Source organism: Eschrichtius robustus, chromosome 1 (genome assembly GCF_028021215.1).
Source record: "Eschrichtius robustus isolate mEscRob2 chromosome 1, mEscRob2.pri, whole genome shotgun sequence".
NCBI classification, from domain to species: domain Eukaryota; kingdom Metazoa; phylum Chordata; class Mammalia; order Artiodactyla; family Eschrichtiidae; genus Eschrichtius; species Eschrichtius robustus.
Genome location: NC_090824.1, coordinates 10,167,090 through 10,237,884, shown reverse-complemented (window position 1 = coordinate 10,237,884; position 70,795 = coordinate 10,167,090). Strand labels below are relative to the sequence as shown.

Sequence of the window (70,795 nt, the reverse complement as noted above, 5' to 3'; positions counted from 1 at the left end):
AATGGCTGCTTCACATCTGCCTTTCAAACCCCTGCTGTAACCACCATGAATCTACAGGAAACAGATTCTGGGGAACAGTCTCAGACTAATAATCCAGCCAAACTGGTCACTGCTAGCATTTTACGTGTGGAATTTTCATGCACCACTGAAAACTTAAAAAAAATTAAAAAAAAAATCTGCAATAACTATAAATTCATAGGGAGTTGCAAAGTTGTACAGAGTGGTCCCATGTACCTTTCACTCAGGTTCCTCTAGATAACATCTTACGTAACTGTAGTACAATAGCAAGCCAGGAAGCTGACGTTGGTGATAATCTATAGACTTTATTCGGATGTTATCAATTTTCACATGCACTCGTGTGTGTGTGTGGGGGGGGGTAGTTTTACGCTATTGAAAACTTTATTTAGATCTCATTTTAGTGGCTGCACAATATTCTATTGACTCCATTCCATTTAAAATATAATGTAATTTACATGTGTAGTATACACCATCACCACACCCAAAGCTCTGGCCAGAAATAATGAAGATTTTGGTGCTCTCTTCCTGAAAGAGACCTCGCTGCAGTTGTGTTAGTGCTCGTGGCACAAAGGAGGAGGTGCTCCAGAAATAGACAGGAAATAGACATCTTGCCCTCTGACACATCTGCCCATCACTCTGAGGACATAAATGTAGCCCCAAGACCTCAGTCTAGGTCACACGGTGACAGCAGTAGAACAACTGTGGCTTATCTTAAAAGATGAAAAGTACCTAGAAGAAAACAAACCAAAGAGGTGCAGAACCTCTGTAGATAAAATTATATTGAGAGATATTAAAGTCGACAAATAAAAAATAGATATACCGTATTTATGAATAGGAAGACTTAACATGGTAAAGATGTCAGTTCCCGCCCAAATTGATCTAAATATTTTAAAGTAATCCCAACAGGTTTTTAAAAGATTCTTTTTGGTACCAGTTAACAAGCTGATTCTAAAGTGTATATGAGAGAGCAAAGGGCCAAGAATAGTTAAAAAGAGAGAATCTGTCTGCTGGGGAGCAATGCTGGTTATAAATCTGTACTAATTTAGACTGTGTGGTACGCAGAGACCAATGGGACAGAACAGAGAGGCCGGAATGGAACCCAGAAATGGCTCCATGGATATATGGACATTTGATATTTGACAAAGCCTGCATGATAGAGCATTGAGAAAAAGGATAGATTTTTAAAAAGCAGTCCTGGGACAGTATCCTCATGGAAAAATATGAGTTTGTACCCCTCCATCCTACAGATCATAAGCATTCATGAACTGCAGGTGAAGTAAAGTCCTAAATGCAAAAGGTAAGAGTAAACCTTGTAGATGAAATAGGGGAGTATCTTCATGACCTGGAGGTAGGAAAATTTTTCCTAAGCAGGACACAGAGATCTAACCATAAAGGAAAAAACTATGCTCACTGCATAAAGTGAAGAATCTCAATCATCAAAACACACAATTATGGGGTTTCCCTGGTGGCGCAGTGGTTGAGAATCTGCCTGCCAATGCAGGGGACACGGGTTCGAGCCCTGGTCTGGGAAGATCCCACATGCCGCAGAGCACCTAGGCCCGTGAGCCACAACTGCTGAGCCTGCGCGTCTGGAGCCCGTGCTCCGCAACAAGAGAGGCCGCGATAGTGAGAGGCCCGCAAATCGCAATGAAGAGTGGCCCCCACTTGCCGCAACTAGAGAAAGCTCTCACACAGAAACGAAGACCCAACACAGCCCAAAAAAATAAATAATAAACAAATTTAAAAAAACAAAACAAAAACACACAATTATGAAAGTGAAAACACAAGTCAGAGAGGAAGAGAACACATTGGCAACACACAGAACTGATAGACAACTAGCGTTCAGAGAACTCCTGCAAATCACTAAGAAACAGCCCTATAGAAATATGGGTAAAAAAGTGAACTGGCACTGAACTAAAAAATAACAATAATAAAATAAAAAAAATAAAAACCAAACAAAAACCCCCAAACCAAAAAAAAAAAATCCCCCAAAACTTCTAGTTGATCCATAAACATACTAAAGACTACTCAACCTTATTTTAAACCAAGAAAGTGCATGTCAAAACCACAGTGAGCTACCACTATACGAACATCAGTTTGGCAAAATTATTTAAGTCCAATGATTTCAAGTAATCGGTGAAGACAGGAAACAACCTTGCTGATATCCTCTGGGGTCTCTTATTTTAGAACCTATCTGAACCCCCAGATCCATTCCCCAGGCAGGTCAGGTGCTGAACTGATGAGATGGTGGAGGGTAAGTCTTGAGTGACGGTGAGGGATGCATTCCCTGGCTGGAGGATCGGCTTGTTGGTCCAGGGATGCCCTGTAGCTTCTTCCCTTCTTTCCTCCAGCTCTGTGGGAGAAACCATCCATCCCCCTGATGACCGCTCCCCATGACTTCTACGTTGACGAGGATACAATAGTCAAGGTACCTTGATGCTGCAGGATACCCAGCACCACTGGTATCTTCACGACAGATACTTGCCCTGCTCGGTGCTACAGATGGATTACAAAGGAAATGCAACAGCCCTTTTCATCCTTCCTAATTGAGGGAAAATGGAGCAGGTGGAAGGGGCTTTGCCTCCAGAGATGCTGACAAGGAGGAGCAACTTGCCTCGGAAGAGGTAACCCATCAGGGCACCACGCGGTGCAGAGTCTACAGCACTGCCCCTCACGTGGACCCTCCCAATGAAAGCCGGTGCCCCAGAATGGGGGTGGGGAGGATCGCCAAGTTATGGAAGAATTCTTATTTGCTCCAAGACTTTCCTTGGGTTTCCTTAAATAAGGAACACTCCTATCGTACCCAAAATGTGATTTCGCTCTCATCAGTGAAAAGAGAACCAGACTAGGAGTTAGGAGTCCGGGTTCTAGATGTAGCCCTTGTACTGCACAAGTCTGGGGTGAAGTGACACTGGCTCTCTGAGGGTCCACCCTGTGCAATGAATGGGTAGACTTCCCGTCAAGATGGCTGACTGAGCTGGCGAAGAGAGGTTACCACCCACCCCAGGAAATAGCAGGGAAGCTTTCACGTCACCATGGGGCTATGAGCAGGAAAAGTCTCCAACCACATATAAGAAAAAGACCTCAGGCCAAGGCCACATGTGGATGGAAGATTCACACAGCCCACGTGGTGGAGGAATTCCACCCAAAGAAATCAATGGGTCCAAAACAAGTGAAAAGCACAGGGCCTCATCAGAGACAAAGGCAAAACTGCCACACCGGGAGACTTGCATCTCCCTGGGCACCTGGGACGTCTGCAGAAAACAACCTCTGCTGAAGACGAACTCCCAAAGGAAGGAGGTCCTGCAGATGGCAGGCCCTGAGGGCAAAGAAGGAGCCTGGCTTTAAGCCACTGGCAGCACTCATCTGAGGGAGCGGCACAGGCAAAGGGTGTTTGTGACCACAGAACTCAGATGGAGTGCAGGCAGTGAGCAAGTGCAGTCAAGGAAAGCACAGCCGGCTGGGACCCTTGGCTCGTTCATGAGTCCAGTGTTTTAACCCAGTGCCTCTTTCAGGTATTTTTAAAGGAAGCTCAAGTTGTATATCCCCCAATTCTCCATTTCTGGCTCCTATAAATTTGATCAGATTTTGCCCAAGCTGGGCATCACGGACTTGTTCTCATAGCGGGCTGACTTGTCTGGCATCACTGAATAGCTAAACCTGCAGGTGTCCAAGGTAAGTCATCAATGGATATCAACTCCTAGAGACCTCAGAGGGGAACCTCCACCTCTTGGAAGGTGCTGGGTGATGGGTGCTCTCCCTGCCACCGCGTGAAGTCTCAGAGTCCAAATTTTATTCAATCATCCACGGGCATAGGGAGCCAAGAACCAACCCACCATGTGCTGGGAGTAGTGCTTGGTGCTGCGGATCTAGGGTCCATCAGGTCCCTGCCCTCAGAGAGCTCTTCCAGTCAAGTCCAGGAGAGAGCGCCCCCCTCATAGATCATGGCAACTGAGAGTCACAAATGCAATGACAGAAACAGAGGAAGGATACAGATGAGGCTGAGTTGTGTGTGTGTGTTATCATAAATTTCTTAGACCAGAGAAAGGGACCTATGACCTCAGCTACATACAACAATGGTGCACTAGAGGGTAGAGTCTTGGGTTTGAGAGTTCAAATTCCAGTTCTGCCTCTTATGACCTTAAAGGGTTACCCAGTCTCCGGATTTATTTTCCTCATCTATAAAACAGACATAATACGTTGACCTCATAGGATAGTTATGAAGATTAAAAAGAGCATAGGCACATAGTATGTGCTCAATTAATGATCGCAATGGTTATTTATAAATAAGAGGTCATCCAGCTCAATAACCCCCCCAGTATAGAAATTCTTGCTGTGATATCCCAACAAGCGGCTTTGATCTTCAGTGGTCTCTGGTTCCCCTAGTCTTCCCTAAGCCCCAGCTCATGCTCTCTCAGAGGTAACGCTTGTGATTTCCTTCCCAGAGTTTCCACAAGGCCATCCTGGAGGTGGATGAGGTTGGCACCCAGGCTGCAGCAGCCACCAGCGGCTTTGTCACCTTCTGGTCCCGGGACAATCACCAAGCCCTTTGGTTTAACCGGCCCTTCCTTGTGGTGATCTTTTCCACCAATACTCAGAGCATCCACTTTCTGGGAAAGGTTGTCCACCCCACGAAACCATAGCCCTCCAGGGCTGGCTTGTCTGTTACAGGCAGGAGGACATGGCCTGGAGGGCTGAGTGTGAGCAGCTCTGGATTTGGAGTGGGGGACGCAGAAGATGCTGAGGATGCGGGGCTGAAGCTCTTGGTGAAGCTGAGGGATGTGGGTGGTACCAGACCGGTGTGGACTGAACACCTAACTCCTCAGGGCTGTGCCACCTCAGACAGATCATCTAACCTCTTTGAACAGGTTTCCATCCCGGAAAGTGGCAGAAACGCCCCCCCCCCCTCTCAGGGTAGTTGTACGGATTAAACGAAATGATGGCTACAAGGAGCCTGCCTCTGCAACACGGCTCTGAGCTGGATGGGGCGGCCTCAGGAGTCACCGACAGACGGAAGGTCCCACAGGAGGAGATCGCTCAGCAAGACCAGCCCAGAATTAAGCACACCAATTCCAGGCTACAGGGTCAAGGACCTGCAAGTGCTCAGCACCTAGAGCCCTCCAAGGCTCAGAGCAATGCACACCCTCCTTGCCGCCCCCTGGTTTAATTGGTCCATTTCCCCCTGCACCTGCTGGGATGTTGGATTCTGTTTTTTAACAGCCAGGCAAGAAATAAAGTCAAGCCCAGGCTGACGCACTCCCCAGTCTGTCCCTACAGGGGCAGGGGGTGGGTGGATTTAAGAGTCCCAGGACTAGGGTTACTATGGCAATGACACCGCTGGGGTGATGTGTGAAAATGAAGCCCTGGTGTGAAAAAGGGGAGAAAAGGGGGGCAGTCACTTCCCAGTTTAGCCTTGAGAGTGATGCCTCCTTATTTTGCTTAAGCTCATCCCTCCCCTGCTCAAAAGGACTCAATGGCTCCCTATTGCCTACAGGATAAAGTTCAAACTCCTCTAACTGCAGTCAAGGTCCTCCCTGATCTGGTCCCTGCCTGCCTCTCCTGCCCCAGCCCCTCCTCTTGCTCTCCTGTACCCAATGACTGCAGTCACGGAAACTCTTGTTGTCTTTCCAGGTTGCCCATAGCTTCCCACCTTCGGGCCTCTGGTCCCTGCAGATCCCTATCACCCAGAATGCTCCCTTCCCCATCCCTGAGAGTCTACCAGGATTTCCAACAAATGCCTCCTCCCCTCCCTAAGGCAGACTGTCATCCTACCATCAAACATGATTGGCTGACATTAGTCTCTGCCCCGCATCCCGGCCAACCCTCATCCCTCTTAGAAGGAACATCTCAGAGGCAGGACCCTGTTCACCCTCATTCTCTTCACTCACCCCAGTAACTGGCCTCAGCACTGATCGTATGGTCTGGCATGTGGCTGAGGCCCAACCAATAGTTGGTGATTGAATGAATGAATGAATAAATGAATGGAAAAGGCTGTGCCCTGAGCAAGGTCCTTGAGCTATTTGTTCTGCATCACCACCCCCTGACACATCCCCGGAATTGATTGGGTAAATATTTAGTCCAGCTTCTCAGATTTCAAAATGCCCTTTTGGAGCATTAAAAAAAGAGATCTACGGGGCTGTGTGTGACCTATGTTTTACCTCTTGGGAGGCACACTTCTTTGGGACTGGAGTTCAGCATCAGAGGGGCGGGTGGACAGGTATGCTAGCAATTTCTATCATTCTCCTCTGGCAGGAAAGGCGAAATCTTTTTTGTACCTTGTGATGGGAGGGCAGAGGAAGGCAAGTGAGTGTCATGAGTGTCATCGTGAAGCCTGGGGGACCCAGGTGCCAGTGGAGGGACGAATTTCATGGCCCTCGTAAGCAGGTGTGGAGAGAAGCATCATGGGTTCATTTGGTTATTAATTCTCTCATTCAACAAAGAGCTACTGAGTGGAGATTGGCCACTAGCCAGGAAACCAGAGGGATTTCCTCAGTGGAGGAAGAGGCACTTGAAATTTGGGGTGAGACAGAAAGCCTGCAGTCCCAACTTCTCCGTTACCTGTGCCGAGGGGCTAGCTCTTACCTCTCCGGATCTCAGTTTCTGCACCTGTAAGTGGGCGTGTAATCCCACAGCTGCTGTAGCAGTGGGGGGCAGGGTGGTGGATGGACGTGGGATCCACGGAAGATACAGGCCTGGGAGCCCCTAGCTCTGACTGAGCATGTGAACGTGTGAACATGTGAAGGGCAGGAGGGTGTCTGCTCCACCTCTGGCTGCCTGGGAAGGTGAGGAGTCCTTTTCTGAGGCAGAGCAGGTCCAAGACTAATGGTTTCCAAGCTCTGTGCGCCTGCAATGAGCCAGGCACAGTGACAAGCGCTTTCCAGGAGTTACCAAGAGGCCACAGAGCATCTGAGCGTAGAACCTGGACTTTGGAGCCAGAATGCCTGTGTTTGAACCTGGAATCTACCAATTACTGAGTATACTAGTTGGTTAGTGTATTAGTTTCGCTCTAACAAAGGACCACATCTGAGTGGTTTAACAACAGAAATGTACTGTTCCACTCTTCTGGAGGCCAGAAGGCCAAGATCAAGGTGATGACAGAGTTGACTCCTTCTGAGGCTGTGAGGGAGCATCTGTCCCAGGCCTCTCCCCTGGATTCTGGGGGTTTGCTGGCCATCTTTGGTGTTCCTTGGCTTCTAGATCTCTGCCTTCATATTCACATGGCATTCTCCCTGTGTGTGTGTCTCTGTCCAGATTTCCCCCTTTTACAAGGACGTCAGTCTTATTGGATTAAGCGCCCACCCTAGTTCAGTAGGACCTCATCTGAACTAATTACATCAGCAATGACCCTATTTCCAAATAAGGTCACATTCTGAGATACTGGTGGTTAAGTCTTCAATTCTGGGGGGACACAGTTGAACCCATGACACGGTGTGGGACTTGGGCCACCCCTCTGTGCCTCAGTTCCCTCACCTGTAAAATGGAGATGATGACCTAACACATAAGCCTACTGTAGATTCTGGATGAGGTTCTGTATGTAAAGCACACATCTTTGCTGTTCCACAAACGTTCACTATTGTTATTTCATTTTATCTTTTATCACAACTCTCGTCTAAAGCAGGGTCACAACCTCACATGCCTGCCAGAGCTGGCAGGTCACCTGAACAGGTAAAGTGGGCTGACGGTGGTGGGGACCAGGCAGGTCAAATAGTAAGAGCCCCCATTGAAAGGCATTTCTGTTCCACATTGTCACACACACACTCAGGGGGGTGACAGAACCCAACTCTGCCCAGGGTGAAACTCGCCTATCGGGAATGGTGCTCTTTGATGCTCTTGATGTCAATGGAAAAATAAATCTGGCATGACTTACCTGGTCCTTTAAATTCCCATATTCTGGCCACTGGCCCATCCTACTCTCTCACCCCAGTTGTCATGGACTGAATTGTGTCCTTTAAAACTTCATATATTGAAGCCTGAACCCCCAACGTGATTGTATTTGGAGAAAGGGCCTTTAGGGAAGTAATCGAAGTTCAATGAGGTCATAAGGATGGGGCCCTAATCCCACTGAACTAGTATCCTTATAAGAGGAAGAGACACCAGAGTTTGCTTCTCCTCCCTCTCTTTCTCTCTCCCCCTCTTTCTCTGTCCCCCCCATATGTACACAGAAGAGGCTGTGTGAGGATTCAGCAAGAAGGCACCATCTACAAGTCAGGAAGACAGATCTCACCAGAAATTAACCCTGACATCACCTTGATCTTGGACTTCCAGCCTCCAGAACTGTGAGAAACACATTTCTGCTGTTTAAGCCTCTCAGTTTGTAGTATTTTGTTCTGGCAGCCAGAGCAGACTAATCCATGCCCTGAGACACTCTCAAAACTTTCCCAAGTGTACCCATTCCCAGCCCCCATTCCTTCAGAACCCTTCCGAGTGACAATAGGCAGTCAGGGTTTGCCCCATTCCCCAAATTCTCAAGATAGTCCTTACAATGTAAGGACTGGGACTTGGTACGTGGGGTGTCTCCTAGGACAGGCACATGGGCTGGAGAAGTCCTTCAGCATCTGCTTAGTCCCATCTTTCCCACATAGTTTCATCGGGAACCCGTTTTGGAGTATTAAACTAGTTTCCTGTTGCTGCTGTAACCAGTTATGACACACTTAGTGGCTTAAAGCAACACAAATTTATTCTCTTACAGTTCTGGAGGTCAGAAGTCCAAACGGGTCTTCCTGGGCCAACATCAAGATGTTGGCAGGCTTTGCTTCTGGAGTGCTTTGGCCCACGGCCTCACATCACATTGTTTTTCTCCTCCTGCTTTCCTGATCACATCGCCTCCTCTGACTCTGATCTCCCACCTCTCTCTCTCTCTCCTCTCTCTCTCTCTCTCCTCTCTCTCTCTTTCTCTCTCTCTCTCATAAGGAAGGACCCTTGTGGTTAGGTTTAGGACCCACCTGGGAAATCCATGATAGTCCCCCCAATTTCAAGATCCTTAACTCAATCACATCTGCAAATCCCTTTTGTTATATAAGGTCACATTCACAGGTTCTGGGTATTAGGATGTGGCTATCTTTGGGGGACTGCTATCCATCCTACTATAGGTAGGTAACACTGATTCCCTCCCTATAGAACATAGTTTGGGAATCTCTAGACTAAGAGATGAAGGACTCTTGCTTATGTCACATGGCACAATGGACAGAAAGAAAAACCTGGACAGAGGGACCTAGTTCCTCCTTGTTAATGCCTCTCCCTATTAGCTGTGTACCTTTGGGCTGATCACCTAACCTCTCTCAGCTTCCGTCTTCTCACGGATTCCATGGGGATGCTGGTGCCCATCATCTAGTGCGTTGCGAGGGCAGGGAGCACAAAGCAAGCACCTGATGCCTGGTAGTGACTGTGCTTATCTCTAGGTTGAGGTAAAGTTCAGTATTATGCCCTTTGCAGGGTGGTTGTAAGGACTAAAAGAGGTAATGGGCCATAACTGGGCCCAGAATCAGGGAGCGAGAAGGGGGACATCTCAGAGGTTGTGGAGGGACCCTGGTTGCTGAGCGTCAGGTTCGCTTCCTCTGGGTCACGCCTGGCCCTCTGTTTCCTCCACCAACGCCACACCCTACAGTCACCCACACAACCTCTGGGTCATGGCCACGCACTGGATACCCCGGTATTAGGAAGCCCCAGGCATGGGGACCTTGGACATGAAACAAGAGTTGAGCCAACACCCTAGCACTTGGAAATGTTCTTGAAAGTGTGGGGCTGAGTTTTGAAGCCCCAATTTCAAGGTAGAAAAGGACAGTCCAAGTGAGCCCACAGAAATCCTGGAGACAGACCTTTGCTTAGCAAAAAGCACTGGCCTTGGAGCCAGCGACCTGGGCGCTCAGCCCCACTCTGTCCCTAATTGATGCACATCTCTGAAAAGTTCCGTCATCTCTCTGAGCCTCGGTTCAGCTATGAGTGCAATAAGAGGGGTGGATACAGTGATTCCTCATCTCAGCCATTGTGAGACCCTCTCAATCCATCTAATTTCCACCGGGATCTGGCTACGGGGGTCCATGGGTCTAATAAGCGCACAAGCCTTTGAAAAGCTTGGGTCCTCACTCCTCCAGATCCGCGGCAAATTGGCTGCAGGAAACAAAGGAATCAGCCTGGAGGAAGGGAGGTTTGAGAGGATGTCCCTTTCCCTGTGTCTGGACCAGCCGGCAGCTGGTCACCTGTCCATCCTGGTCTGCCTGGGATGCTCGTGCCATTGCTGGCAGTTGGTGGCTGGTGTAGGACTTTCGGGGCAATGACGAGATGGCCCTGGTCAGAGCTCAGGTGGCTTTTGGCTTGGTAGGCCTAGAAGTCCTGCCAGGACAGGACAGGGCGAGGCTGGCTGGGGCGGGGCCAGGGGAGGGGCGGAGTCAGGGCCCCCGCTGTTGTCAGTGACAGATGCTGGCTCCAGTCCAGCCAGCCCTCTGCTCTTTACCGAGCCCAACCGACCGTCGCCTCTGCTGTGTGCACGCTCGGCCACTGGACAGAGTAAGTACAGGCACAATGGATGGAGGGCCGTGGGCTCGGGGGCGAGGAATGGACTCTGGAGTTATGGGATTTGGAGGGCTTAGAAACTTTGGAGGTGCCCCAGGGTGAGCAGGACACAGTGGTGGGGAGGGAGCCAGGGCCTCTGGAGTAGAGAAGTGGGGGACCCCCCCCCACCCCTTGCTGTGTGGTCTTGGGGATGACACTAAATCCGGCGGAGCCTCAGCTTCTTCGTGGATAAGATGCAAATTACTGCACCCCTTGCACGGTGTGACTGTGAAGATTAGATAAGTGGTGGTTCTCACCCAAGTATGATTTTCCCCGCCGGGCACATCTGGTACGTGTGGAGGCATTTTTAGTTGTCATAACTGGGGCGCGGGGGTTGCTATCGGCTTCCAGTGAGTAGAGGCCAGGGATGCTGTTAAACACCCTGAAATGCACAGGACAGCACCCACCGCAAAGAACGTTCTGGCTCCAAATGCCAACAGCGCTGAGAAACCCTGAACGGGGACAAAATGTCTGGTACCCAGGACGTGCTCGATAAACCGTAGCTTCTATTGTTTTCTGTGCCTGGAATCTTGGGCCTTCAGAAACCAGGAAAAGTGTTCAAATATAATCTGTTTCCCTGAGATAAGGCTGCCCTGCCCAGAGGCTGCTACCCAGAGTGGTTGTTTGAGCTCCAGATGCCATTTGGCCATTTGTTAAATAAACAAAATGTGGATGTAAAGTGAGTGAATTTTTCAGTTTTTCTAAGCATGGGGCTTTTGGCATGAAATGCAACAATAAAAGGGAAACTGCTCCCCTGGGCCAACATCCTTATTGACAGATCCAGAAACTGCAGCTTGAAGAATAAAGGGGGCGGGAGGGAACTTTGGGAGGTGATAGATGTGTTCAGGTGTTGGTGGTGGTGATGGTTTCACGGGTGTGTACTTCTCTCCAAACTCATCGAGTTGTCTACATTAAATATGTACAGGTTTTGGGGTGTCAGTCCGGCCTCAATAAAGTGGTTTTAAAAAAGAAAGAGAAAGGAAACTGAAGCTGAGCTATTCAAGGTCAGCTGAGTTATTCAAGGTCAGCTGGCATGTTAGCCCCAGGGCCACGAGGGCTCAGCCCTGGATGCCCAGCCTGGCTCATTCCCACGACTCGGTGGCCAGCGTGTGGTCTAACACCTCTGAACTACAGAGAAGGAGACAGGGTCCATTCATCCAACCACTCATCCATTCATTCACAGGGGTGCCTGAGCACCACCTCTTGACTGAAAGTGTCACGGCGGGACCAGCACAGATGAGGGTCTTCTCTTACAAGCATATGTTCTAGTGGGGGAGAGGCCAGGACAAGAGGAGTCAACAGCACACGCATATGTAATTGCACATCTGTAACTGATGGAGCCATGAGAGAAACAATCAAAGGGGCTGTTATAGAGAATAATGGCGGAGAGGGCGTGGTCACGTGTGGACAAGGTACCGCCAAGAAGTGACAGTTAAGTGGAGTCCTGGACTCAGGGAGAAACTGGTCCTTGTGAGAAAGGTGGAGAAAGGGTTCCAGGAGGGAGAGCAGAGTGTGCAAGGGCCCAGGGCTGGGACGGGGCTTCTGTGTTAGGAATTGAAAAAGAAGAAGTGTGCCCTGGGAGGCAGAGCTGGTCACATGAGGCTGGGGACAGCAGGACAGAGCCAGACTGCATGCAACCTCATGGGTTATCGTGCAAATCAGAGTTCGGTTTTACCAAGCCAGTGGGCAGCAAGAACGTTCTTAGGCAGGGGAGCGCCTTGACCGTGTCTGTGATTGAAGGGGATTCTTTCAGAGTGTACTTATGTATGTAGAATGGCTCTCAGGGGCAGGAGAAGTGGGGCCCAGGTGAAAGAAAAAAAAAACAAAGGCTTCCATTAGGATGGTGGCAGGGAAAATGGGGAGAGGCAGGCAGATTTCGGAGCTAGAAACTGACAAGTCTTGCTGATAGTCTGGAGATGAGGAGGGAGGTTAGGAAAGTCCCCCAGGTCACTGATTCCAGGAGGCCCTGCCCCCTGGTCTTTAGGGTCCGGGGGAAGTTGTGATTTTGTCTTTCGCTCTCTGCCTGGGCTCCACATCTTGTATCTATCTCCTTGCGTAATTAGCAGATAGTGGACAGACCCTCCTGAGCTGCACGCCTCCCGTGGCTGAGTCCAAAGTCTACCTCAGTGGGACTTTGTTGCCTAACATTTGGAATACACGCCAGCAGATTTTGGGTCTGGATGGTGGGGGACCAGGGGAAGGACTGCCCAGGGCCTGCCTACCCCGTGCCCACCCTCTGCCGCCGCAAGTCCCTTTGGCCTGGGATGCCAGATGAAATTGATCCATCTGCTTTCTCCCCTCTGACACTTGGGAGCATCTCTGCAGACACACTGGCGTCAGGGGCCCAGGAGAGGGTCAGCCAGGCCAGGCTCTGCCGGCACGCCGCGGGGGCTGGTGTCCTGAGCAAACTCTCCACTGGCTCAAAGTTGGCACAAAACTCTGTAAGCTGTGTATTTGTACCAGAGGCCCAGGAGTGTAATGGCAAAGACTGGCCTTAGAAACTAGGAAACCTGAAATGAGCACCCCCGGGCCTCCACTTTCTCAGAAGTAATCTCTCTGACCGTCTGTTTCCTCTTCCGTACAGTTGTGACAAGGATACCAACTCCATGTTGCTGTGGCGGAGTGTAAATGAGCTAATTCAGGTGAACAGGTTGGGAGAGACCCAGGGATACTCACCAGCAGCCACAGAGGAGGGGGAACGACGTGTCATTCCTCAGAGCCATAAAAGGGAGCCAAGAGGCAGCACATACACCAGTCAGAGGAATCTGGATTTTAAACTGGTTCCATCATTCACTGGCTGGGACAAGCTTTTCCATTTTGCTAAGCCTCAGTTTATTTGGCTGTAAAATGGGGCTAATAACACTTTTGGTAAAGATGAAATGCAGTAATATTTATAGAGTGTCTAACAGGTCCTTAATAAACAGTGGCTTCAATAAGAGGGAGAGAGAGAGAGCTAAATGCAGCAAGGTTTTCTGGGTCCCAGACCTGCAGCCCAGGGGAGCCTGAGGGAAGCTGAGCCCTTGTTCTCTACGGGGACTCATGGGGCGTTCAGAGAAGTGGCTCTGGCCCATCAGATCGCTGGTGTTTCAGGGGGGTCAGGCAGTGGTGGAGCCACAGCACCAGACCTCTAGGTTTTTATGAAGAAACTGAAGCCTGAGAGGGGAAGGGCCTGGCTCAAGGTCACCAGGCTGCAGGGATGGGAGGATGGGAGACTGGAACTCTCACTCCTACTCCCCTGCCAGCTGCCCCTGGGCTCCGTCCAAGCAGAAAACTCCTCTGCAGTCTGTAGCTATTCTTTGAAAGTATTTCTTTTAGGGTAATTATCAGCTCGGTGTTAATCTGTGTCTGGGAGCTGGGGGGTTGGTGAGCTGAACTGCTTCTTCAGCAGCATCCTGCTACGTTGATGGTTCTAACACTCCGCACACTAAAGGACACAGAGATCACGCCACCCACCCATGTCCTTTAAAGACCTCCGTGAAGGCAAGTCTCAAAGTGGGAACAAAAAGGGAGTGTCAGCATGGGAAGCCTGTTTCTTAATTCTCTGCAGAGTAGGGGCTATTGGTGGTGACCGTGGAGGCCAAGAATACAAGATCCGGAGGCTGTGATACAGAGGAGGAGGACCAGGGATCTGGGGGAGCTAAACGGGGTGGCGGTTCAGAGTGTGAGTTGTGAGGGTCAGAACTAGGTGTGAACCCTAGCAGCTTTGCCACTACTAGCAAGCAAGTCATCCTCTCTGAGCCTCAGACGACCCGTCTGTAAACTGGAGCCAGCAATAGAACCTGCCTCCGTGGGCGGGTGTGAGGCTGAAGCAGTTGATATACGTCAAGACAGCGCAGCACCCAGCAGGGGCGGGTGCTGGCGATGCACCTGGGCCTCCCACGGGCATGGGCACTGCTGAGGCCGCTATATTTGGTTCAGGGTTGCTGGAGGTTCTGCAGACAGAATATTCTAAGTGAACTTCCTTGGTGGGCTCAGGTGCAGTTTGGAGGCCAGGGGTGGTGAGCATGACTTGCTTGAGTCCGTCAATTTCATTCAGACAAAGACGGCCAGGACTGCTGAGCCCCAAGCTCCCTGGTGTCCCCCCGCCAGCCACGTCCAATGCAGCTCTTTGGGGCTCTTTGGAGTTTGGTTTTGCGTGGGTCTGTGACTCTGTGTCTGTGCTCGCCCTGGGCCTGGGGCACCTGACGACGTGGTGTCCACCGGGGGATGCACGCCAAGCGAGAGGTCTCATCGGGGGTCAGTCAGGCCACCGTGGGAATCAGTTGTCCGGCCGCCACCAGGCTGCCACGAGCGTGTGTGTGTGAAGGCATGTACCCCACGGTACAGCTGGGGAAACGGGGGTCTCGGGTGGGGCTCTGGCCAGTCGCTGCCACACCAAAAACTCACACCTGGACAGCAATGTCTGCACCGGGCACTGCTCCAAGCACGTTACATATGTTGATCATGAAAGCCCCAGCCCCTGGTGGAGGTTCTGTCATGACCTCCATCGTACAGGTGGGGCAGTGGCATGGGTGTAACTGACTTGCACCACATCACACTTTGGAGGAAGCAGTGGGACTGAGACTTGAAGCCAAGCTGCTGGGCTGCAGAGTCTGCACTGTTCACAGGGGGTGGAAGGAGGGCTTTAGGAGGCCCGGGCACAGGAAGGGTTTCTGGATGGAGAGGAGGGGTCTAGGAAGGTGGCCATGAGAGAGACTGTGGGCGGAGGACAAGGCCAGAATGATGGAAGAGCCCCCAGGGCCCACCTGAGAGGCTGTAGACAGAGAAAAGGAAGCTGAGGGCCTCCTCACCTGGGGGAGACACAGAAGAAGAGGTGCCTGGGGGTTCAAACAACACACATTTATGGTCTCACAGTCCTGGAGGCTGGACGTCCACGATCAGCAGGGCTGCTTCCTCCTGGGGCTTCTCTCCTTGGCTTGCATGGGAATGTCTCCTCCTCCCTGTGTCCTCACATTCCACACGTGGTTGCCCCTCAGTCTGTGTGTGTCTGTGTCCCAGTGTCCTCTTCTTATAAGGACACCAGCCACATTGGATCAGGGCCCGCTCGACCTCATTTTAACTTAATTACCTCTTGAAAGGCCCTGTCTCCAATTACAGTCACATTCTGAGGTACAGAGGGTTAGGACTTCAATGAGTGGATTTGGGGGACACAATTCAGCCCATCACAGAAGAGAAGGGAAGTTGGGGGGCTCACGTTAAGAGGGCAGAATTTCCTCAAGGGGGGAAGGTGCCTCTGATGAGGGACAAGGATGGCTTTGAGGGGTCCTGGAGCAGCCCCTGGGGAAGGAGAGGGGGACTGATGGCGTCGTGTGTTCACTAATGAGCCACAGGAGGCTGGCACCCTACCCACCACGCCATGCAGTAGACTCTACAAATGAACAGGGACGAATCCAGCAGTGTGGCAGGGGCCACGGCGGGGAGTTGCCCTGAGCTCGTAGAAGGACACGAGGTCTTGCAAATGCTACACCCAGGGAAGGGAGTGAGGGTTGGGGGCCAGGTATGGAAACAGGCTGCCAGTTCCCGGTAACCTCAGAGACGCTAAGCCGCCAGAAGACGGGAGAACCCTCCGCCCCACGTCCCATCGCCCTGTGCCGTGTACCTCGATGTGGGTGAGAGGAGGCTTCTTGCCTTGGTGGCCAGTCCCCGCCTGGGATCTCACTCCTCCGCCTCGTCCTCGCTCTCCCCACCAACAGGTGTCCATGTCCCCAGGTCTCTGTGCTCCAGCCCCTCCCGCGCTACCTAAACCCTCACTCGCAGCCTCTCCGATTCATCACCGCCCTTTGAGGCTGCTGGTTGATGGCGCCGCCTCCCGGAATGTCGGCCTTGCTTGTGATCTTCCCATCCTCTCTCTGAGGGCATCTTCCCACTCTCCCTTTCAGAACCGGGCAGCCACGATGCGGCTCCGCCTCCTCCTGTGCCTGGCGCTCCTCAGCCCGCGGATGGCCGCCCTGCGCCGCCCCCAGAAGAAGAGAGTTCCGGAGCTGCCGCCCGCAGTTGCCACGGTGGCCCCTGGCAGCCGGGACTTTGTCTTCGACCTCTACAGGGCCTTGGCCGCGGCTGTCCCCGACCAGAACATCTTCTTCTCCCCTCTGAGCATCTCCGTGAGCCTGGCCATGCTCTCCCTGGGGGCGCGGGCCAACACGAAGGCGCAGGTCCTGGCGGGCCTGGGCCTCAACCACCAGGAGGGCCAGGAGGAGGAGCTCCACAGCGCCTCCCAGCGGCTGCTGCGGGAGCTCGAGCAGCCCGGAGACAGCCTCCAGCTGAGCCTCGGCAACGCCCTGTTCACCAAGCCCACGGTGCCCATCGAGGAGGCCTTCCTGGGCGCCATGAGGACGCTGTACCTGGCAGACACTTTCCCCACCGACTTTGAGGACCCTGAAGGGGCCCAGAAGCAGATCAATGACTACGTGGCAAAGCAAACGAAAGGCAAGATTGTGGACTTGGTTAAGGGCCTGGATGGCACCGAGGTCATGGTCATAGTGAATTACATTTTCTTTAAAGGTAAGGCCCTTGGGCTTGAACCTGAACTTTCTCTTTTAAGATGCTTTTGTCAAAAAACAAAACAAAACCAATTCCCGCACACATGAAAGAGTGGGAGTGGATTTATTCTTTTCTGATCCCTGTTGATAGAGTGAAGCCAACGGCAGCTGGGTGAGACAGTGCCTTCTTACTGCAGAAGGTGGTGTGAAAGACCCCGGATGCTGTTTCCTCCACTGGGGAACAGCTGGTTCCTGTTTGTGCCCCTGGGGACACTTAAAGCAACCGCTTCCACACAGGCTCTGAAGCATGAGTTTGTCAAGGCCACGGCGCCAAAGATACTGACAGCATGGCTACTCAGGGCAGGATTGTGGGCCTTAGAAGGGCCTTAGAGGGCATTTCCCAGATGCTCCCTGGTACCCATATCCTCCTAGGGGCTGTTTCCTCAGCCGAGAAATCCTGGAACAGGAACCTGTTCCCTGAACAGTCCTCTCTCCCCTCCCCAAGAGCTGACCTCCCCATCTTTATCTCCCTGGCATTTCTTGTCAATATCCCTACTCATCCCAGCTTGTACACCTGCTTCTCCTTCTAGATACGGAGCCCCTGAGCGCCCTGTGCAGGGCCTGCTGAGGATGGGGAGGGGTAGGGAGGGAAAAAGAAAGAGGAAAATAGTTAAGCTGTTAGCCAAGCCCCCCTCTTCCCGTGGTCACAGATGGTGAGTATCGTGCTTGGGCTCTAAGATTCCTTGTCCCCTGGTCCAGGGCGAGGCTGCAGAGGACAGCTGTGAAATAATCTAAGTGGGGCATGGGGGCGGGATCTATATTTGATAACTAGTAAGAAAATGGAAACAATTACTTGTACCACTTTGAACAAAACGTCCCGTACGAAGCAGACAAAGCAAGAAGCATAACCACAGACTTCCCAGCAGGAAGAATCATGTTTTTGCAGGAACCTTACCAACCTTTCTCCCAAACCCAGATTGAGATCCAATATTGGGAAAAGAGTGAAAAAGAGAATAACTCACCCAGATATAGTGTAGCTTTGTCAGCCATACATATTAGTTACCCTCTTCACTGGGATGTTTGACCTTGAGTACCAACATCAGAGATTCAGACAAACAACATTAGGGGTGAAGGGTCTCTGAAGACATGAAAACCAACCTCCTTGTTTTGCAAATGTGGAAATAAAGCCCCACAAAAAGTTCAAGCCTGTCCCCCGAATTAGGAAGGGGCTTGTCTTTATATTCAAGAGGTTTGGCAGTCACTTCTGCCAATAAGACTGCTCCGAAGAGGATGCTGTCTGTTTGGTAGGTTTACTGTCTGCACACTTTTCATTGGCAGCTGAGAATGTTTAATTCCTTTTCCATTTTAATCTTCAGCTAAGTGGGAGACAAGCTTCAACCGCAAAAGCACCCACGAGCAGGACTTCCACGTGACCTCGGAGACGGTGGTGCGGGTACCCATGATGAAACGAGAGGATCAGTTTTACTACCTCCTGGACCGAAACCTCTCCTGCAGGGTGGTAGGGGTCCCCTACCAAGGGAACGCCACCGCCTTCTTCATTCTCCCCCGCGAGGGCGGGATGGGGCAGGTGGAAAATGGCCTGAAAGAAAAAACACTGAGGAAGTGGCTCAAGATGTCCATGAAGAGGTATTCTTCACACTACTCCAGGGCCAGCCTGCTGCTGCACACCTGCAGGGCCACACGGCAGTGGTGGGAGAACTCACTTGGCCTGAGAGCCGCCTCCCAGCCCAGAGCCATCATGTGAAGTCCCAGCCCCCTGGCCTGACCCAGCTAGAGGGAGCAGGGCTGGAAGCTGGGTTTTCTGGTGGGGCCATCAGAGTGGGCAGTGACCTCTGGGGACAGCCCAGGGCCAAGTCCAGAGTAGGATGGGTTCCACTGTAGGCAACGGGCTGGAGGAGCATTATGAAACCAAGAGGAGATGGCAGGAATATGAGCTCAGTGAGCCAGTGCTCTGAAAGAATCCAAGAAAGGTCTTCTTCTCTTTCCAGGCAGCTTGAGCTTTACCTACCCAAGTTCTCCATTGAGGGCTCCTATCAGCTGGAGAAAGTCCTCCCCAAGCTGGGGATCAGAGATGTCTTCACCTCCCATGCTGACCTGACCGGCATCTCCAACCATTCCAACATCCAGGTGTCTGAGGTGAGCCCAGAAGCTCCTGAGCACCTGCTTTCAGAAATTCCTATCCTATCCTATCTTATCCTATCCTATCCTATCCTATCTTATCCTATCCTATCCTATCCTATCCTATCCTATCCTATCCTATCCTATCCTATCCTATCTTATCCTATCCTACCCTATCCTATCCTATCCTATCCTGTTCCATCCTATTCTATCCCATTCCTCATTCCAAATCCTTTCCCTATCTCTCTCCTCTTTTCCCTCAAGAAGCAAAGGTTTCAATTTGCATCTGAACAATGGGAAACCCTATCCAGCACCATGCCTTGGGGGAAGGTGTCTTGTCTGAAGCAGTCAAAACTAAGAATTGGATGCTAGCTCCTTCACTCACCAGCTGTGTGACCTCCAGCAATTACTTGGCCTCTCTGAGCCTCCTTTCTCTCTATAAACTTGGAGAGTCACACCCTTGCTGCTAGATGCAGGGAGAATTCAGTGAAAGACACGCATGCGCTCACCTGTAAGCCGTGGTGCGCAGTAGTTGTTCAATCACATCATCTCCTATCTGCTTCATGGCTCAGGAGCACAGAAACTTCGACAGTGGTGCTGCGGGCAGAAGCTTGTCCGTTTCCCCCTGATGGCATCTCCCAGCCCCTGGTGGCTCGGTGACGCCTGATGTCTCCCCTGCAGATGGTGCACAAAGCCATGGTGGAGGTGGACGAGTCGGGAACCCAAGCGGCTGCAGCCACGGGGACGATCTTCATGTTCAGATCTGCCCGGATGAGCTCTCAAAGGATAGTATTCAACAGGCCCTTTCTGATGCTCATTGTGGAGAACAGCAAACACATCCTTTTCCTCGGCAAAGTGACTCGCCCTTGAGATGGGGATTTCTCCTGAAAGGCACGGGCTTCCATAGTGGAAGATGAGGGTGCACTATGGCCATGTATCTGCTGGGAGCTGGTGATATACGCAGGTTTAATTGACTAATGAGGCTTCCACAAATAATAGTAATAACAATAACATTGAAATACTGATGATTGCTTCTTTTCACATGATTGCAAGATGGGTGCTTTGGAGAACATTTGGTTTTGCTCTCACCTTTCATCAATGGAGATTAGCACTGAGATCCAGAGAGGCCACACAGCATGCTAGTGGCAGACAGAAGCTCAGGATCCAATCCAGGAGGATTATTCCAGTAGATATTTCCACCAGGAAGCATATTCCCAAGCCTAGTTCCCCACTTGTCTGCAATACCAGCTACCAGTTTGCCATGGTTTGGAAAGGACACTGGAATGGGGATATGAAGTGGGGCTTCTGTCCCAGCTGTGTGACATTGGGTAATACTGACGCTCTCTGGACTTCGGTTTCCTCATGTATACGATGAGGGGTCAGGTCAAGGATTGGAGGATCCTTGAAATCATATAAAAAGGGTAGAATGTTCCCCACAAATCAGTTGATTTCAATGCATCCAAGTGCCACCCATCTTTTAAGGAAAGCAGGTGGACGGCAGGGTGGACACAGCCATCCCAGGTTTGTACCGTCCTGTGGGTACATTTACAACCTCGTGGGCTTGGCTGGGGGTGGGAGAATGGAGGCCTGTTGCAAATACTAGAGTATCAGTTGAAGACCCTGATGACTAACTGTGGATTTTAGTGTCAGCAATAACAATAAAGCATTTTGCAAACACTGGGTGTCATTGTCCTTCTGGAAGTAGCTCTGGGAACAGCAACATTAATAGCTTATGTTCCAGGACTGATGCTAGGCGCTTAATCTGGATGGTTGCACTTACCCCTCACAATATCCTGTACTAGGCAGGCACTCCTATTATCCCCACTTTACAGATAGGGAAGGTGAGGCTTGTAGAGAACAGGTAATCTACCCAGTCACACAGCTCCTTGGTGGTGGAGGCAGGATTTGACCCCAGGAGTGTGGCCCTCAGGCCACCTTCTCAGCCCTGGGCTCTGCTGTGGAGGAGACATGACCCAGAAACAGAAGCCCAGGTCAAGTGCATCAGGGCACCAGCTCCCTTGTCACCCAGGTAGGCTCACTCTCCTCCTTCACGAAACCCACCATGCTTCCTTGTCTATCAAATAAAGGGGATTGGACACTTTCAAGAATCAATGAATGAATGAGTGAATGAGTCCTTCACTCAGTCTCAGACTGTCCCCTAATTAGCTGCCCCCAAGTCTGACCCCTGAGTGCCTGTCGCCCCACCTTACATGCCCAAAGCTTGCTTTCCACGAGCCTGTGCCCAGCACTCTGACCCCAGAGACTGGACTGTGTGGGTGCCCCTTAGAACTAACGGGGTCAGAACCCCAAGCTTTGACCATCCCTCAAAGTACTGAGCACCTACTATGTGCCAGCTGTGGGGACACTTTGCATCTGTGATGTCTTTAATCCTCCAACAACCCTGTAAGGTCTGTCTCAGCGTCCTCATTTCACAGAGGGCAACATAAGTGCTTGCCCAGAGCCCCCCAGGCTCGGGGACCCAGATGGCACAGGTGTCGGCTGGCGGCAGGGTAGATGGCTGCACCCAGAGCCAGACGGCTTGTCTGCGTTTTTGCTTTGGGCTTGGGAAGCTCTGGAGGATGGGGCCTCCTCGTGGAGCCAGACCTGCTCCTGTGTGTCTTTTCCTTTCGCAACACCTGGTCTTTTTTGGCAAATATTTTTCTCAGAGTTTACTCAGCCAGTCCAAGGTCAGGGGGAGGTCCTGGCTGTGCCACGTGTGTAAGGCCAAGGTCCAGCGCTGTCTAAAGTTCACTCAGCAAACAGTCACGAAACAGCTCCCGTGTGGGGATCGGGCCGGGCTCGGGGCGGCCGATTTGGGGTGTCATGGAAGGAAGCGCCGAGCTGGGAGTCACGGCAGGTCCTGTAAGTCAATTGTCACACGATCCTGGGCTGAACAAACTGATAGAGCAACTCAGAGAGAGAGAAAGAGAGTTAACTTCTGAGGGCTCAGGGAAGGTTTTGCTGAAGAAGTGACACTGAGCTGGTCTTGAAGAGCATGTAGGGCTTCACAGCAGCAGATTTGGGAACAGAGCTGGGACTTCCAGGCCAAGAGAACAGCTGGAGAGAGCATGAGGCTGAGTGAGCTGCAGTGTGGATGGGAAATTGTGGAGACTTCAGCCTGGACCAGGGCAGGGAGTGGGAAGGAGAGCAAGGAGGAAAGAGGGGACAGCGCTTGCAGTCCAGCGGCAGGGACTCTGAACACGAGGCCCAGGTTTTGTCTCTTCTCTCTCCTCCTGATTTCAGGGCAGTTTGGCCATCCACGCCACACCTAAATCATTCCCTGGACCTCTTCCTGCCCCTCACTCTCCCATCTGTGCATACCATAGATGCTTCACTCATCCCCCTAGGGGGCGCTCACACCCATCCACACCTGCTTCTCCATCAGCCCCACCTGCCCCTCCCTGGGATAGACCTCATTCATCAGGTGAAATAAAGTACCAGCTCTGTCAGTGCCCGCGTTCTAGGCATGGCTGTCCCCCTCAGGACCCCCTTTCGTAGCCGCCATATTCATTTACTAGGGCTGCCATAACAAAGTCCCACAGACAGAGTGGCTTAACAACAGAAATGTATTATCTTACAGTCCTGGAGGCTGGAAGTCTGAGATTAAGGTGTCATCAGGGCTGGTTCCTTCTGAGGGCTCTCTTTTGTGTTTGTAGACGACCGTCTTCTCTCTGTGTCCTCACATGGGCTTCCCTGTGTGTGTGGACGTCTGTGTCCTAATCTTCTCCTCTTCCAATCTCCACCAGTCATATTGGGTTGGGGCCCACCTTAATTTTAACTTAATCATCTCTTTAAAGATGCCATCTCCAAATCCAGTCACGTTCCGAGGTACTGGGGGTTAGGACTTCAACATATGAATTTGGGGGGACACAATTCAACCCATAGCAGTGACACCCCCCTTGAGTTTCTTCGCAGCTGTTGCCAAGTTCATTCGTGTTCTTAGGAACCCACTTTCACTTCCCTCTCTGACCATGTGCACTCTGAGGCCCTCCCCTTGTGGACTCCACTGCTGCCAGAAAGTGGAGGAACAATGCTAGGGCCCAGGACTCCTTCCCCCACCTCTCCCTGCAGAAACCCAGACCAAAAAGAATGAACTTGGTCTCCAGAGGAAGCACTTCATGCCCCATTAAACAGCCTTGCCCAGACTACACTTGTTTATTTAGCTCTTTCATCCAAAGGCCATTGCTCATGGGGTGCCTACAGGGAATCAGGCAAGGAGCTAGTAAAAGGGTGTAATGGTGAGCCCAGCAGATGTGGGCTTAGGCAATAACCAGGTACACAAACAAACAAGCAGAATTACAAACTGTGATGAGGGTAATTCTTTTGTCCACAGATGTTTATTGAATATCCCCTGGCGCTGCTCCAGGTGCTGGAGATAAATGAAGAAAACAACAAAGATCTCTGCTCTGGAGGAACTATATTCTAGTATGGAGTGACAATAACAAAAAAAATAACAAAGAATAGAAAAGAAAAGTAAAATACATCACATGTCAGTTGATGGCAAATGCTATGGAGTGTGTTTGACAATTAGAGCAGGAAGTAAAGAATAGTAGTGCTAGGTGGAGAGACCTGACATCCACGACCTTGGGTGAAGTACCCTGACTGTGTGGTCAAGGTCAACTTCACCAGTGGTATGTTGTGTTATCATCTTGTTTCTTCTGATATGGGGTGATGAGAAGGGAGCATTGCCTCAGTGGGATCTTCCCCCAAACACATAACCTCACTCTGATGATGAGAAAACAGCATACAGACCCCAACTGAGGGACATTCAACAAAATACCTGACCAGCAGTACTCTTCAAAAGTGCCAAGGTTATGCAAAACAAGGAAAGCCTGATGCTATGAACTGCAGGTTTGTGTTCCCTCAAAATTCACATGTTGAAATCCTCACCCCCAGTGTGATGGTATTAGAAGGTGGTGTCATGGGGAGGTGACTAGGTCATGAGGGTAGAGCCTTCATGAACGGGATTAGTGCCCTTAAAAGAGACCCCAGAGATGAGGGTTGTGGTGTGATGAATTGGGAGATTGGGATTGACATGTATACACTGATGTGTATAAAGTGGATGACTAATAAGAAAAACAAACAAACAAACAAACAAAAGAGACTCCAAAGCTCTCTCTCGCCCCTTCCCATGTGCAGACACAAGCAGAAGAGAGCCCTCACCTGGCCATGCTGGTTCCCGGATCTCCAGCCTGGATGTCCAGCCTTCAAAACTGTAAAGAGTAGATTTCCACCATGTACAAGCCACTCAGCCTGTGGTATTTTGTTATGGCAGCTGGGACAAATAAGACTCCTGAGAAACTGTCACAGGCCAGGTAAAACTAAGGAGACCTGGAAACTAAGTGTAATGTGGTTTCTTGGATGGGATCCTGGGGAAGAAAAGGGATATTAGTGGAAAAAGTGAAATCCAAATGAGTCTATACAGTAAAAAGTTTCACTCCTTAGTTTTCAGAAATATACCATGGCTATGTAAGATGTTTATGTTGCAGGAGCTCTCTGCACTGTCATTACATCTTTTCTGTATATCTAAAATTGTTTCAAACTAGAAAGTTGACTTTTTTAGTGAAACGTTAAAAAAAAAGTAGGGAAGAGAATAGGTGTGGGGCTAGGGTTGTGAAGGCAGAAGCCGGAGACCAGTTAAGGAGGAGAACAGGGCGCTAAGAGAGATAGTCAAGGACTTTCTACAGCTGGGGCTCCAGAGGGAGCTCTGGGGTGGTGGCATTGAAGCCAAGAGCTAAGGGACAAGCAGGAGTGAACGGAGCGAACGTTACTTGTGCGCAACGTGAGTGAAGAAGACCCAGAGGTGCGAGAGTGTGTCCTGTTCACAGAACTGACAGGACACGGGTGGCTGGAGCCTGGGACGCTCGCTCTTCACCAGCACCTGTTAGGCTGTGCAGGGTGCTGCGGGCGGCGGCAGCACTCCTAACACTGGGTAGCACTTGGATGCCACCTATTGCGTGCCTGGCACTCTTCTAAGCCCTCTGCATATATTGTCTCAGTTAATGAAGAGGCAGAGAGGCACCTGTGCAAGGGGCTGGGATGGCAAGTGGGTGACGTCAGTGACCTTCTCCTGTTTCCTAGAGAGCTGCACCCTAAAGTGGACTATCTGCCACCTATCCCCAAGGAATGAGGTGGGAGTGAGGTTGCCCTGAGGTGGCAACACCTACAGACACAAAAGTGCTTTGGCCACTTGGGAGAATCCAGTACGAGAGACCACATGCCATTCCTGATGGTGATTTTCTGTGAAGACGCAGAGTACAGATAACGAAATGCTCCTACACACGCCCGCATTGCTAACTCGCCCATATGTGCACACGTGGGCGCACACAGCCTTCTGGAGATGGGTGGCTTCTCAGCAACTACTACAGCCGCAGCCTCTGGTTGTACCAGGAGCTGAGCATTTGTTGTGTACCTGGGCAGGGTGGGGTGGGAGAGATGGTGCTCAAAGTCTTCCCCTCTCTGGGCCCCTGCTTCTCCATCAGTCTCCCAGAGAGGCTGCTATGAACCATTCGTGGCTTTGATCAGCAGGTACATTTCCTTCACAGATGTTAAGGGACCAGGGCGGGCTGGGGGTGAGGTGGGCTGGCGGTTGGGAAGATGGGTCTGGCGGGCGTGAGGTAAAGGACTATGGGACAAGGGCCCGGCCTCTGCTCCCAGGTGTGCTGAGCAAACACACGTGTCCATTTCCCCCACTGCTCGATGGGGTGATGGTAACGGGGCTGTTTGAAGGCTTGGAGGAAACCAGGCAGGGGAAGGGGCCCTGACCCTACAGCAGCATTTCTCAGACTGTGACCAACATCACCCAGGGAGCTTGTTAAAAATGCCTATTCCTGGCCCTTACCCGAAGAATCAGCGTGTTTTAACAAACTCCTCTCAGGATTCGGATGCACAGGCAGACAGAAGACCATGGGGTTTCCGATTTGGCTCAGGCCCCAGGGAATCTGCTCCCCCTCCTCCCTGCAGCTGCCACCACCCAGCTTCAGGGCCTGAAGACTCTTATACTCTACACCCCTAGGGCCCAGACACTCTTTAGTATTAGGCATTTCTCCAGCTAGTTCTTGTCGAGCCACAGCTGGTAATAAACACAAACCCAGGCACATCTTCAGGACTCTGCCCAGAGGTCCATCCTTGGTGGAGCTTTCCTGATTCCCCAGACCACTTCTTGTCCCCCACACCCACCCCTCCCTCCACCACTTCCCACACTGTATAGTTATGATCTCTCTATGTTTCTGTGTCTCTCACACACCAGGGAATCCCTGAGGGTTCGCCCCAGTGCCTGGCACGGGCCTTGGCCCAAAGTGCCCTCAACAAATGTTGGGTGAATGAATGAAGGAGCTAAGTGAGGGAGGCTGCAGAAGATTCCATGCCTCTGCAAGCCCTCAGGCCACTGCCTAAGACCCCCTATTCCTTGAGCCCTGGACCCCTACCTGAGTGCATCATGCAGGTGGGGCTGCTAATAACATATAGGACACCCAGATAAATATGAATTCCAGATAATCAATCATTTTTTAGCATAAGTATGTCCCAGGAATTGTGGGGTAAGTCCCAGGAATTCGTTTGCCAAATCTGGCAGCTCTGTCTATAGGGAACAAGGGTGAGCGAGAAGCAGCCATCCCCACAGCCAAAAGCCATCAGTGCTCCCTGCAGAGCTAAGGGGAAGTCACATCATGGGGACAGCAGGCAAAGGCTCTTGCTGTAAGGGGAGTGGTAACGGGTTTGGAGCAGTCAGAGGAGGGGCTATTCCACCAAGAAGGACCAGGCAGGGCTTCCTGCCACGTGCTGTGCAGCCCTAGGTATAACAAAGTGGTTGACTCATGGGTGATTGCATCAAACTGAAGCCTGAGACAGAATGTTCTCAGAGGTCCCCTTGTTTATGAAGGGAGTTGAAACCCTCGCTTCTCCTGGCATGAGTTGAGGGACCTGTGGGCTCTGCAGGGACAGCTCTACACTCAGGAATGTACTTGGGGACCTGGTGCTGGTGTCCCAGCTGCAGAGGTGGGCAGGTCCAGACCACGTGGGCGCTGCTGGACCAGAGGATGGAAGGGAGGCCTGGGGTTGGAGGTGGGGACTTCAAACACCAGAGTGCCCTGAACAGCCTGTATCCCTAAAGATGTTCTGGAGACCTTGCAGAAAACAGACTGGGAGGAGTGCAGACAACCCAGTGGTCACTGACACAGGGAGCAGTGCCAGGAGCTGGGACCAGAGTGAGGGCAGCAGAGATGGAGAATAAGAAGTGGTTTCCAGGGATGTGGAAGAGGGAGATCTTGCCCCTCACTAAAGGGGAGGCTGGAGGAGGGAGGATGACTCCAGGTTCCTGGCTGAGCTGGGAAGATAGAGGCACTGTTTACTGAGATGGGGAGCAGAGAACAGTGGGGTGGGGGGTTATTGAGGGCATAGTCAGTGGGATAGATCACCAAAGAGAGAAGCCAAGGAGGAGCTACGTCAAAATTCTGGTTACCAGAAATCTCTGAAACATGGAGAGAGCTACAGCACCCCAGGTAAGAGGCGGGAGGTGATCGATGTGACAGGAGACCACCTGCGAAGGAGAGTGGAGAGCCCTGTGATATAGGAGAGGGTCTCAGGCCAGACCAGGCTGCCGAGGGGGTACAGGAGGAAGTGGAGTGCATGTGAGGGCTTCTGGTCAACAGCACCTACATTAACCAAGAGTCCTGCAGCCTGCAGGTGACTTCATGCTCCAGGATCCCTAAAATCAGAAACTATTACTGTCCACGTGTTACTGAACCAAACTTGGGTCTGCTCGCCCATGGGCAATGAAACCAGTCTGACCCCAGGTTGTGGTAAAGGAAAGTGCAGCGTTTATTGCAGGGCATCAAGCAAGCAGTACAGGCAGCTAGTGCTCAAAAGACCAGAAACTCCCTGATGGCTTTCAGGGAAATGTTTTTTTGTTTTTTGTTTTTTTTTTAAATAGGCTTTTTCTGGGAAGATGGAGTGGGTGAATTTTTTTTTAAAATTAATTAATTAATTAATTTATTTATGGCTATGTTGGATCTTCGTTTCTGTGCGAGGGCTTTCTCTAGTTGCAGCAAGTGGAGGCCACTCTTCATTGCCGTGCGCGGGCCTCTCACTATCGCGGCCTCTCTTGTTGCAGGGCACAGGCTCCAGACGCGCAGGCTCAGTAGTTGTGGTTCAAGGGCCCAGTTGCTCCGCAGCATGTGGGATCTTCCCAGACCAGTGCTCGAACCCGTGTCCCCTGCATTGGCAGGCAGATTCTCAACCACTGCACCACCAGGGAAGTCCCCAGGGAAATGTTTTTAAAGACAAGGTGAGGGGAGGGGGTTGTGGGGTACATGATCAGCTCATGGACATTCTTCTGATTGGTTGGTGGTGAGATAATTTGGAGTCAACATCATCAACCTTCTGGTTCAACTGGTCTGGGGTCTATGTGCTAGTGGGCAGCTTCCACCTGCTGGGGTTTCAGTTTCTGCAAAATAACTCAAAGGATATGGCTCAGAATATTATCTATAGCCCTTGAGGAGGAACTAAAGATCCTTGATTTTGTTTAACACTTAAACTATGATTATTTTGTCTTGCTTGACTGTTTTCCTTTGCTTCTGCATTTTCTCACTTCTCTGATTAAATTTATTCTTTGGAACTCGGGGAAGGCCTAGGAGGCTAAAGTTTTTCTACAAACCAGAGGCAGGTGGAGGACATGGTGCGGTCTGTCCCAGGAAGACCCCTTAGGATCCTGTTCCATTACACACGTTTTCTGGACCAGGTGCCAGATCTTTCCACGGGCTGGCCCAGAGCAGAGTCAGGATGCCTCCACCTTCCCATGGGCTGCCTGTGGTGTCTCTGCAGCCAGGCTGGGAACAGGGCAGTCAGGACTGGCCTGTGTTTCCTGGAGAGGACAACACTGCGGGCTCCAAAGCCAGCTGGCCTGGTGCGGAATCCCCACTGGGCACTTACTGCCTTGCAACCTCGGGAATTCGCTTCATCTCTCTGTACCTCAATTTCCTCATATGTAAAACAGAATAACAGTACCTCCCTCAGAAAGTGTTTGTGAAAATTTGAGTTCTTAACATAAAGATTAGATCACCTGTGATTACATCCTCATTATGACCAGGCCTCTGTGTGGTGAAGGAAGAACGGGTAAACTTGTTTAAAAAGAAGAAAGGCCGAGGGAACACCCATTTACTGAGGCATCAACTGTATGGCACACACCATGCTGTGTCTGCTTTCTTCCATAATACTCAAATGTCCCGGTTTACTGTCTTTCCCTATCCTGAGAGCCAAGTGGGCAGGTGATGTGGATTTGGGTTAATCTCCTGCTGTATAATAAATCATTCTAAAAGTTTACAGCTTGGGACAACAAAACGTTTATTATCTCACAGTTTCTGAGGGTCTGGAATCTGGGAGGGGCTGAGATGCGTGGTTCTGGTTCAGGATCTCTTGTGAGACCGTGCACACCTGCCCGGGGCTGGAATTCCACATCCAGACTCACTCACATGGCTGTTGGCAACAGGCCTCAGCTCTTTGCCTTTGGGTCTATTCATACGGCTGCTTTAGACATGGCTTCCGCTAGAGTCTGTGTGTGTGTTGTGTGTGTGAGAGAGAGAGAACCCAAGATAGAAGTAGCATCTTTTTATAACCCAATCTCAGAAATGATACCACATCCCTTCATTCACATTCCCTTCATTAGCAACAAGCCACTAAGTCCACTCCAGCTCAAGGAGAGGGTAATTAAACTCATCTCTTGAAGGCAGGATTATCAAAGAATTTATGGATGTACCTCTAAAATGACCAGCTTACTGTATCCCCAGAATCCATCAAAATCACTGTCCTCACAGTAGAGTCAATTAATGCGTGAGGTCAAGATGGTGGTGTGGGAAGATGCAGAGTTCGCGTCTCCCCACAACTAGGGTGCCTGCCAGATGCTGGTGGGTGACCTCGACGCCCAAGGCGATGGGAAGAACCCCTAAGCAAACCAGTAGGACATGGGGGACTGAAAGGGGAAGAGAAGTGGAGGCTGGACAGGACAGGCACCACTGAGGGGTGGCTGAGATGGGAGGAGGGTTTCCTAAGCCTGGAGGGACCCTCGGGGGCTCAGAGCAGGGGGAGTGTGCCGAGCGTTTCCCATGCCCAATCGGCCCTGGAAGTCTGCCTGGCTCTCAGCTGGGTCCTACACCCTCAGAGGCCCCCTCGAGGCTGTGTTGGTACTGGGGACATAGGAGGGAGGCTGAGGGAGAATAGGAGAGGCAGGCAGGAGGGGCCCTCCAGGACCAGAGGAGTGGGAGAGAAGCAGAGGACGTTTGTCCCACCCACTCGGGCCCAGGAAGCCTGCTGGGCTCTCAGGCAGGGTCCCCCACCCTCTGAGACCAGAGGCATGCCTGGGCCCCTTCTGTTGTTTTGAGCCTAAGCCCCACTCCCACCCACGCCAGGATCTTTCCCAGCCATGTGGGTCCTAAGCATAGGCCCCACCCACCACCCAAACCCTGCCCCTGCCTAGGCCCCACTGTCCACAGCCAAGGCCTTTTCCACCTTTTTTTTTTTTTTTCTTCTCCTCTGTTTTTACTATTGTGGTTCTGTTTTAAATTCTGGTTGTTGTTTCATCTATATTTTTATTTTTATATTCTTTCTAACATATCTGTTAGTTACCTAGTCTAATTTTATTTTTATTCTTTGTAATTGTTCTCCTTTTTTTTTTGTTTTTTTGCTACCCCACGTGGCTTGCAGGATCTTGGTTCACGAGCCAGTAGTCAGGGCAAAGCCCCTTCAGTGGGAGCTCTGGGTCCAAACACTGGACTAGCAGTGAACCTCAGACCCCAGGGAATATTCATTGGAGGTTTCCTGGAGGTCCTCATCTCAGCACCAAGACCTAGCTCTACCCAACAGCTTACAAACTCCAGTGTTGGAAGCCTGAGGCCAAACAACCAGTAAGACAAGATCACGATCCCACTCATAAAAAAAAGGAAAAAAATGAGACAGCAAAAAAATATGTCACAGATGAAGGAGCAAGGTAAAAACCTACAAGACCAAATAAATGAAGAGGAAATAGGCAATCTACCTCAAAAAGAATTCAGAGTAATGATAATAAAGATGATCCAAGATCTCAGAAAAAGAATGGAGGCACGGGTTGAGAAGATACAAGAAATGTTTAACAAAGACGTAAAAGAACTAAAGAACAAGCAAACAGAGATGAACAGTACAATAACTGAAATGAAAAATACAGTAGAAGGAATCAATAGCAGAATAACTGAGGCAGAAGAATGGATAAGTGACCTTGAAGACAGAATGGTGGAAATCTCTGCTGTGGAACAGAGTAAAGAAAAAAGAATGAAAAGAAATCAGGACATTCTCAGAGATCTCTGGGACAACATTAAATGCACCAACATTCAAATTTTAGGGGTCCCAGAAGAAGAAGAAAAAGAGAAAGTGTCTGAGAAAATATTTGAAGAGATTATAGTCAAAAACTTCCCTAACATGGGAAAAGAAATAGTCACCCAAGTCCAGGAAAGGCAGAGAGTCCCATACAGGATAAACCCAAGGAGGAACATGCTGAGACACATATTGATCAAACTAACAAAAATTAAATACAAAGAGAAAATATTAAAAGCAACAAGGGAAAAGCGACATATAACATACAAGGGACTCCCTATAAGGTTATCAGCTGATTTTTCAGCAGAAACTCTGCAAGCCAGAAGGGAGTGGCATGATATATTTTAAAGTGATGAAAGGGAAGAACCTACAACCAAGAATACTGTACCTAGCAAGGCTCTCCTTCAGATTTGACAGAGAAATCATAAACCTTACAGATAAGCAAAAACTAAGAGAATTCAGCACTACCAAACCAGCTTCACAACAAATGCTAAAGGAACTTCTCTAGGCAGGAAACACAAGAGAAGAGAACAAAAGAGGAAGGGAAGAAAAAAGACCTGCAAAAACAAACCCAAAACAATTAAGAAAATGACAATAGGAACATACATATCAATAATTACCTTAAATGTAGATGGATTAAATGCACCAACCAAAAGACATAGAATGGCTGAGTGGAAACAAAAACAAGACCTGTATATATGCTTTATGAAAGAGACCCACTTCAGACCTAGGGACACATACAGACAGAAAGTGAGGGGATGAAAAAAGATATTGCATGCAAATAGAAATCAAAAGAAAGTTGGAGTAGCAATACTCATATCAGACAAAATAGACTTTAAAATAAAGACTGTTACAAGAGACAAGGATGGACACTACATAATGATCAGGGGTTCAATCCAAAAAAAAGACATAACAATTGTAAATATTTATGCACCCAACATAGGAGCACCTCAATATATAAGGCAAATGCTAACAGCCATAACAGGGAAATCGACAGTAACACAATAATAATAGTGTGGGACTTTAACACCCCACTTACACCAATGGACAGATCATCCAGACAGAAAATTAATAAGGAAACACAAGTCTTAAATGACACATTAGACCTGATAGACTTAATTGATAACTATAGGACATTCCATCGGAAAGCAGCAGAATACACTTTCTTCTCAAGTGCACATGGAACATTCTCCAGGATAGATCACATCTTGGGTCACAAATCAAGCCTTGGTAAATTTAAGAAAATTGAAATCTATCAATCATCTTTTCTGACCACAACACTATGAGATTAGAAATCAATTACAGGAAAAAAAATGGTAGAAAACACAAACACATGGAGGCTAAAAAATATATTACTAAACAACCGATGGATCACTGAAGAAATCAAAGAGGAAATAAAAAAATACCTAGAGACAAATGACAATGAAAACACAATGATCCAAAACCTATGGGATGTAGCAAAAGCAGTTCTAAGGGGGAAGTTAATAGCAATACAATCTTACCTCAAGAAACAAGAAAAATCTCAAATAAACAACCTACCTTACACCTAAAGCAACTAGAGAAAGAAGAACAAACAAAACCCAAAGTTAGTAGAAGGAAAGAAATCATAAAGATCCGAACAGAAACAAATGAAATAGAGACAAAGAAAACAATAGCAAAGATCAATGAAACTAAAAGCTGGTTCTTTGAGAAGATAAACAAAATTGATAAACCTTTAGCCAGACCCATCAAGAAAGAAATGGGGAAGACTCAAATCAATAAAATTAGAAATAGAAAAGGAAAAGTTACGACAGACATCACAGAAATACAAAAGATCATAAAAGACTACTACAAGCAACTCTAAACCAATAAAATGGACAACCTGGAAGAAATGGACAAATTCTTAGAAAAGTACAACCTTCTAAGACTGAACCAGGAAGAAATAGAAAATATGAATGGATCAATCACAAGTACTGATATTGACAGTGTGATTAAAAATCTTCCAACAAAGAAAAGTCCAGGACCAGATGGCTTCACAGGGGAATTCTACCAAACATTTAGAGAAGAGTTAACATCTACCCTTCTCAAACTCTTCCAAAAAATTGCAGAGGAAGGAACACCCCAAGCTCATCCTATGAGGCCACCATCACCCTGATACCAAAACCAGACAATGATATCACAAAAAAAGAAAATTACCAGCAAATATCCCTGATGAGCATAGACACATAAAACCTCAACAAAATACTAGCAAACCAAATCCAACAACACATTAAAGGGATCATACACCATGATCAGTGGAATTTCTCCCAGGGATGCAAGGATTTTCAATATCTGCAAATCAATCAATGTTATACACCACATCAACAAATTGAATAAAACCCATATGATCATCGCAATAGATGAAGAAAAAGTGTTTTGACAAAATTCAAAACCCATTTATGATAAAAACTTTCCAGAAAATGGACATAGAGTGAACCTACCTCAACATATTAAAGGCCATATATGACAAACCCACAGCGAACATCATTCTCAATGGTGACAAACTGAAAGCATTTCCTCTAAGATCAGGCACAAGACAAGGATGTCCACTCTCGCCAGTCTTATTCAACATAGTTTTGGAAGTCCTAGCCATGGCAACCAGAAAAGGAAAAGAAATAAAAGGAATACAAATTGGAAAAGAAGAAGTAAAACTGTCACTGTTTGCAGATGACATGATACTATACATAGAAAATCCTAAAGATGCCACCAGAAAACTACTTGAGCTCATCAGTGAATTTGGTAAAGTTGCAGGATACAAAATTAATGCACAGAAATCTCTGGCATTCCTATACACTAACAATGAAAGATCGGAAAGAGAGATCAAGGAAACAATCCCATTTACCATTGCATCAAAAAGAATAAAATACCTAGGGATAAACCTACCTAAGGTGGCAAAAGACCTGTACTCAGAAAACTATAACATACTGATGAAAGATATCAAAGATGACACAAACAGATGGAGAGATATACCATGTTCTTGGGTTGGAAGAATCAATATTGTGAAAATGACTATACTACCCAAAGCAATCTATAGATTCAATGCAATCCCTATCAAATTACCAATGGCACTTTTCATAGAACTAGAACAAAAAATTTTACAATAGGTATGGAAACACAATAGACCCCGAATAGCCAAAGCAATCTTGAGAAAGAAAAACAGAGCTGGAGGACTCAAACTCCCTGACTTCAGACTATACTACAAAGCTACAGTCATCAAAACAGTATGGTACTGGCACAAAAAACAGAAATATAGATCAATGGAACAGGATAGAAAGCCCAGAGATAAACCCATGCAGCTATGGTCACCTAATCTATGACAAAGGAGGCAAGAATATACAATGGAGAGAACAGTCTTTTCAATAAGTGGTGCTAGAAAAACCAGACAGCTAAAAGTAAATGCATGAAATTAGAACACTTCCTAACACTATACACAAAAATAAGCTCAAAATGGATTAAAGACCTAAATGTAAGCCTGGATACTATAAAACTCGTAGAGGAAAACATAGGCAGAACATTTTTGACATAAATTGCAGCAAGATCTTTCTCAATTCACCTCCTAGATTAATGAAAATAAAAACAAAAATAAATAAATGAGACCTAATTAAGCTTAAAATCTTTTGCACAGCAAAGGAAACCATAAACAAAATGAAAAGACAACCCTCAGAATGAGAGAAAATATTTGCAAATGAACCAACTGACAGGGGATTAATCTCCAAAATATGCAAACATACAGCTCAATATCAAAAAAACAAACAGCCCAATCAAAAAAATGGGCAGAAGATCTAAATAGACATTTCTCCAAAGAAGACATACAGATGGCTAAAAAGCACATGAAAAGGTGCTCAACATCACTAACTATTAGAGAAATGAAAATCAAAACTACAATGAGTCATCACCTCACACTGGTCAGTATGGCTATCATCAGAAAATCTACAAACAATAAATGCTGGAGAGGGTTTGGAGAAAAGGGAACCCTCATCACCATTGGTGGGCATGTAAATTGGTACAGCCACTGTGGAGAACAGTATGGCGGTTCCTTAAAAAACTAAAAATAGAGCTACTACATGATCCAGCAATCCCACTTTTGGGCATATATCAGGAAAAGCCATAATTCGAAAAGATATATGCACCCCAATGTTCATTGCAGCACTATTTACAATAGCCAAGACATGGAAGCAACCTAAATGTCCATCAACAGAGGAATGGATAAAGTTGTGGTATATATATACAATGGAATATTACTCAGCCATAAAAAAAATGAAATAATGCCATTTGCAGCAACATGGATGGACCTAGAGATTGTCATGGTGAGTGAAGTAAGTCAGACAGTGAAAGACAAACATCATATATGATATTGCTTATATGTGGAATCTAAAAAATTGGGTACAAATGAACTGATCTACAAAACAGAAATAGAATTACAGATGTAGAAAACAAACTTATGGTTACCAGGGGGTAAGGGGGGAGGGATAAACTGGGAGGTTGGGATTGATATATACACACTACTATATATAAAATATATAACTAATAAGGATCTACGGTATAGCACAGGGAACTCTACTCAGTACTCTGTAATGGCCTATGTGGGAAAAGAATCTCGAAAAGAGTAGACATATGTATATGTATAACTGATTCTCTTTGCTGTACACCTGAAACTAACATAACATTGTAAATCAACTATACTCCAATAAAAAATTTTTAAAAAGCTAGTTTAAGTTTGTTAGTTTAATTAATATGGTTACATCTTTAGAGTTATCAACATTAAGTATAATACTTTTAGTGAACCCAATTTTAATATAAAATTTGTTAGCAAGAAATATAACTTGGTGTGATAAAATTTTCATATGTAAATTAATTGTAAATCGGATGAGAGTTTTAGGTGAACTCTAAGAATAATTGTGTTTTTTGGTATAACTACTTTAAAGTAGTTTCACCAAATCTTTTGATAACTTGAAAAAAAATTGTTTTGTTTCAGAAACTATGTAAAATTCTTGGAAAAGTAATACATCCCGGTATAATGCTATCAGTCATAAATCTAGTTACTTTCTTCAAATGTTGTGTCACAGAAATAACCAAATTTTCTTGTCAGTTTCATTATAACAAACTCTCAGATCTTAAATATTGGGTATTTTTAAGTCTTTTTTCATTTACAGAGAGTTATTGTTTACACTGTTGCTTTTCCAAGTATGTTTCACCTTCAGAGAGATTCATAGGTAGGACTCTGATACTTCCTCTGGAGTACAGTTTTCTGATAAACTTTCAGATCATATCACTGAACTGGATAAGAATTTACAGAACTCGAATGGAGAAACTGATGGCTTCATAAAACTGGGAAGAAAGATCAAAATCAAGAATTAAATTCATGGGAATGAGTGAACTGATGAAGATAATAATAATTTGTATGACTTTTTGGCTTAAATATTGCCTATTTTTTAATGTTTCATTCTACCAGATTTAAGGAACCCTCTTCTCTCAAGACATCTAGGACTTGCAGCAATTTGATATTGTATAGCTTTGTAAACAAAGATGAAACATTTATCTTTTTCTCCCCATCTGAACTCTCCAGGACTCAGAAACTCTTAATGACTATACTTATTTTCATGGCAATTTTGTCATTTACATAAATTCAAAATAATCTGCTCTCTTTAGAACAGGACACAATTGGAAAAACATTGATTTATTACCAAGGCTTTGTTTGGAATGTCATATTTAAAGAGTATGCATAAATTCAGATATTACCATCCAGCTTTAAGGAACTAAGATTGACTTTATGTAGCCAAAAATCCCCTTGGAAAAACAGTCTGGTACTTTGCTTACAGGGTTCCCAGCTGTCTAATCAGGTGAGTAAGGAAGGTCACTTCTTGGCAATTGCAGGAAGCTCAAGATATTTTGGGGATCTCAAGAAGGGAAGGATTCACCTAAATCTATAGGTATTGCAGGCAAAGTCTGATGGCAAGTGTATGGCTTGGCTTTCCCGGGCTTAAGAGGCCTTTAAAGGTTCATTCTGAGATTCCTAATGAAAAGTTCCAGGAAAGCAGATTTAAAAGAGCTTATGTGATCAGTTGCTATTTTTGTTACACTTAGATAAATAATCAGGACAAGTTTATTGATACCAGACTTATGTTAACAAAAAATTAATCTTAACTTGGCAATATTTGGTAGAATGAGGGTGATTTTAGAAAGAAAAATTATGTTTCAGTAATGTACCTTTGTGGATAATAGATTCTGGCGCTGTTAACTGTCTTTGATGTTTTGGTATTTACCTGCAAACTGAACTAGATCCTGAATTCTTCTAGTTTCCTCCAATATCTGGCTCTGACTCTCCAAACTACTGTTTCCAGTTTTTCCTCTAATCTTTTTTGACTTGGAATCATTGAGAAATAAAACTGCCCTTTTTCTGAAGCCAGGTAAGCTAAAATTGTACAACTTGATATAAACCTCAGGGAAATCACCATAATAGCTCATGTGTAGACAGTCTTTGTGCCTGTTGCTGTACAAGTCACTCAGAAAGATTACCTAAACACACGATGTCATCATCAGAGACATTTCAAACTGCAAAAAGAGACTTAAACCTTGACATCTAGAAATCTTTTTCAGCTGGCTCCCCTCTGGACTTGGTGCCTTATTTTAATCAAGATTGCAACTAGTCATGCTAATCATTTTTCTAATTTGTTCTCCGTTGGTTTTAAACTTCTTATGTTTTATATCTCCCATTGTCGTACTATGACAGCCTCCAAGGGAATAATGATAGCTTGACATCTGGAGGTGATTGATTTCTCCCATAAGATTCCTCCTAATGAAAAGCCATGAATTTCTCCTATATTGAGTGCTGCCCAAGACTTACTTCCTAGATGGCTCCTTATTGCTCAAATGTGGCCATAAGCTCTCTAAAAGCGTATCTCCTGCACAACCACCTCTTTTCCTCCTCCATGGGACATGATTCTCTGCGAATAAGTCTTCCCAGCACCAAAGAAGTCCACGCTGATGCCAAGTAAACAAATGGTTGATCACCAGTGTTTTCCCCAAAAAGATCTCGAACATAAGGGGGAAATGTGAACGGAAAGTGAAGAATTAAGAATTGTGACTTATGCACATCTCAGCTCAAGTGGGTTCTGAACTTTGACCAATTATTTTCTTAATATCGACATCCAGAACATCTGCCCAGTCTTCAGACTCAAGATACATATCAGACCCTTACCCTACAGTAATTTGTGACTACCTATCTACTTATTGGAACCTTATCTTTAAGAAGTCATGACAGCCTATCTCTTAAGGACAATTATTTCCTTTCTTGTGTCAAAGTCAATCATAATTCTTGCCAGATAACATTAACAGCCTCGTGGGTTTTGTCTTTATAAGCTCCTGACTCTTTCTCTTCCTTGGAACACTCTTTTGGTTTTGCCTGAATTGGTATCTTCCAAACTGCAATTCCTAAGCCTCTAAAAAAACTCATCTTGTTGCAGGCTTCTGTGTTTTCGTAGTCAGCAGTCTTCTCCCCTTCACCTGCTTAGGCTATCAGCCTGTAAGGTGTATATGAATACTTGGGGAGATTATCAGGAGATGGATTCCATATTAGTAGGTCTGGAGTAGGTCCCAAGAGTTTGCCTTTCTACAAGCTCTCTGCTGTTGGTCTGCAGACAACGTTTTGAATATAGCAAGGGTGTCAAAGCTCTATCCCTATGGGCAGGGGTATCTCTTAAGACACCAGTATGCCATTAATTTCTCTTCTTTTTTCCCTTTTGTGTGGTTCAGAAATATTGCCAGGGTCCCCTGGGCTCAGAGGAGGGAATATTCAAAAAAGATTGCTGACTCAGGACGTAAATATTCTTCAGTGATCCTGTAGCCTCAGTGGCCTGTACAGAGATGACCTGGAGGGGACCACTTCAAACATCCTCAGAGTTACTTGCAAAACGCGGAAACATTTTCTGCCTTCACATTGACTGGAGGTTCAGACTAAGTCATTTCAGTTTTAAGGAAAAGGAAGGCTCTCCTGGGGCCAGAGAATTTGGGAACACTTGGGGAAAATGTTGGGACAATGTTAGTAGTGATGCCTAATGTCCGTTCTCATTTTCTCTCCCCTCCCAGTTTTTAGCTAGGACATGGCACCCAACGTAGAATATTGACTGCACTCAGCAGCTTCCTTTGCAACTAGGTGTGACCATATGACCAAACTCTGGCTGGTGGAACAGAAGTGGAAATAACATAGACAACATTTAGAACATTCCATTCAAAGAAAAGGGTGTGCTTTTACCTTCCCCTCTTGCCCTTAACTGGAAGGTGGACACAGCAACGACCCACCTGGGACATGGCAAATAAACATGAGAAATGGCAGAGCGACAAGATAGAAGGAGGCTGAGTCCTGACAAAGTGGGACCACCATGTCAACCCACTGCCTGCATCTGGACCTACATGAGAAGGAAATAAACTGCAGTCTTTTTTCAGCCACTAATTTTTTGGATATTGTGCAGCTTAAAAATATGTAACTATTCTGGAACTATTTGGTGTTTGAAAGGACATAAGTTGTCATTTCAGGAAGGATGGGACCAAAATCTTCTTAGTCACATCAATGCTTTACAGTCAACAAATATTTACTAAGTAGTAAAAGAGGGAAGCACTGTACAACCCTCCAACCAAATCCTGTCCTACTAGAGCTTACATTTAGTATTATTACACTTAATATTTATAGACACCTCGGTCAGGGAAATTTTGTATCTGCATTTCAGAGGCAAGGAGATTAATGTTGAGGGATTTACAGTAAATTGTTTGAGGTCACACCTGGTGAGTAGTACTTTCTTGATTCAGGTATTCAGGCTAAAGCCATACCCTCACCACTAAGCCAGTGGTTTCCAAACTAGGCTTGGTGGAACCCCCAGGGTTCACAGAGGTCTGTCAAGGGTTGTCATGGAGGGAGGGTTGTGACTAAGAGAGGTAAAAGGGAAGGATTTTCCCTTGAGCTCTAGAAAGGCCTGGGATTAGCTCAAAGAGAAATCTAAGGAGACCTCAAGGCCAGGAATGAAGGTCAACCAGCTCTTAGGGTGAACCAATAGTGAAGGGGTAAGGACAAAGGCCAAGACACAGCAGGCCTCCAAAGACAGATGGCGCCAGAGACCAGAGAACCCTGACACTTGCTCTCTCAACACTCAGCACTGAGGCCTTCCGGCTCACACTCCCTCTCTGGGAATGTAAATCGAGCTGTAGACAAAGTGCATTACCTATTAAAAACATATCTGAGTTTGTGTTTGGACATTCCTGTCACATACAGACAGGTGCACACACATACACAAATCAAAGAAAAGTGACTTATAAAAGAAACACAACATAATGTTTGGTGGGGCTGTCCCAGAGTGACACAATTCTAGGGAATATTTCCCAATGTCCGTCTCTACATTCTCTGGGTTTTTATGTGGTCCTCAGTGAAGTTATCATAAACATGGGGAAAACTAACAAGACCAATATATTTTTTTAAAGATCAATAGTCAGGGATATTTTTCAATGTCCGTTTTTTTTTATATTCTGAGCTTTCACACATACTTAAATGAGTTTCCTTAGACAGGAGAAAACACTCTCAAGGGAAATTTTTTTACTTTGTTTATTTTCAGTTTTCTTTCAAGAGACAGAAAGTCAGTGATTTCTGTAACAAGTTTGTTCAAATAGATGTAATAAATCCTGTTACCAGGAATGGTCATTTGCCCATTTCCAGTCTGAGGACAGAACACTGTGTTGTCCCCGCAGACTTTTCGCAAGCAGTGGAGGAGATCTTTGCGGGATAAATAGACAGCAACACCCATGAAAATCCAGCATCCCAGGCAAGTGGTAGCTCTGAATCCACTCCCCACATCCCGCTCTCCCAGGCAGTTAATCCGTGATGCTCCCACACTGAGAGCAAAGGGACCCCCTTTCCAGGGTGGTTCTAGGACCCTGTACGGGGCCTGTGGAACGTGAGGCAGGAGGGAGCTGGGGGGACTTATGTCCGATGCTGGGAGGGTTCTGCACCCTCTGAAGACCAGTCCTTTCTCTGGGTCTCAGTTTTCATCCTGCAAAGGGAAGGACATGCTACCAGGGCTTCTGGGGACATTTAGGCCTTTGACTCTGTGGGATTCTGATTCGAGCCAGCTGTGCACTCCATACAGCTGTGCATCCACCGTCAGGGTCAGAACTTCCCTGAGGGCCGTGCAGTGCGTCTCCTTGCCTGGCACAGGTGATGCTCTCAGAGAGCCGGGTGGATGGAATTAGTGCACAGTGTCCCTCTGCGCAGAGGCTGCGGGGTCTCTAGGGGAGTTTCCTGCGCTCCACTGTCCCTATAGGGCCCCCGGCCAAGCAGACAGGAGGGTGCGTCTGTCCAGCAACTGAAAAGACAGACTGCTCAGAAACAGAGCCAGCCCTCCAACCCAGCCAAATAAAAAATGCACTGTTTCTCCAGGAATAATTTTGGAGGAAAATGTTTAACTCTTTTTTGAAAGAAACGACTGCATTGGCCCTGAGTAAACTAAAAGTTGGGGCAATTGATCGCCTCTGTCCCCAGGCTTGTCCTAAGGCCTTTCCACTGGCCTCTTGATGAGACTCAGCTCAGCTCCCTCCCCTTCACCCCCTCCTCCTCTCCTCTCCCCTCTCTTCCCCCTCCTCTGCCTCTTTTCTCTCTCTCTTCCTTTCTCCTCCCCTCCCCCACAGCAGCCCTTTCTCCTCTGAACTCTGAGATGAGGGGCCAGAGGCTGAAAATAAACAGTCCTGTTTGCTGAGGTCTCCAGCTTTGAACTCAGCCTCTCTCGGACTTTCATGCAGTAACTCTGTCCTCTGTCCCCTGTTTTCAGGGATCACAGCTCTGGCTTGCAGGGTCCTAGAGAGGGTGGCATGTGGAGGAGATGACACCTCTGGAACTCCTCTTATGAACCCAGCACTTTCATACTTTATGTCACCTGAGCCATTCAACATGGACAGAGATGGGAACTGAGGCTCAGAGCGGCTCAGTCACTTGTTTGTCACCACACAGCACTCACATGCGGCCAAAATGGAATCCTTGTCCAGGTCTCTGGCACTCTGAGACCACGCTGCTTCTCCCCACTAGGAGGCCTTTACAGGTTTATGGTGGGATCAACCACCATGTGTCCACCTGCCAGGGGCTGAAAAGATCACTCTACTCTCCTTTGATCTTTACATCAACACTTATCAGGGCCACATAGGCTCCAGCCTGCCCTCGTTGCTTGTGGTGACCTCTCTCACTGAACCCTCACAGCGACCAGGTATCACAATGAGACTGCCCCCCTAATGTCACACACTTGTCATCAAGAGGCCGGGAGAGGTGCTGTGCCCTCTGACTCAGTCCAGGGCTCCGTCCTGGGGGGGGGCAGACAGGGGACATAGTAGAAAAGGAGCCCCTGCTTCCTAGTCCCCTCTGACGGTGTCTGCTCTCCGAGCAGGAGGGGGGATGGGTTCTCACTGGACAGCACCTCACACCCATCACCAGCTTCCCCCCTTGGAGCCAGGCAACCCAGGCTTCTCACCCTCGCTCCTCCACTTGCTTGCTGGGTGACCTTGGAAAAGCCCCTTTCCCTCTCTATGCCCAATTCGTCCATTGGGGAAATTGGTAACAACTACAAGACTTGCTTCAAAGGGTGAGGGGGAGCCCAAAGCCTCCTCACGTATGTTGGGAGCCCAGGAGGGTGCCTAGAACTGGGAGGTCACAAAGCAGCAGAGGCAGAGAGAAGAGAGACCACGTGGGGACAGTGGGTGGTGGTTGGGACATCAACTGACACACCGAGATCTAAAGGAGCTTTGCTTTTCAGAGATGAGGACAGAGGGCATGTCCCCCCTCCTGGCTCTGGGGCTCCTGGTGGCTGGGCTCTGCTCCAGTGTCCACTGCCTCCCAGGGGGAGGGCTTGACCCGGAGGATGTGACTGCAGAGGACCAACACAAAGGGGCGTCTGTGGACGACCACACATTCGTCTTCAGCAACCCCGACTTTGCTTTCAGCCTCTACAAGCAGCTGGCTTTGAAGACCCCCAATGAGAATGTCATCTTCTCCCCCCCTGAGCATCTCCATGGCCTTGGCCTTCCTGTCCTTGGGGGCCTGCACACCCACCCTGATGGAGATCCTGGAAGGCCTCAAGTTCAACCTCACAAAGACCCCCGAGACAGAAATCCACCAGGGCTTCCGGCACCTCCTGCAGATGCTCGGCCGACCCAGCAACCAGCTGCAGCTGAGCGTGGGCAATGCCATGTTCGTCCAGGAGCAGCTGAAGCTTCTGCACAAGTTCAGGGAAGATGCCCAGGCGCTGTGTGCCTCCGAGGCCTTCTCCACCGACTTCCGGGGTTCCGACACTGCCAAGAAGCTCACCAATGACTATGTGAGGAATAAAACCCAGGGGAAAATTGTGGAGTTCTTCAAGGACCTTGACAAGCTCACAAATATAGTCCTGGTGAATTATATATTCTTTAAAGGTGAGTGCCTGGATGGGGGTTCAGAAAGAAACCCCCTTTTTTTTCTGAGGCTTCAGGGCTATTTCTGTCCTGGCTCAGACAACTGTGTCATTAGGCAATATATTAAAGAGATGGCTGACCCCAGCTTAGGGAGCTTGGGCACTAAGGCCCTGCCCCAGCCATAGGCTTTGTCTGTCTTCGGATTTTCCAAATTCCAATCGTCATTAGGACGTAAGGGCAGGGGAGCCACTAACCCTTTGTTTGAGGCAGAGGGAGATATTTTATTCTGACTTAAACTTGCCCGGCTGCCAGAAGGAAGGAGCTTTCCATTCGTGTCACTCTTGAGTGCCCAAGAACTGCAGCCTCCTTCCTGATGAGCTGGGTTTGGACCCACTCGGGACGGCCTGGGCTGTGCGTGCTCTGAGCCATCTCTGACCTGGGCTTTTTCCCGTCCAGGGGACTTGGTCTCTGGAGGTTCCCAGTGAGGCTGGTGGCCGTCTTCACAGTGAGACAGCCTCTGAGGAGCCTGGGCATCCCAAGGTTCTTCATTTGTGCGCTTCTATCATCTGGAGGGTAGAATTGGCAAGGCCACCATCAGGAAAAGCCTCTGCAGAAGGAAACATCCTAGACAGGACCTTCTCCCAGCTTCTAGTTGGTTCGACACCCAGTCCCAGTGATAGAAACTCAACATTGCGAACTTCAGCCAGGAAATTCATAAGGGGCAGACTGAAGGCAGACTTTGCACGGGGAGCAGCTGTGCAAATAGGGACCCAAAGATGGATCATCGAGTCAGGAAGTGGTCAGGTGTGTAAGAGACACTGGCTGTGGGGACCAGTTAGCCCTGAGCTAGGAGCTCCTGAAAGAGCCCAGGGCAGCGCTTCTGGGCCACTGATTTCACCTGTAAAGGAAGGCCTGAAACTGAATTTCTCTGAAAACTGAATCCAGGCCTGTCCTGCTATGTTTGTTCTTTCAGTCTCCTGTACTTTCCTCTCCTACAACCCTGCCCTGGTCTAGGACTTTCTCCTCCCAAATCTCCCCGCCAGGGGCACCCCAGCCAGCCCGGAGTTCCCTCAGCTCCTGCCTCTAACCCTGAGGACACAGGCAGGGGTGGAAACAAAGCAGGAAGCGGGGGTGGATACACACTCCATGAAGCCCCAGGGCCCCGATCTCCCCAAGAAGCCCCCGTCACTGAATGCTCCATCCTCTTGCGGGGAGACCCGAGCCCTCTCCTCTACTGACCCCGCCCTGCCCTCCTGCTCCCCACGTGGCTCCTGCTTCAGCCTGGCTCACAAGGCTGCGGGGACATGTGCCCTCCCTGCAAAGCCAGCGACTAACCACTGGTCACTAACACTGTTCCCTTTAAGGACCAGGAGCTCCCATTTCTCTGCAGGCCTAACCTCACCCCATCTCTCCCTTGCCCTCTCCTGTTCCTGTTGGTTTCTCATGTAGCACAATTAACCAGGTTTTTTTGGTGACCCCCTTTCCAATCCAGACGTGTGGGGTCACCCCCATCCCCAAGGGCCTACCCACCTACCCAGGTATATTTGCAAACCTAGCAGGGCCATCCCTAGAGGCACGTGGGGGGCTGCTGGTGTGGGGAGGGTCTTCCCCGCTCAGGGACCAGGGCAGAGGAGTGAGACGCCTGCAGCCCTTGCACCACAGACCCCTCACCTGTCCCTCCACCTCTAGCCCAGTGGAAGAAGCCCTTTGATCCCAGCCGTACTTATAAGTCAGAGTTCCACGAGAACAGGATGGTGGAGGCGCCCATGATGACCACTGGGAGCCTGGAAACGCCTTATTTCCGGGGCGAGTTGCAGGCCTGCACCGTGGTGGAGCTCGAGTGCACCTGCAACGACAGTGCGCCCCTCATCCTCCCTGACGAGGGGGAAATGCAGGACCTGGAGGCCGAGTTGCTCCCAGAGACGCTGAGGAGGTGGAGAGACTCACTGCAGCCCAGGTGACTGTCCCCAGGACCCGGACCTGTGGGCCCACCTGCCTTTTCGGCCCTTCCCCCTCTTCCTGGACTCCGGACCCGCAGCCCCCAGGCCTCAGTAATGTCCAGGGGCGGGGGCAGAGGTGGGAGGGCCCGTCCAGGGGTGACCTTGTCCTTGGCTGCCTGCGTGGCTCTGGGCCTGAACTGTTCCTTCTCTAAGATGATGACATCAGAGGGGGCAGGGCTGAGGGTTCCTCTGACACTAACATGCGCTGAGTCATGGGGATCCCCACACAGCCCCCGACACTCGTGCTGTTCTCTCCGTGGCTCCACCTCTTGCAGGTGGAGGGGGGCAGATGGAACTGGGATCGGTTGGGGGCTCAGGTGAGACAGACGCTGAGCATCAGCTTTGCACTGGCTAAACACTAATTCACTCATTTATTCATTCAACCATTCAGCACTGGTTGAATAGATGAACTGAGGACATGCTATGTCCCAGGAACTAATTTAGTCCCTGAGAGTAGGTCAGCAAATAAAACACTAAATTCCCCACCTTCATGGCACTTTGTAATTGCAGGAGACAGACAAGAAATAAATACAGTAACTAAATTATTTGGTACTTTGAGAGTTGAGAAATGGAGAGGTGAGTGATAGTAAAGAAAAAAGATAAAGAAAATTGTACCCAGAGGTAGCTTGTGATTGTAAATAGAGCGGCCCTTAGGTGATGTTTGAGCTGCAGAACTGAGCCTTGCAGACGTTTTAGGGAAAAGCGTTCCTGGTCAAGGGAACAGCCAGTGCAAAGCCTCTAAGGCATGAGCAAGGCTGGTGTGACTGAGGATTAGTGAGGCCAGAGCAGCAGAGCAGAGGGAATGAGAGGGAAAGTTGGGAGAGGTCAGGGCACCGGGGGTGGGGGGGATACTCAGGTCATGAGGGGCCTTGCAGACCCTTAACCTGGCCCCCCTATAAAGGAAGTGGAGAATTATCACAAGGCTTTGGGCCAATGAATGAATGATCTGTGTAATGTTTCAAAAGGATCACCCAGGTTGTCCAGTGGAGAACAGACAGCAGAGGACAAGCATGGAGGCAGGGAGGCCAGCCAGGAGTCCAGTGCACTCATCCAGGGGAGCCGCTGGGGGTGGACCAGGAAGAGCTGGGGAGGGTGGGAAGGGGTCGGGTTCTGGATAAACTGAGGGTAGACACACAGGTCAGGATGTGGAATTCAGGAGACTGGTATTAAGGAGGCCAGCGGAGGGAGAGGCAGTTCTGGGCCCAGTGTCTGCTGCGGGGGAGATAGGGAAGGTTGTGGGCAGCTATGCAGATCCTAGGAGTAATGGGTGTGGAAAGTACGTTATAAACCGCAAAGAATGAGAGACCTGCCTAGACGTGATATTGAGGCTGCAGTCCCTTCCCCAACCCCTGTCCAGGGTACCTGACGCCTTGGGGCTGCCTGACTCTCAGCCCCACCTCGCTGAAGATCCCCAGAGACCCCAGGACACGGGGACCCACCCTCCCCTGCATGTACTCCCTTCCCAACCCTTTCCTTCTTCCAATACCAAGAGCTACCACAGGGCAGGGGCTCAGTGAATAGTTGTAAATGGATAGAATATTCGTCAAACATCTTTGATTTACAAGCACTGGGGGAACAAGCATCTACACATTCCTGGCCCATAGAGGGCGCTCACTAAGAATCTGTTGAATGAATGGATAAAGGGGAGGGGGGAGGGGGGAGGGAGGGAGGGAGGGCAGAAGGAAAGATGGACTCTGAGGAGGAATAGGTACCTCCCTGCTCCCAAGGGACTCAGAATTTAATGGGAGCCACAGCCTCCTCGTGTTTGACATCTGTAAGAGCTGACACCGTGACAAGAGTCTTAAGGGAAATAGAGACAAAGAGAGAGGAGGCCTGGGGGTGGGAGACAGCATCTGTTGCTCCAAGAACCTGCGGCCACCTCTGCTCAGAAGCAGACACATCCCTGCCCTCAAGGGGCTCACTGGGAAGACAAGATAGAGATGTTGGATTGGTTGATTCAGGTCCCCAAGGCCCTTGAATGCAGCCCCCAGCCCTCCACATCCCCCCCCCCAAGCCCCTTCCCGGCCCCTCCCCTCCCCACTGCCCACACTCAGGCTGCCTGTGTGCTGTGGGGCAGCCCTTCTTTCTTCCCTCTTTCCTGCAAGTGCATCCACCTGCCTCCTGGACTCCTCATCACCCAGTCAGCTCGTCCCCTCCTCTGGGACTCAGGCTCCATGCCACCTCCTGCAGGAAGCCTTCCTGGTGCCCTTGGAGCAGCCGCCCCAGCACAGTCTCCCAGCAGCTGTGGAATCCCTGTTGGAAGAGGGTGTTTCCCGTGCCCTATGGGCTTACAGGGAGAAGCAGGGCCAGACGTGGGCACCGCCCCAGCCCCAGCCCTGGTGAGCTGCCTGGCACGTTAGATTCCTGCCTACGTGATGGATAATTAACGAATTAAGGAGAGTTACCCTGAGGGGTCTAGAAACTGAGGAAAGGAGTCCTTATTCCAGGGAGAAGGGGGTAACTGGAGCAGAAACCACAGAAAACCAAGCTGTGAGGTGGGAAAAGGCAGGCTCTGAGTCAAGCAGAAGTTCAAGTTTATTTTCCTCATTTCCTAGATGGATAGATGAACTCAAGTTGCCAAGGTTTTCCATCTCCAGCGACTATGAGCTGAGAAACATACTTTCCCAGCTGGGTATTAAGAAAGTCTTCAACCACGAGTCTGACCTGTCAGGGATCATAGAGGCCAACAAGCTGGGGGTTTCCGAGGTGAGTCTTTAAACTTAGGACAATTCATCCTTCTTATAGGAGCTTGAATGGTGACAGACAGGTAGATGTTTGGCTAATTTTGAATTTGCAAATTCATTGAATTTCCTATAACTCACTCACCCTCCCTGGGACTCCCTAAGCCCAGGGGAGCTGGGTTACAATCATGGTGGGGAGCTGTCCCCGCTTTCCCTGAAATCTAATGTGACCCAGAAGTCTACCATTGGGAAAGATCTGAAATCAACAGTGGACCCCATGCCAAGCTCTACTTTTCACTGCCTATAGAGTCAAATACTTAAAATCTCGTACCCCTCAGTTTTTTCATCTGTAAATGAGGGTGATAGTTCTTAGCCAGCATGCAGAGTCTAGCAGAGCAGGTAAGAGGTTATAGGTACTAACAATGGCTACAGGGACATCGTGATGGAAATGCACTAAGAGCACAAGACAAGAATACCAGAGGCCCTGGTACTGCAATCCTAGAAGCAGAGAAGTCAGAGTGAATGGGGGAGGCTGGGCAGCCCTGCAGTCTCCCCTGCACCCCACCTGCCAAAGGACCCGGTAAAGGAGGCCCATGTGCCAAGGGGCCTGCGGGGTCCAGGGATGGGAAGCCACATTCTACGCAAAGTAGCCGAGGGCTCAGGGACATTTCCACTGGAGCAGGAGATGAGCAAAAGCAGTGCACACCCATCTGCTGCTTCAACATGGAGGGACTGTGGACAGTCGCCTGTGAGAAAAATGCCTTGCCTTGCCCCTCCCCCTACACTAGGGGGCGCTTTGGGGGCAGCACAGTCTCTGGACTCAGACAGAGAGGGATCCAGATCAGGAAGCCCCTGCTCTTTGCCTCTCTGACTCTGGGCCCAGCACTCGCGGCCTCACTTTGCACATCTGTGCATCATGACTGCAAACCAGCCGAGAGTTTGTTGGGAGGACAAATTGAACAGGTTGGCAGCACGGTGACAGACAGCATCAGGTGAATGAATGCCAGGACTGGGAGGGGCCCCTGCTGCCCGATGCCCACTTCTGGGGGCTCTGGTCCCCGGTCCAGGTTCACTCCTCCCTCCCCAGGGCCCACGATGTGCCCTCGTGCTGACCTTGCAGGGGCTCCAGAACCTGACCTCTTCTGGCACAGCCCCTGGACACCTCACTCCTGCAGCTGAGCTGGGCCTCCCTGCTAGGAGTTCCCCTGCTGCCCCCCAGCACCCCAACTTGGGAGACTAGCTACTTCCAGGTTCCCAGCTGAGCTCCTCCACCACCTGATGAGTTCTACATACTCCCCTGACAGAGGATCCCCCTCAGCAGCCAGAAGGCGGTCCTGGGAGTGAAAGAGCAGCAAGCACACAGCCCTTCATCCCCCTGATGTGATAGGGGGCTGTGTCATCTCTAGGGAGAAGAGCTCCAGGCAATAATGATGACATCACCTACAACAGAAGGGTTGAGATCTCTCTGCCAGGCAGCCTGCTCAGACCTCTACCGGGAATAACCCATCTAGTCCTTGAGATGATCACATGAGATACTTGCTGTTACTCATCCCATTTTACCAATGAGGAAACAGCATCAGAGAGGTTCAGTCATTTCCCCCAAGACCACACAGCTAGAAATTATTGCAGGCAGGTTGTTATCGCAACCTGATGAGTGTCAGAGGAACACTCCAAACCACAAAGCCATTCTGCCCATAAAGATTTTCACAGCCATGGCCCTCATGGGACTTAGGATATAATGGGCAAGACGGATGATGAACAAAGGACTGGAGGCTAAGAGGAGAAGACCAAACTCAGTGGGAAGTCAGGGAAGGCTTCCTGGAGGAAGGGGTTTCAGTGCTGCCAGCAGAGGAAGTGTAGAAGGTTGTGAGTGAACAGAGGAGAATGTTCCCAGCGGAAGAAAAAGTGAGGGGAACATTTTCAAGAAAGGGAAAGAAATTGAGCAGGACTGGAACAGAAAGCTGAGGGGCTGTAGAGAGGATGGGACCATGATGGAGCCACTGGACCACTGGGGGCCTGGCAGCTCAGTAAGGATGCTGGAAAGTTTCCATAGAGCCCTGGGCAGCTTTAAAGGAATTTAAACAGAGGGTCTCTCTGAGCAGATTTGCATAGTAGAAAAATGACTCCAGCTGCTGTGTAGAGAAGCGATTCAGGGCCAGGAGAGGGATGCGGGCTGGACATTAAAGGGGATGTTGCAGGAAATGGGGCCAAAGTGGGTCCAGCTGGAGCAGAAGAGTGGGGATGAGTGGAAGGCTGGGAGGAGAACCCATGTTTCTGTGAGTGGATGTAGGGAGATGGCAGTAAAAGGGGGCATCTGGGTTTGGCTCCTGGGTGATGACAAAGCATCCCCTGAGGAAGGACCCCCAGCAGGAGGAGCAGGTTGGGGAAGGGAAGGGGACACCTTTGGGTTCGGACCCCAGTTGTGTGGTTCCCTGGAGGCAGCCAAGAGATCTGTTCAGGGGAGTTCAGGAGAGAATCAGGGCTGGAGGGAAGCATGAAGATTTGTCCCCCAGGATGGGCAGGTGAGCGCTGAGGGGAGGAGGTCCCCTAAGCTGAGTGCCATGGGGTAAGAAGGGGAGGGCACCCGAAAGGGCGGGGCACCAAGGAGAGGCAGCAGAGTGGGGAGGAGGCAGGAGCACGGGAGGAAAGCTGTCACCCCAGGACCACAGGAGAGGTGCCCAGGGGACAGCGGAGGGGACTTAGGGGTAAGGGAAGGATGAATGGTCCATGGGATGCAGTGATCTAAAGCCACAGGGAACGGGGCAAGGGCAGGGTGAACAGAGTGAGGGGAGGCCTGCCCTGGGCTGGAGGGGGAGGGAGGGAGAGCGAGACGGGGTGCAGAGTTTAGCCTTCAGGGTGGTGAGAGCCGAGCTGGAGTTGCCTTGTGTGCTTTAAAGTTGCTGGAGCCTTGGGCCCGTTTGCGTGACCTTAGGAAAGATTCAGGAGGTGGGATGACAAGCACCAGGGCTGCAGCATGGCACAACTCCTAAGGGACAGTTAATAGAGGTGACTTGACCCACCCATAACCTGGGACTGCACAGGGAGCACCCAGAAGGCTGGCACCCTGCATCCCTGGAGAGAGCACAGTGCCTGGGATGGAGGAGATGGGAGGGGATCCTGACCAGGTGGAGGGGGAGAGTCAAGGTTAAGACATCCACTGTGAGGGGCAGGTGGAGGTGTGTGTTTCCTGGCAGGATGCTCTGGGGCCTCCTTACCTCCAATGCCTCTGCTGATTTCCAGTGTAAGAGCCAAAGCCACTTGCTGAGTGGCATTTCCCTGGGGGAGTGGGTGAGGGAGAAGCATGAAATGGGACAGAGAGGGGACCGGGATATCCTGCAGGTCTGCTAGGCTCTGCAACAGGACTTGTGATATCTGATTCCAGGAATTCCTGGTGCTTCAGCCCTCGTAGTTGTAGGCTCTCTGTCTCCCTCCTTCCAGCCTCCTTGTGGAGTTTGAGAAGGCTGACTGCTGGGCTGAGGGTGGGGTGGGGACAGCTGAAGATACGGAGTCATGGGTCTGAGAGCAGCAGGACACGGCCGAGGGCAGAAGGAGCTGAGGGTGAGGGACTTGGGATCACCAGGATGAGTGTAAACATCCTATTGGAGTGTTAATGTGACAGAGAAAGGCCACTCTTCTCTTGGCACAGTGGTGGCCTCTTTGGTGGTCCTCCTTGGCCCTCAGTTTCCTCATCTATAAAGCAGAATCAATGATAGACTCTGTGTGTGTGTGTGTGTACATGCATGAACATGTGTAAGAAGACAAGAAGTCACTGAAATGTTTCCTCCTGAGTCCGATGGTTCCAGAGGCAGTACAAACATTCTGAAAGAGTCTTTTTGTGTGAATTAACTCCTCACCTGCTTAAACCCAGGTGCTTGTGGCTGTTTGCCCCTTGGCTGGGCCTGCCTGGCATCGCCCTGGAGGAGGCTTGGGGCTGCATCCCTCCTGCCCTGGGTCCAGTTGTGCAAGGAGCTTGTGCCTCAGCCCAGGGCTCATCCTCATCTGGGTCTGGATGTTACTGGAGAAAGGCTGAGCCCTCCTTTGAGGGGGCACCTGGGCTCCAGATCTTTGAGCCTCGGGCTTAGTGTCCCTCTTCTCCTTCCCATGGGACCAAGAGGCCACCTATCTGCTGGTCGCCTACTGTTGGCCTTGATGGGCCTCCCGATACTGACCACCTGCAACGACTCCCTGGTTCCTGTGTCATCCATTCCCTCCATCACTAACCAGAAAGGAATCCAGGGCTGAAAAGGCACCAACACAAGAAAAGACATGTCTTTGGTCTCTGTCATTCCGCCAACATCTAAAGCCCTCCAAGTGCAGGCACTGGGCTGGCGCTGGACATTCTGGGTAGAGAAGGTCGAGCTGGAATTTGCCTCCATAGATCCCACAGCCTGATGGGAAGGAGACAGTGAATGTGGATGCGGCAGCCACTCTGATGGGCACACACAGATAGCTGGTGAGTTCAGGGATCGAGCCCAGGCTGGGGAAGTTGAGTTTGGCCTCCTGGAAGCACTGTCTTCAAATGCTATGTCCTGTACAGAGAAGACAGACACAAGGAGGAGACTTGCTGTCAGGAAAGAAGGGAGAGTGTGCTGTGTTCCTGGAGTAGAAGAAGATCCTATGGTCTGGATCACAGAGTCTGGGGGAACTTTGGGTATCTGCTGAGCTCAGGGGACCAACAGAGACAAGACCATGTCTTGTAAAGCATGTCAATAATTTTCTTTCTTTTCCAGCTTTATTGAGATGTAATGGACCTGTAATATTGTGAAAGTTTATTGTGTACAAAGCAATGACTTCAAACACTTATATCTTATGAATAAGGTCAGTTAATACTTCCATCTCCCTACATAATTACCATTTTTGTGTGTGGTAAGTATATTTAAGATCTACTCTCTTGGCAACTTTCAAGTATAAATACAATATTGTTAACTGTGGTTACCATGTTGTCCACTAGATCCCAAAATTTACTCAGCTTCCAACTGGAAGTTTCTACCCTTTGACTAACATCTCCTCATTTCACCACTCCTCAGCTTTTTGCAACCAACATTCTACTCTCTGCTTCTATGAGTTTGTTTTTTTTATTTCATATATAAGTGATATCCTACAGTATTTGTCTCTTTCTGTCTGACTTATTTTACCTGGCGTAATGCTGTCAAGTTCCACCCATGATGTAGCAAATGTCAAGATTTCCTTCTTTCTTATGACTGAATAATGCTCATATATATCTATATCTGTCTATATCTCTATCTCTATCTATCTATCCATCCATGCATCCATCCATCCATCTATGTACCATTTCCTTTACCCATTCACACTTAGATACTTAGGTTGTTTCCATAACTTGGTTATTGTGAATAATACTGAAATCAACATGGGAACGCAGATATCTTTTTGAGGTAGTGATGTCATTTCCTCTGGATGTATATCCAGAAGTAGAAGTTCTGGATCATTGTGGAAAATCTATTTTTAATTTTTTGAGGAATCTCTGCAATGTTTTCTATGGTGGCTCTTCTGGTTTATATCCCACTAACAGTATACAAGTGTTCCCATTTCTCCACAGCCTGGACAACACTTGTTATCTGTTTTCTTTTTCATAATAGCCATTCTAACAGGTGTGAAGTGACACTTCATTGTGGTTTTGATTTGTATTTTCCTGATGATTAGTGATGTTGAACCTCTCTTCATACACCTGTTGCCCTTTTGTATGTCTTCTGTAGAAAAATGTCTATTCAGGTCTGCCCTTTTTAAAATCAGATTATTTATTTTATTGTTATTAAGTTTTGTGGATTCATTATATATTTTGGATATTAACTCCTTATCAGATAGATGATAAGGAGTTAATATCCAAAATAAACAACCTAGCTTTACACCTAAGGAACTAGAAAAAGAACACACTAAGCCAAAGTTAGCAGAAAGACGGAGAAAAGAAAGAGCAGAAAAAAATGAAACAGAGACCAGAAAAACAACAGAGAAGATCAATGAAACTAAGAGCTGTTTCTTTGAAAAGATGAACAAAATTGACAAAACTTTAGCTAGTCTAAGAAAAAAAAGAGAGCAGGCTTAAATAGATAAAATCAGAAATGAAAGACAGACATTACAACTGATGCCACAGAAATACAAAGGATTATAAGAGACTAGTATAAACAAGTATATGCCAACATTTTGGATAACCTAGAAGAAACGGATACATTCCTAGAAACATACAATCTACCAAGACTGAATGATGAAGAAGTAGAAAATCTGAATTGATCAATATAATTATGGAAATTGAAGCAATGATCAAAAATCTCCCAACAAAGCAAAGCCCAGGACCAGATGGTTTCAGTAACAAATTCTACCAAACATTTAAAGAAGAATTAACACCAATCCTTCTCAAACTCTTCCAAAAAGCTCACTCTTGCTGCCACTGGGAGTGTGCACAGGAAGCTGGCCGTGGGGTATGAGTGGGGCATGCAGAGCACTGCGGGTACATTGTAGACAAGCTGGGGGGATCCATGGGCAAGGCTTACCAGTGGCTTGTGGGCATCCTGATGGAGTCCGCGACACAGTTTGTAGGCTACACAACCCTGTGATATGTTCCAAGCCCTGTTTGCTGTTATCCCAACCCCTCACTGCTCCCAGGTGGTGCAGCTCAGGACTCAGTCCTCTGGATGACACAAGAGAGAAATGGGCTTCTTTGGCAGCATTCCACAGGGGTGGGGAAGGTAGGCAATCACTCACATGCTCTTACTTTCCCCAGTGGGAGAAATCACGGGCTGAGAAGGCTCTCTGGGCATCGAGCTGCGCTGTCTTGGGAGAGCGGTGACGGATAAGTCAAACTGTGCCTCTTACTCTCTCGAGTGCATCCAAACTTAGAATTTTTTTCTGTTCCAGCGTGAACCGGAACTTCTCCACCAGACTCACAGACTTTCAAAAGGCTCTCTTGTCTGTGGGTAATATTCTAAGTCAGTGTTCTCCAGGGGATCCCAGACCACAGTCAAGAGGGGCTGAAGCCAGTTGACAGGCCGCTTCAGGGTCCACAGCTGGGACTGAGGTCTGGAGGACTATTACCTGACACACAGGAGGGCAAGATTCCTCCCAGGTCCCTTGTGTATGGTGCTGGATCCCACAGACTGATGGACGCCAAATTATTGTTGTTGCAGGCTGGGGGTGCGATCAGGGGATGTTTATTTGGTCATCTTATTGGCATCACCCACAATGACGTTAGATTATTCAAAGAGGTGGGTAACGGTGAAATATTCCAAACAGATAATGTATTGATGAGATTACCCTTTGGAAAGATCACCCTGGCTGAGGAGGGGAAGATGGATGGGGGGGGGGGGTAGGATGTGGGTTGGATAAGAAGAGGAGAAACAGAAAGACCAGCTTTTCTAGCCTGAGCCAAGGAATTGGGAAGATGGGTAGAGAAAAGGAGACAAATTGGAGAAATGTCAATATATATAATTGACAGGAATTAGTGGTTGGTGGTGAAAAGGACTGGAAGAAATCAAAGATGACCCCCAGGTGGCTGGGCTGGAGGCTTGGGAAACTGGAATTCCCACATCGTCCTGTGAGTTAAGGATTACAAAATGAATAACATTTTTTTGCAGGAAGATGATGAGCTTTGATTTGGACATGTGAAGTTTAAGATGACTGTAGGTTGTATAAGAAGAGAAGTCCAATACATCATGGGCTCTGTGGAGCTGAAGTTCAGTAGGAAATTTTTTTTTTTAAAACATCTTTATTGGAGTATAATTGTTTTACAATGGTGTGTTAGTTTCTGCTGTATAACAAAGTGAATCAGCTATACATATACATATATCCTCACATCTCCTCCCTCTTGCGTCTCCCTCCCACCCTCCCTATCCCACCCCTCTAGGTGGTCACAAAGCACCAAGCCGATATCCCTCTGCTATGCATCTGCTTCCCACTAGCTATCTATTTTATATTTGGTAGCGTACATATGTCCATGCCACTCTCTCACTTCGTCCCAGCTTGCCCTTCCCCCTCCCTGTGTCCTCAAGTCCATTCTCTGTATCTGCATCTTTATTCCTGTCCTGCCTCTAGGTTCTTCAGAAGCATTTTTTTTTTTTTTTTTTTTTAGATTCCATATATATGTGTTAGCATACGGTATTTGTTTTTCTCTTCCTGACTTACTTCACTCTGTATGACAGACTCTAGGTCCATCCACCTCACTACAAATAACTCAGTTCTGTTTCCTTTTATGGCTGAGTAATATTCCATTGTATATATGTGCCACATCTTCTTTATCCATTCATCTGTCGATGCACACTTAGGTTGCTTCCATGTCCTAGCTATTGTAAACAGAGCTGCAATGAACATTGTGGTACATGACTCTGTTTGAATTATGGTTTTCTCAGGGTATATGCCCAGTAGTGGGATTGCTGGGTCGTATGGTAGTTCTATTTTTAGTTTTTTAAGGAACCTCCATACTGTTCTCCATAGTGGCTCTATCAATTTACATTCCCACCAACAGTGCAAGAGGGTTCCCTTTTATCCACATCCTCTCCAGCATTTAATGTTTGTAGATTCTTTGATGATGGCCATTCTGACTGGTGTGAGGTGATACCTCATTGTAGTTTTGATTTGCATTTCTCTAATGATTAGTGATGTTGAGCATCCTTTCATGTGTTTGTCGGCAATCTGTATATCTTCTTTGGAGAAATGTCTATTTAGGTCTTCTGCCCATTTTTGGATTAGGTTGTTTGTTTTTTTGGTATTGGGCTGCATGAGCTGCTTGTATATTTTGGAGATTAATCCTTTGTCAGTTGCTTCATTTGCAAATATTTTCTCCCATTCTGAGGGTTGTCTTTTCATTTTGTTTATGGTTTCCTTCGCTGTGTAAAAGTTTTTAAGTTTCCTTAGGTCTCATTAGTTTATTTTTGTTTTTATTTCTATTTCTCTAGGAGGTGGGTCAAAAAGGATCTTGCTGTGATTTATATCATAGAGTGTTCTGCCTATGTTTCCTCTAAGAGTTTGATAGTGTCTGGCCTTACATTTAGGTCTTTAATCCATTTTGAGTTTATTTTTGTGGATGGTGTTAGGGAGTGTTCTAATTTCATTCTGTTACATGTGGCTGCCCTGTATTCCCAGCCCCACTTACTGAAGAGGCTGTCTTTTCTCCATTGTATATTCTTGCCGCCTTTATCAAAGAAAAGGTGACCGTATGTGCGTGGGTTTCTCTCTGGGCTTTCTATCCTGTTCCACTGATCTATATTTCTGTTTTTGTGCCAGTACCATACTGTCTTGATTACTGTAGCTTTGTAGTGTAGTCTGAAGTCGGGGAGCCTGATACCTCCAGCTACGTTTTTCTTTCTCAACATTGTTTGGTTATTAGGGGTCTTTTGTGTTTCCATACAAATTGTGAAATTTTGTGTTCTAGTTCTGTGAAAAATGCCATTGGTAGTTTGATAGGGATTGCATTGAATCTGTAGATTGCTTTGCGTAGTATAGTCATTTTCACAATGTTGGTTCTTCCCATCCAAGAACATGGTATATCTCTCCATCTATTTGTATCATCTTTGATTTCTTTCATCAGTGTCTTATAGTTTTCTGTATACAGGTCTTTTGTCTGCGTAGGAAGTTTTATTCCTAGGCATTTTATTCTTTTTGTTGCAATGGTGCATGGGAGTGTTTCCTTAATTTCTCTTTCAGATTTTTCATCAGTAGTGTATATGAATGCAAGAGATTTTTGTGCATTAATTTTGTATCCTGCTACATTAACAAATTCACTGATTAGCTCTAGAAATTTTCTGGTAGCATCTTTAGGATTCTCTATGTATAGTATCATGTCATCTGCAAACAGTGAGAGTTTTACTTCTTCTTTTCCAATTTGGATTCCTTTTATTTCTTCTTCTTCTCCGATTGCTGTGGCTAAAACTTCCAAAACTATGTTGAATAATAGTGGTGAGAGTAGGCAACCTTGTCTTTTTCCTGATCTTAGTGGAAACGGTTTCAATTTTTCACCATTGAGAATGATGTTGGCTGTGGGTTTGTCATATATGGCCTTCATTATGTTGAGGTAAGTTCCCTGTATGCCTACTTTCTGGAGGGTTTTTATCATAAATCGGGGTTGAATTTTGTCAAAAGGTTTTCTGCATCTATTGAGATGATCATATGGTTTGTCTCCTTCAATTTGTTAATTTGATCATATTGTTTTTCTCCTTCATTGATTGGCTTGCATATATTGAAGAATCCTTGTATTCCTGGGGTAAACCCCACTTGATCATGGTGTTTGATCATTTTAATGTGCTGTTGGATTCTGTTTGCTAGTATTTTGTTGAGGATTTTTGCATCTATCTTCATCAGTGATATTGGCCTGTAGTTTTCTTTTTTTGTAATATCTTTGTCTGGTTTTGGAATCAGGGTGATGGTGGCCTTGTAGAATGAGTTTGGGAGTGTTCCTCCTTCTGCTGTATTTTGGAAGAGTTTGAGAAGGATAGGTGTTAGCTCTTCTCTAAATGTTTGATAGAATTTGTCTGAGAGTCCATCTGGTCCTGGACTTTTGTTTTTTGGAAGATTTTTAATCAAAGTTTCAATTTCAGTGCTTGTGATTGGTCTGTTTATATTTTCTATTTCTTCCTGGTTCAGTCTTGGAAGGTTATACCTTTCTAAGAATTTGTCCATTTCTTCCAGGTTGTCCATTTCATTGGCATAGAGTTGCTTGTAGTAATCTCTCATGATCCTTTGTATTTCTGCAGTGTCAGTTGTTACTTCTCCTCTTTCATTTCTAATTCTATTGATTTGAGTCTTGTCCCTTTTTTTCTTGATGATTCTGGCTAATGGTTTATCCATTTCCTTTATCTTCTCAAAGAACCAGCTTTTCGTTTTATTGATCTTTGCTATCGTTTCCTTCATTTCTTTTTCATTTACTTCTGATCTGATCTTTATGTTTTCTCTCCTTCTGATAACTTTGGGATTTTTTTGTTCTTCTTTCTCTAATTTCTTTAGGTGTAAGTTTAGGTTGTTTATTTGAGATGTTTCTTTTTTCTTGGGGTAGGATTGTATTACTATAAAATTCCCTCTTAGAACTGCTATTGTTGCATCCTATAGGTTTTGGGTCATCGTGTTTTCATTGTCATTTGTCTTTAGGTATTTTTTGATTTCCTCTTTGTTTTCTTCAGTGATGTCTTGGTTATTTAGGTGTGTATTGTTTAGCCTACATGTGTTTCTATTTTTACAGATTTTCCCCTGTAATTGATATCTAGTCTCATAGCATTGTGGTCGCAAAAGTTACTTGATACGATTTCAATTTTCTTAAATTTACCAAGGCTTGATTTGTGACCCAAGAGATCATCTATCCTAGAGAATATTACATGAGCACTTGAGAAGAAAGTGTGTTCTGTCGTTTTTGGATGTAATGTCATAAAAATATCAATTAAGTCCATCTTGTTTAATGCATCATTTAAAGCTGTGTTTCCTTATTTATTTTCATTTTGGATGATCTGTCCATTCATGAAAGTGGGGTGTTAAAGTCCCGTATTATGTTTATGTTACTGTCGATTTCCCCTTTTATGGCTGTTAGCAGTTGCTTTATGTAGTGAGGTGCTCCTATGTTGGGTTCATAAATATTTACAATTGTTATATCTTCTTCTTGGATTGATCCCTTGATCATTATGTAGTGTCCATCTTTGTCTGTTGTAATAGTCTTTATTTTAAAGTCTATTTTGTCTGATGTGAGAATTGCTACTCCAGCTTTCTTTTGATTTCCATTTGCATGGAATATCTTTTACCATCCCCTCACTTTCCCTCTGTATGTGTCCCTAGGTCTGAAGTGTGTCTCTTGTAGACAGCATATATACGGCTCTTGTTTTTGTATCCATTCGGCCAGTCTACGTCTTTTGGTTGGAGCACTTAAACCATTTACATTTAAGGTAGTTATTGATATGTATGTTCCTATTACCATTTTCTTAATTGTTTTGAGTTTGTTATTGTAAGCCTTTTCCTTCTCTTGTGTTTCCTGCCTAGAGAAGTTCCTTTAGCATTTGTTGTAAAGATGGTTTGGTGGTGCTGAATTCTCTTAACTTTTGCTTGTCTGTAACGGTTTTAATTTCTCCGTCAAATCTGAATGAGATCCTTGCTGGGCAGACTAATCTTGGTTGTAGGTTTTTCCCTTCCATCACTTTAAATATGTCCTGCCATTCCCTTCTGGCTTGCAGAGTTTCTGCTGAAAGATCAGCTGTTAACCTTATGGGGATTCCCTTGTATGTTATTTTTTGTTTTTCCCTTGCTGCTTTTAATATTTTTTCTTTGAATTTAATTTGTGATAGTTTGATTAATATGTGTCTTGGCATGTTTCCCCTTGGATTTATCTTGTATGGGACTCTGCTTCCTGGACTTGATTGACTATTTCCTTTCCCACATTAGGGAAGTTTTCAACTATAATCTCTTCAAATATTTTCTCAGTCCTTTTTTTTTTTTTTTTTCTCTTCTTCTTCTGGGACTCCTATAATTCAAATGTTGGTCTGTTTAATGTTGTCCTAGAGGTCTCTGAGACTGTCCTCAATTCTTTTCATTCTTTTTTCTTTATTCTGCCCTGTGGTATTTATTTTCACTATTTTATCTTCCTGGTCACTTATCCGTTCTTCTGCCTCAGTTATTCTGCTATTGATTCCTTCTAGAGAATTTTTAATTTCATTTATTGTGTTGCTCATCATTGTTTGTTTGCTGTTTCGTTTTTCTGGGTCCTTGTTAAACCTTTCTTGTATTTTCTCTATTCAATTTCCAAGAGTTTGGATCATCTTTACTACCATTGCTCTTAATTCTTTTTCAGGTAGACTGCCTATTTCCTCTTCATTTGTTTGTTCTGGTGGGTTTTTACCTTGCTCCTTCATCTGCTGTGTATTTCTCTGTCTTCTCATTTTGCTTATCTTACTGTGTTTGGAGTCTCCTTTTAGCAGGCTGCAGGTTCGTAGTTCCCGTTGTTTTTGGTGTCTGCCCCCAGTGGGTAAGGCGGTTCAGTGGGTTGTGTAGGCTTCCTGGTGGAGGGGACTGGTGCCTGTGTTCTGGTGGATGAGGCTGGATCTTGCTTTTCTGGTGGGCAGGACCACATCCGGTGGTGTGTTTTGGAGCGTCTGTGACCTTATTATGATTTTAGGCAGCACCTCTGCTAATGGGTGGGGTTGTGTTCCTGTCTTGTTAGTTGTTTGGCATAGGGTGTCCAGCACTGTAGCTTGCTGGTCGTTGAATAGAGCTGGATCTTAACATTGAGGTGGAGATCTCTGGGAGAGCTTTCGTGTTTCGGTATTTCGTGGGGCAGGGAGGTCTCTGGTGGACCAATGTCCTGAACTCGGGTCTCCCACCTCAGAGGCTCAGGCCTGACACCCAGCCGGAACACCAAGACCCCATTAGCCACATGGCTCGGAAGAAAAGCGAGACAAAAAAATAAATAAATGAAATAAAATAAAATAAAGTTATTAAAATAAAAAATAAAAATTATTATTATAAATTTAAAAAATTTAAATGTAGTAAAAAAATTTAAAAAAAGAAAGAAAGAAGAGAGCAACCAAACCAAAAAACAAATCCACCAATGATAACAAGTGCTAAAAACTATACAAAAAATAAAATAAAATAAGGACAGACAGAGCCCTAGGACAAATGGTAAAAGCAAAGCTATACAGACAGACTCACACAAAGAAGCATACACATACACACTCACAAAAAGAGAAAAAGGATAAAAATATATATATATATATTGAAAAAAAATTAAAAAAGGAAGAGAGCAACCAAATCAATAAACAAATCTGCCAATGATAATAAGCTCTAAATACTAAACTAAGATAAACATAAAACCAGAAACAGATTAGATGCAGAAAGCAAACCCCAAGTCTACAGCTGCTCCCAATGTCCACCGTCTCAATTTGGGATGATTCGTTGTCTATTCAGGTATTCCACAGATGCAGGTACATCAAGTTGATTGTGGAGATTTGATCCGCTGCTCCTGAGGCTGCTGGGAAAGATTTCCCTTTCTCTTCTTTGTTCGCACAGCTCCTGGGGTTCAGCGTTGGATGTGGCCCCACCTCTGCATGTAGGTTGCCTCAGGGCGTCTGTTCTTCGCTCAGACAGGACGGGGTTAAAGGAGCAGCTGCTACGGGGGCTCTGGCTCACTCAGGCGGGGGGAGGGAGGGGTAGGACGCGGGGCGAGCCTGCGGTGACAGAGGCCGGCATGACGTTGCACCAGCCTGAGGCGCGCCGTGTGTTCTCCCGGGGAAGTTGTCCCTGGATCACGGGACCCTGGCAGTGGCAGGCTGCACAGGCTCTGGGGAGGGGAGGTGTGGAGAGTGACCTGTGCTCGCACACAGGCTTCTTGGTGGCGGCAGCAGCAGCCTTAGCGTCTCATGCCCGTCTCTGGGGTCCACACTGATAGCCGTGGCTTGCGCCCATCTCTGGATCTCGTTCGGGCGGTGCTCTGAATCCCCTCTCCTCGCGCACCCCAAAACAATGATCTCTTGCCTCTTAGGGAGGTCCAGACATCTTCCCAGACCCCCTCCTGGCTAGCTGTGGCACACTAGCCCCCTTCAGTCTGTGTTCACGCCGCCAACCCCGGTCCTCTCCCTGCGATCTGACCGAAGCCCGAGGGTCAGCTCCCAGCCCCCGTCCGCCCCGGCGGGTGAGCAGACAAGCCTTTCGGGCTGGTGAGTGCTGGTCGGCACCGATCCTCTGTGCGGGAATCTCTCCGCTTTGCCCTCCGCACCCCTGTGGCTGCACTCTCCTCCGTGGCTCTAAAGCTTCCCCCCCCGCCACTCCCCGTCTCTGCCAGTGAAGGGGCTTCTAGTGTGTGGAAACTTTTCCTCCTTCACAGATCCTTCCCAGAGGTGCAGGTCCCGTCCTTATTCTTTTGTCTCTGTTTTTTCTTTTTTCTTTTGCCCTACCCAGGTACGTGGGGAGTTTCTTGCCTTTTGGGAAGTCTGAGGTCTTCTGCCAGCATTCAGTAGGTGTTCTGTAGGATTTGTTCCACATGTGGATGTATTTTTGATGTATTTGTGGAGAGGAAGGTGATCTCCACGTTGTACTCCTCCGCCATCTTGAAGGCCCCCCGCTCAGTAGGAAAATTTGGGCTGGAGAGGTGGATTTCATTGTGCGTTGGTGGTTGAGTGAGACCATGAGGTGAGGCAGGTATCTTAGACATCATGGATGTTGCTGAGAGCCTGGAGCCAAACTTAGCCAAAAGCCAACATGTAAGGGAATTAGAGGACCACAAGAAACCCTCTGAAGAGACAGCAAAGGAGTAGGAAGAGACACAGGAGGAAAAGTGTGGTCTCTTGAAGGCCAAAGGAAGATGTGGTCACAGCATGGGACAAGGCTAGGCAGGCAAGGAGGAGACGGATGAAGAGTGTCCCTCGGGGATGGTCCACCAGTGATCCATTGGTGACCTTGGCAAGAACAATCACAGTGGAGGGTGAAAGCCGGAGCTGGGGGCAGGGGGTGGGCAGATGCAGAGCCAATTAGGGGAGTCCACCATGTCAACATTGCTCCATAGCAACTTGGCATCAGAGGCAGGAAATTGGAGAAAGGAGACCTTGAGAATCATTTAGGACCAAGTGAGGATTTTCATTCCAGTGTTTTAAAAATGAGAGACTTGAGCATGTCCACATAATAAAAGTCACAAAGAAAAAGAAGTTGAAGATAGCAGCCAGAAGAAATTAATCAGAGATGCTGAGATGGGGATGGGAGGGATGCTGAGCACAGAGGGGGAGCCCTTTGACCAGAAGCGTGGCACATCTTCCACCCTAGAGAGAGGACAAGAGGCTGAGAGTGTGGCTCTAAGCATGTGGTCAAAAGGTGAGGGAGCTTGTCTCAAATGACTCCTATTTTCCCTGTGCTGCAGAGAGACATTATCTACTGAATCCATCTTGGGGAAGCAAAAGGATCAGAAGTCTAGGACAGGGGAGACAAGGAGACATTGGGAAACCTCAAGGTTCTAGCAGGCATGAGTGGGGTCCCTAGGGGACTGGAGGACAGGTCACTGACCTGTGTAGGGGTGTGGTTTCCAGGTATCTCCACCGTCCAGACATAGACAAAGAGAGGGCAGACTGCTGGATGATATGGTAGTCAAAGCTCCCCCCTAGGTACAGGGATGGAGGAAACATGAGTGACCAGCACAAAGGAAAAATGATTCTATTGAAAATAATGACCAGAGAGTCATTCAAATGATGGAAGTTTTATATTTCCGGCTGGGGAAATCAGGACTGATGACAGGAGAGGCTGATGGGGAAAGATAGAGGTATCTGCTGAAAACAAGATGGTACCTCGAGTTTGAATAGGCGAGCGTACCTTGAGTTTGAACACACAGGGTGATTTGTATTTTGCTGTATTTTCTCCTGCCATGCAGTTATCCATGGTGACTTTGGAGTCAGCAGGCTTTAGTTCAAATCTTGGTTTGACACTTAATGGTAACACAGCCTTGGCCAAGTTACCTGACATTGTTAACTACCTCGGCACTTAAACGACCAGAGAGCATCTTCTCTAAAAGACCATTAGTTACATCTACTATAATACTACTATTACCATATGTCAAAGGCTGGGTTCCACAGCCCCACCCCACTGCCCACCCTCCCGGCCACACCAGACACCTGCTCTGATATCTAAGTGTATGAAGCTCTACTGGCCCCAAGGTGCTGCATGAGGGCTGTGGTTGAGATGGCTGAGGAGCACACTGAAACAGCTGCCACCATGGGTATCAAGATTCACTTCTCTGCAAGGAGGACTTAATCGACCATTGTGCATTTCAACAGTCCCTTCCTGATGGTCATCAATTGCCCAGACACCCAGAGCATCCTCTTTCTGGGCAAAGTTGTCAGTCCTAATAAGCAATGAAAGTAAAATCACAATTTGCAAAGAAAACTGTACCAGGACTCGCAAAACAGATATGCCATACCCAACAGGTACTCTCTAAGCCCAGAATTTATTAACAGCAGCTTGCTCAGACCCATGTGTCCCAAGATAAGCCCACAGCAAGCTGTTTTAAGGGTAACTCTACACAGACTCATGGGCTGTAAAGATAAGACCCTTGACTTCTCATCTAGTTTGTAAAATCTGACCACGCTTTCTATCACCCTAAAGCCACTGTGAACTAACTCCAGCCAATGAAACCTTATATTTCTCCTAACTTCCCCGTTTGAAACATTACTGAGATGCTGTCAAAGTGATAGTCCCTACCACTCAGCAAGTTTAATTAAGCCCAGATCTGTGTGATCCATGGGGTGCCTTGGTGGTCTACGTGAGGTACTGCAACATTAAGAAAGTCTAGAATTCCCTGCAGAGCAGGGAGTTGCCCAGCTAAGGTGCAGAGAACAGGAGAGTCAGGACATCAGGGCTGTAAGCCCAACTGAGTTCTGGAATGCTAAGTGATCCTGGGAGCTGCTTTGTGCTCCCTGAACCTCCGTCATCTGTGTGTGAAGCTCTGTAAAAACATGGCAGCCAGTAAAATGGTTAACGTTGAGTCCTCTTGGTTGCAATCCACGCACTTCCTTGGACCCAGTGCTTTCTTTGCAAGATTCAACACTGCTCTGCCTAAATGGAATGGAACATAGTCAGGAGACAATCGTAGGAATTAAGGAGAAGAGGGTAGTAGGTCCATTAGGGGATATAGATGTGAAGGTAGAGAAAAAGCGACATTTTGAGACACAGTTACCATGGACTGGACTGAGTAATCAATTATTCATGAAGAAATAAGGACAGTCTGTAGTAAAGGTGACACTCAGGTTGCCAGCTTGGGAGCTAAAGAAACTGGAGGGAGCCCTTTGGAGAGACGGGTAACGTAGGGAGAGGACGGTGATTTGTGAGCAAGAAGATGAGCTCCCGTGTAGACCTGAGATGCCTGGCCGGCATCCGCGACGAAAAGAACAGTAAGCATTTGCTTCTACAGATCTGGCATTCAGCAAGGAAATCTGAGCAGGGCCTGGAAATCTGCTAATGCATAGGAGAGATGAGATTTCCTGGTGAGGACTCCCTCCTGGTGAGAGTGTGTAGAGAGGGGAGCCTGGGACCCCATCATCAGGAATGACCACACTTAGGGGACAAGACAAAGGAAGAGAGGGCACCCAAAGAGACAGAGAAGGACTAGGAAGAGGGGTCACAGGGACACGTGGGGAGAGAGAAAAAGGACAGTGTCCACAGGATAGGCTGGACCTACCAAGTGGGGTCTTTGGTGGCTCACAGGAGCAATGACAGTTGAGACATGGGAGGAGGAAGCAGATTGTAGAGTTTCGAAGGGAATCAGTGATGCCCAGGGGTACAGCAAGGGGAGACATTTCTTTCTAGCAATTTGTCATCAAAGGCAAAGAGAAACAAAGGGGAGCTGGAAGGGAAAAGAAAGGAAGACATATATTTTTGAAAATTGAAAGTTGAGTGAAAAGTGAGCACGTTTAAATGCTGCTGATAAGAAGCCTAGAGAAAAAAAATGGTTGACAAGTCATGCAAGGAAGATATTAATCAATAGCTAGTAATCAAGTTGTATTGCACACTGATGGGGCCTTGAGCTGCAGGGGACCTGCAGGGACAACCAGTGTGAGGTTTCCTGTCTCATGGGTGGACAAGCACCTGGAGACCAGAGTCCAAGGGTCCTGGGAGATGCTGGGACGTAGAGGATCCTGGGAAGATCTTGGTCCACAAGGGCCCCTGGAGGGAGGGCTGACTTAGACTCTCTGACTAGCCAGGCTGAGTCTGCCTGCCCCTGGGGCTGAGCTAGGGCAGGAAAACCAGAGAACTAAGGTCTGTCCCAGGAACCTCCTAGAGGCTCAACACAAGCAGTGTAGGAAGAGAGACCACTTGTCCTTCACAATTCTACCTAAAAACATCTAGTGCTTTTGTTTCCTATGGCTGCTGTAACAAATTTACCACAAACTGGGTGATTTAAAACACATTCTGTAGGGAGGATTCCACTCTGCGCCTCTTACAGATCCCGCTGGCTGCCAGCAGTCCTTGGCTTGTGTCAGGCGCTCGCAGCAGGTGCACGAGGTACCGGCGCTTCTGTTCAGACAGGCTGTCTGCTAGATGATCCTCTCATCTGGTCATGAATCCGCCCCCCCACCAGGCTCTGGCTTCAGTCCTGACTCCACCACCTACCAGCTGCTTGACCTTGGGCAGCTCCCTCACCTTCCCAAGCCTCTGTTTTCTCCTCTGTCAAATGGGGGTGTGAAAACAGTGCCTTCCTTCCGCATTGGGCTGTGGTGAGGATGAAAAAAATATTCTGTAAATTGGGAAAAGAATTTGAAAAACAATAGATACATGTATATGTATAACTGAATCACTTTCTTGTACACCTGAAACTAAAATATTGTTATCAATTGTACTCCAATATAAAATAAAAAGTTAAAATAAATAATTAATTAATTAATTTAAAAAAAGAGGTAATGAACCTGAAGCACTTGCACAGTGCCTGGCACAGAGCAGACACTCCGAGAATTAGTAATATGACTCATTACTATTACTTTTGTCATTGTTGTTGTCCTTTCCTGCCCCTGTTTCCAGACCAAGGAGCCCAGAGGATGGAGATCTCTCAGTGGCAGCCTCTGATCACTGGGCTTATGGCTGTGGCTCACTGTCCGGCCCTGGTTAACCAAGAAGATTCTGATCTCACCAACCCCAGCCCCCAGGACAGCCTTGGACTGCCCCAAAAATCTCCGAGAGCAACATAGGCTTTGCCGTCAGCCTCTACAGACATTTGGCTTTGGGTGCCTCTGGATAGAACATTCCCTTCTCCCCAGTAACCATCTCTTTGGCCTTGAACATGTTCTTCCTCGGGGCCCCAACACCCAGCAGGACCCACCTCTTGGAGGGCCTGGTTCAACCTCAACGTGGGGTCCGAGGCCAAGATCCAGGAGGGCTTTCAGGACCTGCTGCTCAGATTCCCTGACCGTGAGCCGGTGCACATTTAACGGCCCGGGCCCCTGGAGGCCACGCAGTAACAGGTGGAGGCCCAGAAAAGCATCCACAAGTATGCAGAGGCAGATCCAGGGGAAGTCCCAGGCCTGCGTGGAAGAGCTCGGGTTGACACTGCAGCAGTCCTGGAGAATCACGTGCCCCTCAGAGGTGGGAGAACATATATCCAATGTGGAATCTCCATCTGGGAATCAGGACTGCAATACATCACAACCCTACTTTCCACAGCATCTGAGAAGCCTCCCTTGCTGACTTAGACATAGGAGGCAATCAATAATTGTCTGCCCACTGAATCCTTGATGTATCTGCTTTTACACCTCCAGTGATGGGGAACTCATCATCTGTCTCATTTTATTGCTACTATCGTTGAGTTTCTTTCAAAGAAGTATTTTCCACCTTCAGTGTGCATGACAACTGCCTGGGGAGATTGTTTAAAATCCTGCACTTACCCCAGGAGATTCTGATTTAGGGCAGGGGGAAGTCAGGGACACTGCATTTAAGCTCTCCTTCCTTCCCCTCTCTGGTGATTCTTCTGCAGGAGGGCTGTGATCTCCACTTGAAGTAACCCTGGAAGCAAGCACTAAATTAAGGAGCATGAGTTCCCTTCCTCTGGCAAGTCCCAGGAGGCATGGATTAGAACAGGAAGAATCCCAAAGCCTCAAGGTCTTTTATTTCCTCCAAAAGAGCCAAGAAGATTGTATGCTTCCCTCCTTAATCACGCTCTTAATTCAGCATTGAATTCATTCTCCTCATATTTGTACAGTGCTCTGTGGGTCTCAAGTGGTTTTGACGGCCACAGTCTCTTTTGACCTTCTCACCCGTTTGAAGCTGATAAGGCTAAAATTAATGGTCCTATTATACAGATGAACAGACAGATTATTTTTTAAAGAAGCAAAGTTATCTCCTGAGCCAGTAAGGCATTACTCATATACACATCTATGAACACTTGTCGTGTGTTATATGTAAGTGTTTACACATGCACACGCACACACAATCTAAGTATGAAGCCTTTATTATCATGCCAGGCATGGGACATTATTAATTTTTATTGAATTATCTTCACATCCCAACAAGGTAGACTGTTGTGTCCATTAAGAGATACGAAAACTGAGGCACAAGAATTAGGCAACTTGCCCCAGATCTGAAAGCCTGGCAGAGCCTCGCCTTCAGATCCACACCTATATTCAGAGCAGCTTGTACCACAGTGATACACATTTTCCTCTAAAATTAACCACCTTCCAGAGAGGCTGAGGAGACCACGGAGAGCAGTAGTATTTACATATCATAATACTATTACGTTATTGTAAAATATTCATCCCCATTTTACAAACAAGGAGGCAGAAGCTCAGGGTGGTCAGGGGCTCAGCACCCCCCCCCCCAGGGTCACGCAGGTAATAAAGGACAGGTCAGGAGTAGGTTATGGAGCCAGGGGTGATGTGCCGTGTATAGACTCCACATTCCCGTGGGCTGCCAGAAGGGTGACCCCCTGCCTGTTCTCAATTCCCTCCAAAGGTGACATTGACGTTTGTCTTCACCTCGGGATGTGTTGTTTAATCCCCACATATTTGCAATTTTCCAAAGCAAACCTCCGAAAAAATAACAAAGCTGGAGGCATCCCATTTCCTGATTTCAAACTGTATGACGAAGCTATAGTAATCAAACAGGACGGTAGTGGCATAAATATTCACATAGACGAAAGGAACAGAATGAAGAGCCCAGAAGCTGACTCTTGCACATACAGTCAATTACTATTTGACTAGGGATCAAAAAACCAATCAATGGGGAAAAGATATTCTCTTCAAAAAATGGATTTGGGAAACTAGATAATCACATGCAGCATCCCTGCTGGGTGTGCAGCCCCAGGTTAGGGATGGGGTCAAGTCACCTCTATTAACTGTCCCTTAGGACTTGTGCCACACTGCAGCCCTGGTGCCTGTCGCCCCACCTCCTGAATCTTTCCTAAGGTCACACAAACGGGCCCAAGGTTACAGGGTCTTTAAAGCACACAAGCCAACACCAGCCCAGATCTCACCACCCTGAAGGCTAAACTCCAGAAAGGCCGTTTGCACCCCCTCTCGTTCTCCCTCCCTCCCCCTCCAGCCCAGGGCAGGCCTCCCCTCACTCTGTTCACCCTGCCCTTGCCCCGTTCCCTGTGGCTTTAGATCACTGCATCCCATGGACCATTCATCTTTCCCTTACCCCTAAGTCCCCACCGCTGTCCCCTGGGTACCTCTCCTGTGGTCCTGGGGTGACAGCTTTCCTCCCGTGCTCCTCCCTCCTCTCC

At 47.8% G+C, this 70,795-nt stretch overlaps 3 protein-coding genes and 1 long non-coding RNA gene across 5 annotated transcripts in view; all 4 read left to right on the top strand.

Moving 5' to 3' along the window:
* SERPINA4 (serpin family A member 4) overlaps nt 1-4,661 on the top strand; it is a 6,593-nt gene extending 1,932 nt beyond the window's left edge. The window contains 4 exon segments of the mRNA XM_068551733.1: nt 2,370-2,450; nt 2,453-2,642; nt 3,534-3,693; nt 4,464-4,661. Of these exon segments, the coding sequence (XP_068407834.1) occupies nt 2,370-2,450; nt 2,453-2,642; nt 3,534-3,693; nt 4,464-4,661 (629 nt within the window).
* Nucleotides 4,662-10,480: 5,819 nt separating this feature from the next.
* Nucleotides 10,481-20,861, top strand: SERPINA5 (serpin family A member 5). Its single transcript, XM_068541185.1, has 5 exons — nt 10,481-10,521; nt 16,446-17,067; nt 18,422-18,692; nt 19,055-19,202; nt 19,866-20,861. Exons 2-5 carry the CDS (start codon nt 16,461-16,463, stop codon nt 20,052-20,054), a joined length of 1,215 nt encoding a protein of 404 aa, XP_068397286.1. The 5' UTR covers nt 10,481-10,521; nt 16,446-16,460; the 3' UTR covers nt 20,055-20,861.
* A 1,087-nt stretch (nt 20,862-21,948) lies between these two features.
* LOC137769615 (uncharacterized) lies at nt 21,949-39,998 on the top strand. 2 transcript variants are annotated; one of them, XR_011075032.1, is made up of 4 exons: nt 21,949-22,046; nt 23,518-24,035; nt 24,324-24,499; nt 39,624-39,998. It is a non-coding gene; the product is annotated as an uncharacterized lncRNA (long non-coding RNA). The 2 variants fall into 2 exon arrangements; XR_011075021.1 differs by lacking the exon at nt 39,624-39,998 and having other exon boundaries at nt 24,324-24,616.
* Nucleotides 39,999-43,320: 3,322 nt separating this feature from the next.
* On the top strand, nt 43,321-48,670 carry SERPINA3 (serpin family A member 3). The gene is given in 4 exon segments (XM_068551526.1): nt 43,321-43,557; nt 43,559-43,973; nt 45,642-45,909; nt 48,508-48,670. Coding segments are annotated over 4 exon segments (1,083 nt in total).
* Nucleotides 48,671-70,795: the final 22,125 nt, after the last annotated feature.

Coding starts and splice junctions, on each gene's coding strand:
- SERPINA5 (XM_068541185.1), top strand. CDS start 16,461: ATGCGGCTCCGCCTCCTCCTGTGCCTGGCGCTCCTCAGCCCGCGGATG. Junction 17,068..18,421: donor GAATTACATTTTCTTTAAAG/GTAAGGCCCTTG, acceptor TTTAATCTTCAG/CTAAGTGGGAGACAAGCTTC. Junction 19,203..19,865: donor CCAACATCCAGGTGTCTGAG/GTGAGCCCAGAA, acceptor TCTCCCCTGCAG/ATGGTGCACAAAGCCATGGT.